We start from the raw sequence: 72,089 nt of genomic DNA, 5'->3' as shown, positions 1-72,089 counted from the left end.
AAAAAGTAACATCGGTCGCGTACACGGAAGCGAGACTCTCACGAGTGGCGCGCCCCAAGATAACGCATCGCTCGTGTAAGCACATACAAACAAGTAAAATTTCGTGTAGTGTCAAAGAGGCCTTCTTGTATATCAAATACTATTTCGCGCTAACTTTGGTGCGAACTTTGCCGTGAACTTAACTATACTTCAGCCGCGTGATTAGAGGCTACTCATGATTGTCGGAAGGCGCGCTCTTTCTCTACAGTACGCGTGGCACGAATATATTTGCAATTTTCTGTTTTTTTCTTAGTATACTTATCGGGAGGGGGTCTCTCTTTTTCTCGGCAATTAAGAAATGCTTTAATACCTTCCATTTCCTTCTATTCATATCTTTTGTTCGGTGATTTGCTTTTAGCTATGATGTTGCGATAGCGGGCTCTTTAGTATCCAAACTTCCTATTTTGCCGCAGATAATGAACAACTACAACAGCTATGTTGTCTATGTGGACGCACCAACCTATTTCTGTCGTTCCAGCGACGCTGGGAAAAAGCCGGTGAAATTAGAGTCCAATCTCGCCACCAACAAAATACAGCATTTTACAGACGTGGTAAACTGAATCAATCGTTATTAAACGTATTCTCCTCTGGCTTCCGACCTCTTTATAGAACACCCCCATATTTAACCTCTGATGCAATATTCCGGTAACTGCAGTTGCCCAACTGCAATTGCGCTCGGCTAAGCAATTAACGGAGCTTCTAGGACTCTGTCGACGTCGTTGTCTCCCTCCTCCTCCTCCTCCTCCTCCTCCTCCTCCTCCTCCTCCTCCTCCTCATTCCTCTTCCATTTCATCAATTCTCCGTTCTATCTTCCATTCATTTAAATCTGAACAATTTATCAGCGCTCAAAATTGAGATCCTCTAAAGAAATTGCTTTCTCTCGACAGGTCATCAGCTGGTGGATGAAACTCGTGGCCATCGGAAGCGACAATGAAGTTTCCCTCCCGATCTCATCTTTTGGCCTCTACTCTCACGTGGCAATGCAACAACGCGAACCCTATGAACGACCCCGAAACACCCACGAAATGGTCCGCTCCCCAACCGCAGGCTCGACCTCCGCGTTCTCCACCTCCGACACCGTGACAGGCCGTTTGCGACGCCCCCTTGGCGAATCGGCCGCGTTCAACAAACTTTCAACTCGTCAACGCACGCGGAAAGCGAGACGTCCAGCCCGCGGCGGCGGCGGCGGCCAGGAGGCAGCCCCCTCTCCTCCGCCACTTTTCTTCCAGTCCGTGTGCGTTCGTGTAGGCGCATTCCCAATGTACACACACACGCGCGCACGCACGCGCGCGCGCGCGCTCACGCCCGCGTTGCAACTCCACCCCGCACCGGTTTCCGCGGGGCGCTTATAAATCATCCGCTCCGGTAGGCTTTCATCGTGCTGGCCGGCGTGGCGGATTCGGCGGCTCGGCCCTTCGCGTATCACTGCATTCGCTCCCCCCCCCCCCCCACCCCCTCCTCTTGCACCTCCGCGCTCTCCCAGCTCCCTTTCTCATCCCCCTCTTCAGATCCGCGGATACTCTCGGTCCGGCGAGCGAACACGTTCCTCTGCGCAAGGCACAGAGCGTGGACGGGCGAGGCAAAAGGCCATTTTCCGCTGGCTGACCCGTACCTCCACTTCTCAGCCGCCGCCGCCGCCGCTTGTTCTCTGGCGCCTGCTCTGTTGGTGCTGCTGCTGCTGCTGTTGCCTGTTGCCGCTGCGAGTCTCTCGACAACGAGGACCGCGCCGTCTCGTTAGCAGCCGTGCGTGCAGACGCCCGTGAAACGCGCCGGCGAGTCGACGCGCCCGCCCGCTCGTTGCGTGTTGTGTGGCGAAGCGCGCTGCGACAGGTGCGTTCGAGAGGCGACGTCTGCGCGCTGTTTTTTTGTTTTTTTGTTTGTTTGTTTTTCGAGCTCCTCCTTTGGATGATTGATGAGGGTGTCAGAAGCTGCGATCTCGAAGGCCGTTTAACGCTGTCGCCGGGCGACATTCGCGAAGTCGGCTTGCCTGGCAATCAAAAGCTAACGCCGCAGAAACGGAAGGATCTTTGTCCGGGTTTTGAAAAGGTGCAGAGACGATTACCTCGCTAAAGGAATGCCGCTGCGAAGGCGAAGGGACCTCGAAAAGTTCGACGACGAAATAACTTTGCGACCGCTGAAGAGTTCGCGTCTTACATCAACTGATACATGATTCTCGATGGATCAGCCTGAGCAAGTTACGTAGGCCCCTTTGACAACAACGAGTAATGCCTCACATATGAGTTCTTGCGCTAAAGCCCCTGAAATACGGATCGATTAATTTCCCACCGAGTTAGAGAAACGAGTTTCGTGCTTGATTGTCCGCTTCGAAAGAAATTAAGTCGCAGTCGTAATACTTCGCACAGCGTATTTTCTCGGTTAGTAAACGTAACCTTGTTCTCAGATCTAAATGCTCCAACGGGCAAGCGTACAAAAAAGGCAATTAAAAAACGAGCTTTACTCGTGTGATGAAAAAAGAAATGGTACGGCTGTGTGTGGAAACCCGAGGCGAGCCAGTTGTATAGTTCCGGCTGCGTGTCGACGCAGAGCATTCACATCATTGCACTCTTTCCGGTTTACTTCTTGTCGTAAGGGCTGCAGTATTCTGTTCCTTATTAAGTTTTTACGAGTGTTGTAAGGAATTGTCGCCACCTTAATCATCAGCAGCTTATTTTATATGTCTACTGCAGGACGAAGACCTCTCTCTGCGATCTCCAGTTAACCTTTCTTGTGCTAGCTGACTAACTTGCGCCTGGAAAATTCCTAATTTCACGACCCCACCTAATTTCCTTCCGTCCTCGACTGTGCTTCCCTTCCCTTGGTATGCATTCTTCAACTATAGTGTTCCACTGGTTATCTTCCCTACTCATTACATGGCCGGCCCAGCTCCATTTTTTTTTTTCGCTTAATGTCAACTAGAATATCCCCTATCCCCGTTTGCTCTCCGATCCACACCGCTCTCTTCGTACCTCTTACCTTTACGCATAACATTTTTTTCGTACCGTCGCTCATTGCGCGGTCCTTGACTTGTACTCGAGCTTCTTTGTTAACCTCCAAGTTTCTGCCCCATACGTTAGCGCCCGTAGAGAGCAATGATTGTACCGTTTCTTTTCAACGACTGGGGCAAGCTCCCAGTCAGGATTCGCTAATGCATGCCTTATGCACTCCAACCTTTATTCTTTATCTTCTGTGAATTTCCTCCTCATGATCGGGGTCTCCTGTGAGTAATTCACCTATATAAACATACTCCTGCACAGACTCTAGAGGCTGATTGGCGATTGTGAATTCTTGTTCTCTTGCCAGGCTATTCAGCATTATCTTTGTCTTGCGCATATTAATCTTCTACCCCACTCTAACACTTTCTTGGTTAAGGCCCTCGATCATTTGTCGCAATTCGTCCCCAGTGTTGCTGAACAGGCCAATGTCATCTGAAAGCCGAAGGTTGCTCAGATATTCGTCGTTGATCCTCACTCCTATGCCTTCCTTGTCTAATAGCTTGAAGGTTAAATACTTTAAGCGCATGCAGTGGACAGCATTGGAAAGATCGTGTCTCCTTGCCCGACCCCTTTCTTGATACGTAATTTTCTACTTCTCTCGTGGAGGACCAAGGTAGCTGTGGAATCTTCGTACATAATTAACAAGATATTTCTTGATTACGCAATGTCTCTATGACTGCTGGTATCTCTACTGAATCAAATGCCTTTTCGTAATCTATGAAAGCCATATTGAGAGGTTGATTGACAGATGACATGGATGTGATCTATTGTAGAATATTTTTTCCTGAAGCCAGCCTGTCCTCTTGCTAGATTGAAGTCAAGTGTTGCCCTGATTCTATTGGAAATTGGTGGATACATTGTACACTACTGAAAGCAAGATAATGGGTCTGCAATTCTCCAATTTCTTAACGTCTCCCTTCTCATGGATTAGTATAATGTGTATAATGTTAACATTCTTCCAGCTCTATCGTACACTTGAAGTCATGAGGCATTGCGTATAAAGGACTGTAAGCTTTACAAGCATGATGTCTTGTCCACCTTGACTACATCGATTGTTATTCCCTCTTCTCCTGTCGATTTTCCACGTTTTATGTCTTGCAAGACCGTTCCTACTTTATCGCTAGTTATAGAAGTAGCCTCTGTATCTTGTTTATCACTACATCCAAAGAAGGTAGCGGCGCTGCTCTGGATACTGTGTAGGTCAGTATAGTATTCCTCTGCTGCTTTTATTACATAATCGAAATTGCTGATGACACTACACTGCTTATCTTCCAATGCATACATCTTGGCTTGTCCTATGCCAAGTTTTCTTCTCACTGACTGCATGCTGCTTCCATTTTTTACTGCTTCCTCAGTCTTCCTCGCGTTATAATTTGGAATATCCTTTACTTTCTCATCTTTGATCACTTTTGATAGTTCCGTGAATTCTATCTGATATTTTGAGTTGGGAACTTTCATGCTTTGTCGTTTCTTTATTAGGTCTTTTGTTGGTTGGGAGAGCTTGCCTACTGGTTGCGTTGGTGCCTTACCTCCCACTTTAATTGTCGTTGCTGAAATCAGTCTAGTTACGGTTTCATTCATTACCACTATGTCATCTTCATCTCTCTGTTCTAAAGCTGCATATTTGTTTGCAAGCACCAGCCTGGATTGGTCTGCTTTTACCCTTACTGCGTCTAGGTTGGCCTTGACCTGGTCTTTATTTCCAAGCCAGAGTCAGTTCATTCGCTGTCTTGTGCCGATGGTATTAGTAACCAAAGGATGGCCTCACTCAACATATCACTGGATGTTCCCGTGCGCGAACCGTCCAAAAGGTATCTTTGCGGCTACTGAAACGGCTACTGAAACTGTTTCTTTTTGTCCAATTTTACTCTTTCCCTATTCTAATTGACGTGAATCCTGGACCTCACTAGCCTATGATCACTGTACCCTTTACCCTACCTAACACTTCTACATCCTACACTATGCTGGGACCGGCAGAAAGTATGAAATATATTTAATTTCTTGTTTCTCTATTATGGCTTTTCCAGGTCCACTTCCTGTTACCGTGCTTCCTGAAGAAGGTATTCATTGTGCGGAGTCTATTTCTCTGTGCCAATTCTACCAACATCTCTCCTCTAGTGTTCCTAGAATCGATTCCGTAGTTGCCAACTGCTTCCTCCCGAGCCTGCTTTTTCCTCACGTTTACAATAAAGTCGCCCATGGCTACAGTATACTGAGTCTCCGCCTTTCTCATTGCTAATTCAACCTCTTCATAAAAGTATTCTATTTCTTCATCATCATGACTCGAACGAGGTTGGAGCATAGGGTTGAATCTATACATTCTGTTCAGTTTTATTACGACGACTGCTACCTTGCCATTAAAGATGTAGAATTCATCAATTGTTGTTGCCCATTATGCCTTTGTGGATTAGAAATCCTACCTCGTGTTCTCTCTTATCTATAAGACCGCTGTAGCAGAGGACGTGGTCGTCAGTCAGCACTGTAAAAGCATCATCAGTGCTTCTAACCTCACTAAGGCCAGGAATATCCCAGGTAATGGCCACTTGTAATATCCACTTGCAACGTATAATATTGACAATCTGGTTATCGATCGCAGTTTTGGCATAATCGCACGTGGATTTCTGGTACCCCAGTGAAATGACGCCACACTCTCGAGTATTTCCTCTCTCTCTCTCTTTCACACACTCAGACGTGGTCATATAGTATTCATAAAGGGCACATAATTTAAAGACAAAAATTTTGATTTGGTATTGCCAAACAATATAGCCATCCATATAGACGGCAACTTTCTGAGCAATGGCTGCATCGGGAAGAAAATAAGCAGATTTTCCCCTGTAGCCGTACTCATGGGTTCGAAAGAGCTGAGTGTTCGTTGAAGTCGCGTTTGTGCTCAAGCTGTTGGAAGTGCCTATCGGTGTCGTCAAAATCAACTGTGCCAGGGCACCACGAGACCGATCAATAATTGCAACGCTGGTCTAAATAAAGTTTCTGTCATTCTCGATGCTTTGAGTACTTCTTTATTTGTCCATTTGTGCATACTACTTTTTCATCGCTGCAATGATCAGCCAGTAATGCTGCTTAACTGTATAATTTTATTACGTGCCTACTGCGGCCCTCTCTCGACCGCACCAATGATACCCAACGCGCGTTACAACCAGGGTAAAACGTGGCGACGACAGCTGTTCGTGCCAGACGGCGCGCAGTTTGTCAACACTTAACGGCCAAACCGACCCACGCTTCCATTGGCTTACCGCAAACTGTAGCACTGTAGCGTGCGGCACCTGCCTTCTTGCTGTAGCAGGCAGAACAACGGGGAAAAGAAGGGAGGGTGGCAGGAAACGCGTGGCTAGGCTGTGTTTGTCCAAGCGGACCGATTAACGTAGCGACAAACAAGCAACCGTGCGCAGGTCGGTCACTTAGCGAGCTAGAAGAGCGCCCTCCCCTCGCCCCTTTCGTAGAGAGGGATCAGACCTTGCGAGAGTGTGAGCAGGGAGGCTTGTAGGGGAAGGTAGTTAGGTGCGTGCGGCCCTGAAACACAAGCCCGGCGTTACGCCCATGAGCAGGCTGCCAGAGACTTAGAGACCTACGTGTCTTCGAGGAATCATTTCCTGCCGCTTACGCCGTTACGGAAACCTAGTGTGTGCAGGAGACGCGCTCACACGCACGCACGCACACACACACACATGCACACCGGGCAACTCCGAGACGAGATGCTTTTGCCAGAGAAAGGAAAGGTGGTTTTGCTGTTGATTGCGAGCGGAAACGCGCTGCGTGACTTTGAGACATGTGAAGCATGTTTCGCCTGTCGCCTGCGGCTCCGTTCGCCAGGAGCAGAGAGGCTTGTTAAGGATCATTTTGTGTTTCAGAGGTTTCGTTCCGCTGTGTGCGTGTGAGCGCGCAATGCAAGTACGGGCAGAAGGCTTCCATTTGCCGGGGCAGACTTGAGTGCAGGACAGACTGAAACAAAAGCGAAGCCATGTGTAGCTGGATGCCATTTTGAGACCGATGCTGCTGCTCATGAAAAGAAAAGCGCTAATAGAAAGGAAATGGAACACCTAGGACAGGGACAAAATATGACTGTTTCCGGCAGACTTTGTGGAAGAATAGTGTTTGCGCAAGGTATGTGTAACCGACAACGCTACGTGTGATGACTGTGACCACGAGGATACACTTAACACGTTCTGGGCCCGTATTCTGAAACGATCGACTTCGGTGATACTAACGCCTCGATAGTTTCGCCGTCAGGCGCGCGCTGATTGGCTGGCTGAGCAAAATCGAATGACGTAACTTATCCCATTTTCGCTAAAACAGCCAATCAGTGCGCACAGATGGCGAAGGCGTGGCCGAGGCTATAGTATCGCCGAAGTGGATCATTTCAGAATACGGGCCCCATATGACTGTCCTCGCTACGATGTACAGAGACGACCGCTCGTAACGGCACTAGCTCGTTTTGATAGCAGGCCATTATCAGAGCAACCAATTTTGGAATGCCGACCTCAAAAGTAATCGCAGCAGAAGGCAAGGAAGGTACTGCAACAGTTTTTTTTAGGAAAACAGAGCTGTGCAAATGGTTGTAGCCTGAATTGGCGTTCATTGTGCTTCTCGTAATTCTGTACTGCAATAGCCTGCGGTGATCGTCTGTGTGTGTACTCTATGTCTGTATGCCTATAGTTTCTTCTTATCTCTCTGCTCCCCCTCCTTAGCTCCCTAGCGTAGGGTAGCAAGCCGGTTTTTCTGTTTTGGTTAACCTCCCTGCGTTTCTATTTTCTCTCGTCGTTTTGTCTCTCTCTAAGCCACCGAGGATCGCCTGTGTCAGTAGCGTGTATTCGAAGCACTAGAATGAAGGTGCTGTACGATGACTGTAGTTCACAGAAAGATTAAACTTGAATTGAAAAAAATTGAAAGAACTTGAAAAAAATTGAATCGTCATCCCGGCCCTGCGAAAGTGGATGTCGAAGTTGTTGCAAAACGACCACTACAACTGCGGAAGACAAGGCTTTAGTGATGATGCAATGTTTTAGCGATGGTTCGGACACTTGTTTCAAGCTTGTTCTTTGTTGAAACTTATGCTGTTGTGCGTGCTGTATGGGTGATTTCAATGAATCTAAGGAATGTTCGCTTCACTTTCCTGAGCGCCTGTAGCCTCTGCCTTACCGGGGTATGAGCCATTGCATATTTTGCTTGCTTACCTGGGTATGAGTCATTACACTTTTGCTTGCTTACGGGGGTATGAGCCATCGCCGATGATGACAGATGCTTGTTTTGAGCTTGTTCTTTATTGGAACGTACGCTGTTCCGCGCATGTTATGCGGCATTAAAATAAATGTGTGCACTGTTCGCTTCCCTTTGCTGAGTACTTGTAGCCTCTGCATTACGATGGGGATGAACCATTGCATTTTTGCTTGCTTAGGGAGTATGAGCCATTGCTGCTGATAATTTTTCTTGACGGATGGACACGAAAGATGCCGACCAGCGAGAGGTTAACAGCTTCTCCGTAAAACAAGGTAAATGAGACTGCTCTCTCGTTCTTCAGGCACCGGGGGATTTCTCTATATATCGTTTTTTTAACGCGAAATAAACAGCCATTCTGCGTGTATGACAAGTTGGAATCAAGCACCGCTTAGCAAGTGAGGATTGAAGCTCTACGATAATACCAGGAAAGTAGCTGCAGTGTTTCGATATGCTCGGCAGTTTTCCGCCTGTACGCAGAAAAGCTATTCAATTAATAAAACCACCTCCTCGTGGTTTACGCCGAATGCAAGCCGCACAACACAATGGGATATACCACCCGGAGCATCAATAAATCTGGAGTAAATGACGACCGCCTTTCAGCGAAAACCACTTCCTAGAGAGCGTAAAAGTGCCGTGCTCCAGCTAACGCGGTTCGAGCCCAAAAAGAAGCCATACGTCACAAAGCCTCGAAAGCAGCACTGATGATGTGCCGCCGTTCGCCGCCCTCTGTCTGGCGGCGTTTGCAAAGCGGCCTTCCGCAACACTTAGGGCATAGGGGCCTTCCCTAAGGGCCAGCCGCCTCCTAACTCAAGCACACGTGACACCACTTGTCCAGTGCAGATGGCCGAAAAGAAATATTTCCCGAACGTTCACTAGCGGACGCAAATATATAAAGCAAAACAAGCTCTAAAAGATAGAAAAGGTGCAGAAGCAGGAGAAATACTGCATCACAAGAGGGAGGCACAAATCGAAAAGCAACAAAACGCGACGGGGCGTTTCCGCGAAGCTCCGAGGCATCTTGAAGACCCCTGGCCGGAACCAACAGCGGAAACACGATCTTCCGCACGTCCCCGAAGCGTTGCGTACTGAGCGGTGCAAAGAAGTCGCGGCCCGCTTCGAAAAAAAAAAAAAAAGTCAGGCAAAAATCCCCGCTTTCATTTTCTTTTCATTTCTTTTTTCCGCTGTCCTTCTCATTTTGCCTTCCAAGGCGCTGACTGTGTGTGTGCGCAGCGCAGACCAAGGCGTCCCTTCTTCTTCGGCCCGTCCTTAGTGACGGCTGCGCAAGACTCCGGGTTTCGAGTTTCTGACGATATGCGCTCTCGGCGAGCGAGCAAGCGGAGCGCAAGCTCTTTGATGTTCTGGCGTGTGTCAGCGGGCCTGGGAGAGGAAACCTGCGGCCTGGAGCGTCTTCTTGCACTTTGAAGGGACTTGGTGGCCGCTTTCTTTTATCTCTCTCTCCCGTCCTGTAGGGCCCCCCTCCGTTTTTGCAACAGTCTACCACGGACGCTCATCTGGCACGGCACAGCTTCGCTTTATCGCGAGGGGCATATGTCTCCTTCCTGTGCTCTCGCACACAATCGCCTTTTCGCTGCGCAAGATCTGCACTCGTACGAGGGCGTGAGCGGGAAGAGAGAGAGAGAGAGATACGTTGAAACTTGAATCTGAATGTCAAATGTGACATAATATTACTACGTGTGAAAAGAGATAAACTGTCAAGGGTTTGAGAACTGCTTTTCGAACTGTCTCGACGCTGTCTCCATCGCCTGTCTCGACTGCGCCCGTGTCTCGACGGGATCGTTTTCGCGACCTAGATGATGATGACAATGACGATTATTATTATGATGATGATCGCTTGCGGTATCCCTTTTGCATCGAGGTGGCGACAAAAAAAAATAGTCACCTAGCCTGCGTGATCTCCGGATAAAACATTTTTCATTATTAGTAAGTGCACTTCTCTGCACTGTATATTTGCTCAACGAATGGCAAAACCGGTCATAGTTGAAATAAAGACGAAGTGCTACCTGCACATGCTGCAGCTTTTCTTTTGCGCCACGACTCCATCACGAGAGGCGCGTCTACATCGTTCATGTCATAATACAAGCACACTGCCTAAGCACGGCCTTTGCGAAAATTGCCACGACACCATTAGTAAGTGCCGGGAGAACGGCCTCGCAGGAAAGCTAACTTTTCTATACAAGGATGGCGAATCGGACGAGTTGGAACTTATCCGTGACAGTAGGGCACAATAAATGGCGAAACAGGAAGCTAAAGGCTGGACAAGCGCTGTCTGTTGCCTTTGGCCAGAAAAACGTCGCTTAAAACGGGGCATACCTTCGATTCAATACACACACCTGACGACTACACTAACAGCTTTCCACCCCAGGCAGCAAATTAACAGTGGAATCCAGGTAAAAAGAAAGCGATTCCAGAAAATATTCACCAGAGTTGCCACAACGATCTACCAGAACACTCTCGTCAGTACACTATGGGATTGACTTTTTCATTCACTGCATCGAAAAAATCTTGCGGCAAGGAAGGGAACAGATCTTCAACATTAGAAAGGTAACACGGTGCGCTAGGTTACTTTAACTCGAAAAGCTTGCGACTCGCTCTGAATTGTTAACAATAAAGGCGTCCGCAATTCGCACAGCGCTCAAGTGCTTCTGCCAATAGCCAGACACTGCATACTGCGTAGATAGGCACTATGCAGGATTGAAAGTTGTTCGTGCACACCTCAGGCTTTCGTATTGGATCCAAGGTAGCCTCCGCTTTAAGCGATATTTTTCTGTCTAAAGTTGATAGACAACGCCTCTCCTTTCTCTTTCTGTCTGGTCGTTTACGATGTGCTTGCTATCACAGCTTTATTTTATCCGCCATCTCTATTTATTTATTTATTTATTTATTTATTTATTTATTTATTTATTTATTTATTTATTTATATCTTACAGCACCCCTTTATGTATGGTCCTGTAATGTATTTTTAAGTGTACATGCCTTAGATGTCCACGCCTGCCATGATCCCGTTGTCCTACAATTTCTTTCCCCGATATACCGATCGTCTCTTGCTGACTTCGACGGCTGGCCAGTTTAGGCTTCCATTAGCTATGAACACTAGCGTTTTGAAAAGTGGACTGGCCATCCAGTTCCAACTGGGTGAATGCCTTCGCATTCCATTAGAATGTGCTGAGCAGATTTCCGCTGGGGCAAACAAGAGTCTCGCCCTGTTGCAAATATTTGTTGTATAATTTGTTGTATCTATAAATATACCCGCCGTGGTTGCTCAGTGGCTATGGTGTTGTGCTGCTGAGCACGAGGTCGCGGGATCGAATCCCGGCCACGGCGGCCGCATTTCGATAGGGGCGAAAACACCCGTGTACTTAGATTTAGGTGCACGTTAAAGAACCCCAGGTGGTCGAAATTTCCGGAGTCCTCCACTATGGCGTGCGTCATAATCAGAAAGTGGTTTTGCCACGTAAAACCCCATAATTTAATTTTTTTATCTATAAATGTATGTTGTATGTTTGTATGATTTGGTCCTCAAGCAGCTAGCTCGGGCCTCAGAAAGAAAAGCACGGTACTTTGTGTTGTCGTACAAATTTTATTTCCTGGTTTCCTCGTCGCCACACACGGTGGCTACGAGGCAACTACCACGCGTCGACGACTCGAACGCATCGCACAACTTCATTGATTTTGATACGAACGTATTTGCATCGTAGAAGTGGCTTTATTAACAGCGTCAATCGGTGTGCATGTTCCAGACACCCAGGGGCTAAAAAATGTGAGCTTGGTATTTACAGCGAAGGAATGAGATGTCAGGCACAGTACAGTGAATGTCCAGCATATTTCGAGTCCATAAGGAGCGCAGGCCGACGGGTTGAGACAGTGTGCGAACATGCTACGCCGGTCGCCGATCAACGGCGCCCTTAGACTTGCAACGAGTTATCTCTCCTGGATGTGGATGTAGTGAATACTCTCTTCGCCGTTTCCCAAGCCCTGGCCGACCTTTCTGACGTCCTCTTCCTTGTGCAGCTCCACCACCTCGTAGTTGCGGCGCCCGAGACCCGCAGAGACCTTGTTCACCGGAAGCTTGAACCACTCGCCGTTCTTGCCCTGCTCGACCAGCGTGATGGTCTCGCCGACCTGCTGCTTGCGCTTGGGCTCGAACACGGCCTGCTTGATCACTTTCCTGGGGAGCTTGCTGCTCTGGCTGGCGTAGTAGACGTCGTCGGCCGGCAGGTTCTTGGGCAGCGACGAGACGCCGGTCTTCTGCGGCAGCTGGTGTTGTCCCCTGCGGCTGCCGTGGCCGCGTCCGCTGGGTCTCGGCGGCTGAGCGAAGCGAAAGTGCGAAGCCAGCTTCGGAGGCCGAATCGGGAGTGGCAAGGTCTGCTGTCCGGCGGACTGCTGGTCCGCTGGTGCTGGAGCGGCCGACCGCCACGGAACCAGAGGTGTGTGAAGGTCTCGCTTGGGAAGCGGCACTGGGTGCGATGTGGAGATGCTGAACGAGGTCTTGACGCCAGGCTGCGACTGTGGGTTCTTCAGAGGCGCTTGGTGGTTCTGGTGCTGCTGGGGCTGCGTGGGAATCGGGAACACGGGGACGGCTGGCCTCCAGGCTGGCTTCTGGTAGGGAGGCAGCGGCGGCAGCGAGCCTGGTTGTGGCTTGTCGTTATTATTGTTCTTACCGGCGACACTGTTTCCGTTGTTATTGTTGTTATCGTGGTTGTTGTTTTGGTTGTTTCCATTATTGTTATTGAGGTTGATATTGTCGTTGTTGTTCGTAGCACCGCGTGGTGTGATATGGTCCATCTTCCAGGGAATTATTGGGATCTGCAGTCCGATGGGAGGGAAGCATGGGTTCTGGGGCGGATACGGCATATGATGCATACCAGGACCCATGTGTTTCCCGCCGACCCATATACCAGCCGGGAGCTGGTTCCGATGGGAGTACTCGGCGATGATCTGGCGCACAATTTCAGAGACCTGTCGGTGCAGGTTGGGGTCGGTACCGACAAGGTTTTCGGCGGGCGACTGGTTGTGCTGTGCGGGCCTAGAGGGACCCATGTGCGGAGCCTCGCTGGCGTCCCAGATGAACGACTCCACCTGGTCCAGGTCATCCACGTCATAGTCGAAGCTCCTCTCGGCGCCGGCGGCCACAAGGATGACCAAGAGTAAATAGGCCGAGCGGGCGCGAGCCTGCAATGGTGAAAGGATGGGTTCATGCATTACGTTTACGATGTGCCGAAGAAAGAGTGAAAAATGCTTGTTGACCATATGTGTACAAGTACATCCGATCATGAAGGAAAAATTCGCCAATCGAAACGTTTGAATAGGAAGGAATACGAAGGTTGGAAGACATCGCCTGACAGTTAAATGACTGTCGGTATTCGCGTCCCTGGAGCTAAGCTGTTGCGTTCGCTTCTTGATTCGTATGATTTTTGTAACTGAGTTGTCCCGACCGCATTACATTGATTTACTTACTGCTACTACCCACTACTCATACTACACATGTCGGCGTTGGCCGTTCATTCGCTAGCAAGCCGTAAGCAAAGCTTACTTCAATCGTACAAGTGAACTATCCTAGCAAACCTTATTGACCGCAGTACATAATGACAGTAATATAGCGACAGAGCTGTAGCAGAGCTATGCAAGCGACGATCTGTACATAAGAAAGGGCAGTGTCATTGCATGCATCGTATACCGCTTGCTGCATTTTGCCCTGCTAAAACTGCCATAATGGTTTTGTTATTTTACATTACTGCTATGACTCGTTATATGAGACATTTTGTAGTCTGCAGCCCAAGAATAACCTGCCTATAAACTGATACAACATCAATATTTCGGCACCACTGGTCTTCAACCATTAAAGCGCTCGTACGTGTACCCAAACGCTGTGCAATCCGAAACTTCAAGGTTGCGCTTTCTAAGTACAACTTCATTTTATGGAATTATAGGCGAAATTATGAAATAGAGAATGAATAAGTCCAGCGATGAACACCATGTCGGAATAAGAGCTATAGCCATCCGGATTACCGTTTCGCATGTAGCCATTCGCTAACATTCAGTCGGAACTTCCAGTGTTGACACTTTGCCGTTCAGCGAGTAAGAGCAAGGGAAGCTGCGCTACCATCGAAGTCGCTTCACTGTCCCTAGACGCGCACTTACCACAGGACTCATGTCTTTTGACGAGTTTCTCCGAGGTCGACGAGGAGCCGCTCGGTGGATATCCAAATCCAGAGGTGTCGCGCCGGGAACTTGGCTAGCCGCGTACCGTCGCCGTCGTAACTCCAGGGAATGCTCGCTGCTTGTGCAGAGATCTCGTGTCTGTGGGACTGCACACACACCGACTGCGACTTTCGGATCCGTCGGGGTGACTTTTATGCCAGCCCAGAAGCCATGGATGGCCAACGTGACCGAGGCGGGAAGGGGAAGGTCGAGGAACAACAGCTCGGCGTGACAGCTCACGGTTCGCAAGCGTCGCCTCCGAGGGAGAAGGCGCGTGCGGTTGACACGGATGGAGGAGACGCGTGGTCGGGATTCGCGTGCACGTTGTCTGCGCGCCGTGGGACTAGCGTCGTTTTCGCGGGGCTTCCGTGGACCAGATACCCGTGGCGCTTTGCCGCGGAGCCTCACATTTGGCCCAACGTGACGCCCCCGGAGACCGAAAGGAGAAGGACCCGCACACGCACGTGTACGGGGCGTACGACGGACCGCGGCGAAGACGCCACGGGCCCCGCAGAGAAGCTGCATGTGAATCGTGGGCGGCGCACGGAGCCACGAAGCTACTACACGTGCGATCAGACAGAGAAGCGAGAAAAATCGTGGAGAGAAAAAAACCAGAGAGAGATGACAACAACGGGAATCGCAAACAGCGGTGCTCCTCACGCGTACTCGCGCCCCAGGGGACCCGCGGCCCGGCGTCTGGCGCGGTGAAACAGTGGGTTGTGCGTGACGTAACCGAGGCTGAGGCGTCGGTGACGAGTATCGCAGGGGAGGCTAATTACGAGGTGAAAGGAAAAAAATAATCTTAGAAAAAAAAACAGCGTGAATGCGTGAAACAGCGTGAATCTTTCTCTCTTTTTCTTTCGATAATTTTTAGATTTGTTGGTAGTATCTGCATTTCTCAGTTTGTGGCTGATTCTCCCGTAAGGTACGTGAAATGTTTTCGTTCTCGACCTTTGTAAGAGCCTGCGGAATTAGTGGGAAGCCGACAGATAGAAAAAGAAAGAATGAAAACAGTATAACAACCACTCAATCATCTATTACACTTCTCAACTATATTGTTTATTCAGTTATTTATTGTTTCTTTTATGATTCAGAATGCTAATTAAAAATTTTAAGTTCTTTCTAAGATCCAGATTCTTGGCGACCCCAGCAAAAAGTCTGCATTTTCAATCAACAAACAAGACCCCCACATTGCCAACCAGAAGACATCTCAACCATCTCGAAACAAGAAAAACAAATTTGTTAAGCTCAAGGCATCACATAGTTTATGTCCCCGTTATCTCTTTAAAAAAAAATACCGTTGATGCCAAGTCCCTTAGCTGTGATTTCGCTTTGTGGTGGAACAGCCTTTATATAATATTCATTTTCTATTTCTCCTAACCTCTTTCCGTTCTGCAAATGTACCTTCTCTTCGTATTTTTCTTTATAGATATTAATTCATCGCCTGCGATACATTAGTGCTGCAGGCATGTCATTATTTTTTTCAATTATTTTATATAGGGCCAATACCATTTTATGTAAAGTACGCGCGCAATGTCTTAAATCAACATTAACTTTACCCGCCGTTGTTGCTTAACGGTAGCGGTTTTGGGCTGTGAAATGTGAAAACACCCGTTTACTTCGATTTAGGTGTACGTTAAAGAACCCCAGGTGGTCCAAATTACCGGAGTTCCCCACTACGGCGCACCTCATAATCAGATCGTGGTTTGGGCATGCAAAACCCCATAATTGAATTTTTCATTTTTTAACAGCAACTTTACCCAAACAATGCGTGGGGAATGAACTCGAACAACATCCCCACGTGACCTCAGACCTTGTCTTTTTGTTACGTTCATTGCGTGCCTTGATGTCTTGCGAAAGACGCCAAATCGGAGGATCCGGTATATCCTCTTACAGAAACTGCACTAAATTGGATCTTCAGGCCGTCTTCGTCTGCACGTGAGCTGAGCAAGCTATATGAACGTGCCTAACGCACGTTCAACAAGGAAGCTATTTCGGGGAGCTGTGTCGTCATCGAATAAACGTGCCCTGCTTTGAGTGTGGGAGGCATTCTGTTACGGCTCACACCATTATAGCTGCACCACATGCAGACGCGATGAATTCGGAGCGCAGACGTGCTGCTTGCGGCCAACTTGTTCGTGTCGATTGCGGGTCTTTGCTTTGACCAAGAGGCAAGGAAACCTCATCATTTTCAGCCCTCTTGGAAAAAAAATTAAGGTTGTCGGTGGAAACCGGAGAGCGAAAACGAAGAATAGCTCAGCGCCTGTTCTTTACCTGCAGAACTGACGATATCTATCAATATTTTGAAACTGCCACCAAAACAGAAGGAAAAACCTTTGACAGTGGTCGCTGTTTGCCTGCCTGGAGCCAAACTATGCCTATTGTCGTCATTGAAACGAGGTAATCGAATCCAAATCAAATCAAATTTTCTTAATTCAAACTTATACAATGACAAGATGGATATGACGTACAGGGCCCGTAGCCAGTGACTGTATTGACATTGCCTGACTGGATTATAGAGATTATTGCGATCAGGCGATAAATCAGGGCAACGAGCCAGGTCAGCGCAAAATCTAAACGGTCTAAAAGCTACTGCTTGGCACTGATGTTATGTTGCGATGGGCCTTCACAATTACTCATATATATATATATATATATATATATATATATATATATATATATATATATATATATATATATATATATATATATATATATATATATATATATATATATTAACGGGGGAAAAGGGGGGGGGGGGCTAGAGACATAGAGGTAAAGAGATAGCTGTTGAGAAGGGCATCGCGCACAAAAATTATCCGGCTTATAAGCAATGCTACTTCCTGCTCTGAACTCCTTTACTGCGCCTACTGCGATCTCTCACAGCAGACACTGCCAATTGCTTGCTTGAACCTTAAAGTAATAACGCTGTCTCTTCAAAATCATCTTCTTTGTAATGCCTACACACACGCAAAAAAGGAGTTATTTTTATTCCGATACAGTACTACTTGCTGTGCTCTCCAATATATGTGCGCATACGCCACGGTAGTAATAGAATTAACGAAATATTTAGTGCCCTTTTACTCTGTGAAGAACGATTACCGGCGAAGCTGTATTGGGATGACTATATTGACAACTATCTTGATTTATATGGTTATTGCTATATTGATTGAATTAAGACACACACATGTGACTTCATGGTTTTTATCGTCTTTATTTCGTCTCATTCGTTACCACAGTGACCATACTTTTGTGGTAGCTGTGGTGCACCGAGATAAGTTATACTGCAATGCTAGAGACATTCACGCCAAAGGTTAAATCAGTACACGACCGGTGACGCTTGGTCGGCACATTGACGTCCGTGCAGCACTCAATTCCAAACCGTTCCAACAAGAAGGATACAGTCCACTTGCCGTCGGGGCGCGCTAGGTCCACGTTAAATTCGACCATTGGTTGGTACACTATTGCGTTTTATCATGCTCTTCGAACCTCCGATGGGAGCGAAGAAGCACCGCCATCCCACGTTTTACATATGGCCATGAAGGTCATGGGTCAAAACATGGTCGATAAGATGACAACACTCAGAGCGACCGCCGCGATTTGTTTTTGTCAACATCTCGGGCACATTTTTTTTATCCAGATCCTAGCCACAGACAGCTTCGCTGTAAAAGGGACGTCAAATAAACGTATGCATTCCAGCGGTGAAGGCATTTTTGTGCTTCTTGAGAACTACGGGCTTGTGTGAACCTCTGTGACTATAAGTGCAATTACTATTCGCCCACACGCGTCAGCGAACTCACCACTAATTTGCTTCTTTCCTTCCCTCCTCTCTCTCCCTGTCATCCTTTTTCCCCTTTCCACTCCCCCGGTGTAGGGTACCCAATCGGACGTTGTTCTGTTTAACTTCCCTGCCTTCTGTTTTTCTTTCCCTCCCTACTACTTTTTCAATAGATCATCGCTAAAGCCCTCTCCACTTTTATTTCACACGGGCAACAAGCGATATATATGTGTGTGCTTTTGCTTTCTTAATTTTCAGGCTTAAGACCCTTTAGGCTATTTAGGCAAAACACACTGAACATTTAAGATTTCACGAACCACATGTCATCTCAGGTACTTCCAAAACTGGTCTGAGGGGTGAAGCAAGGCGTCTTTTAAAACAGTCATGTTCCTTGTCCATGATTTGGTTTTTCGGCTTCAAGGTGTAAAGATATATAGACATTGTGGTGTCCAAAAAAAGACATCGCACGAGTCAGAATTTCTTAGTTAACCATTGTGAGCATGTACATCTGTTCTTTACCTGAACTTTCTTTCTGTTTAATATGCAGGTAGGTTCGATAACGGAGTGGGGAATAGTCGTAGTTGGCCTTATCTTCGTAATGCGTGTAACGTTCGACCTCCTGGTTTAACCGCGGCCCTGTCATCCTCGGAAAACAACAGAACACGTACTATTTAGTAAAAAAAAAAAAAGAAAAGAAGCGTCGGTGATTGCCAAACGTCCGCTGCATCCACCAACGGAACCGCTTTCTCTGCGAGCAATTTTCCACCGCAGCGCCCTCGGCGCATTCTAATATGGAATAGGCGTAGTTTCATTCATTCATTCATTCATTCATTCATTCATTCATTCATTCATTCATTCATTCGGCGAGCAAAGCGCCCGTACCCTTCGTCGACGCATGAATGCTGGACGCGCACACACGCGCACTTTTGGTTTTGTGCGAGATCCGCGTCAACGCGCCTCGGGCACGCGGAAAGCCCCGCCAAGCGGCCTTGCTCCTTGGGAGACGCGAGAAGCGTGCGCGCTCGAGGCCGTTTTCACCGGAACGGACAAGACGGCGGCGACAATGGGAGACTTGCGCGAGCGCGCTCGGAATGCGGGTCGCCCGGCGCACGCCGCCGCCACGGTGACACGTTTTCAATGTCGAGGCCGCGCGCGTGTCCTTCGCGTCGTCGTCTTCGTCGCGTCGCCGAGTCAACGCGCCTCTCTCTCTCTCTCTCTCTCTCTCTCTCTAAGAGACAGGAGAAATCTCGGCATCACATCCCCCAGTATGCTCCCCTGTGTCATCGCCTCGTTCCTTTTCTCTCTCTCTCTCTCTTGTTCTTCTTCTTTTTTTTTTTTCTCCGTAGTGGCTAGACGCTGCCGCTCGAGGAGGAGAACGCACGGCCACTCTTTCGTGAATTCAATCTTGACGGATAGTTCAAAATGCACCAGTGTGATTTCGCCAAATCTTTGATGTTACAAGTTGACAGGTAAAAGTAGTCTTTCAAAACTCTATTTCTCTCTCTCCATCTCTATTTCTCTCTCTCTCTCTCTCTCTCTAGGTAAGAAGGGGTAATATTGCAGTACGGACGCTGGCAGCTGATCAAGAGCAGTTAAATAGATTAACCGCGCATGGAACAGGACGAGATGGAAAGGAGGACAAACGAAGCACTGTTCGTTGTTCATTGCGAATATCCTTAGAAGTTAAAGCTTGGCAAGTCGTGTAATGTGGAGAGCGAGTAATCTCCAGCGTATTGACTGTGTGACTGAAAATTTGACTTTCCGTGTCGCTTCACGCCTAGTAGACTTGGCAGTCTGCGCCGGCGAATTCACCGCCTGAGCGCCCGTCTCTTCGCCGGTCACTCAGATGTGTTGCCTCGTGTCCATCAAATCAGTGTCACGTAAAACAAATCATAGTTTCGCCGTAAGGGCGAAGCAATGAATGCGATAGCAACGTGTTTGAATATTACACGCTAAGACTCGTAGCTGTAGTCACCTATATGAACTGAAGTAAACGTTTAAGCTGACTAAGCAAAAGCGAGCTGTTGTACTAGGTGTGCTCTGTTTGAATTCTGCCATCGGACAATTTCATTTCTGTTTATTACATAAAGCCGACGTCTTTCTTAGCGACCTTACCACCACTTTTTCGTATCGGCTGTGTTTCAAACCTCGTTACTGGGCCGACAACTGAGGCAGTGCGCAGCCGCGCCAATAAAATTACATTGTTTCCAGGTTTGAGCTCTGTTATTGTTTCGCACTTTCAATATGTAAATCTGAGAAGGTTTAAGATAAAAGGCATGCGCTGTTGGTGTTTTGCTTCATGGCGTTTGCTTGTGGGCTGTCATTCTAAAAATTCTGAGGAATAATTTTCTCATGAATGTAAGACCTGGTATGAGCAACTTTAGTGATGAAATGGTGTGGCAATGTAACCCGCATACACTCACATGCCATATAGTACGGCATGGCATATGGCATACACATAACTAAATATACAAGGCACCTCATGGCTACAGCGACGGCGAAAAATTCGCTTGGTGTGCCCGCCTAATTGCTTTCGCAATAAAATGCGAGCAGAAAGTTCAATACCTCCTTGCGAATGCGAACTATCCTTGGTCCCTAAGAAAAACTCGGTGTGGTACAGATAGCATGAGGAAATGCCCTTCTTTTGAAGGTGTGAAATATAATCGTCTCCTTTCTTCAGTGGATCAGCAGCGCGTAGCAGATAAAATGTTCTGCGTCATGCACTCTGCGCAAAACGGCAACCGAGCTTGATCGTTCAGCCAGGAACATCCATGCTGGAATGTTACCCCAGTCCCGCTCGTTATCGATAAAACACGGTAAAGCGGGCTTCTGTGTGGCTAACTCCCTTCTCAATGCAGAGCAAGCATGGCTGTGTCCGAAGCTATTGGTAGTGATGATGAACTGCCTCCTTATGAATGTGGTAGATTGTCGGTCCTCTCCCTTTTAGGTATTTAGAGTGCTTCGTCTGCGAGGGCACCTGGTCTTTCGTTGCCCAGTAAAACCAATAAAAAGACGTAGAGCAAGGGAGAGACGTTACAGGCGCTGACAACTGGCCAGAATCTGTTGCGAGACGGTGGTAAACAATGAAATGAGCCTGATTTATAGTGATAAGGATCGAGCGGTGCGCTGTTCGTGATTTACATAGGAATGATAAATTTATATTAGCAAAGAAAGTCTAAAACAAAAACAAAACAAAAAAACGAGTAATTGGTGCGAACTGGTGGTGAAGCCTGGGCACTTCGTATGTCGTATGTGAGATTACTGCACGAAAGTCGGCTGTTACTAAGTACCGCAAACTTATTGCTTAAAACTGCAGTTCGTATATTATTAAGCTTTTGCGCTTTATTCTACGCCTATTACGAAGTGAACAAAGTCCACCGTCTAAGGAGCGGCTCCCTTAATGTATGCGGTGGCGCACGGGATTGGTTTTGTACGCACGCGAAATTCTGAACCCGCGTGCAGGCTAAAGTCCTTCATTCGAGCTCGCCTAGGTATTCCAGAGAAGACATGCCTCGGAAATCAAAAGCGCACACGTGGCTACGGCTACAAGCTGAACTGTGTGTCACCTGTAAAAGCGTCGTTTCGCTTTAGAGAACTTAACCGGGCTTGGCTAAAAAACGCTCTTGACTTGTTAATGACGTAAGCTGTTGTGCAGGAAAGCACGAAAGCGCGCGGCTATTATTGTAGAAATAATTTAACACTTCGGAAAACATGAATCGCACGAACATCGGCTTGATAAACAAAATAGTACTTTCTTGCAGCTACGACCGCACTTGTCATTTGCCTGTCACCAATCCCGGCTTATAATCGCTATTGTGCTCACCTATCACTGTTTCGAGTCTGATTTCAGTGAACGACTACGTTCTCACTGCAGATAGAAAATGTTTGACTAAAAAATATTGCACGACGTTTTTCGCGTTACCACTGCGTGATTCGACGCTCTGATTGATAAGCTTTCCACTGCATCAAAAAAATGGATACCATAAAAATTGGTTGTACATCCCTTTGAAACACGGAGATATTATAGTCAAATGCCTGATATGCTACTCCAGATGATTAGGGTGAAATATGCAATAAAGCTAAATAGAAAACAATAAAAGAAGAAAAAGAAAGAGAAATGAATAAAAATTATCCGTAAATAGATATAATTAGTATGTATTAGTAATATTATGCAGAAGAAAAAGATAAAGTTCAAGGAAACAAGAATTCAGTATCGCCAGTCAATCTTCAGAGTCTGTACAAGAGTACATTTACGCAGGTCAATTACTCACCGGAGACCCTGATCATGAGAAGGAAATTTACACAAGAATAAAGATGGGCTGGATTGCATACGATAGGCACTACCAAATCCTGACCGGGATCTTACCACTGTCGTAAGAAAGAAAAGTGCACAATTATTGCATTATACGGGTGCCAACATATGGGACAGAAATTTGGAGTTTAAGAAAGAAGCTCGAGAACAAGTTAAGGACCACGCAAAGAGCGATGGAACGACAGATGTTAGGCGTAACGTTAAAAGACGGGAAGGGAGCTGTGTGGATCAGAGAGCAAACGGGGATAGCCGGTATTCTAGTTGACATTAAGAAAAAAAAAAGAAAGATGGAGCTGGGCGGGCCATGTAATGCGTAGGGTAGAGAACCGGCGGACCATTAGAATGGGTGCCATGGGAAGGGAAGCGCAGTCGAGCACGACAGCAAACTAGGTGCTGTGATGAAATTTGAAAAATTTGCAGGCGCAAGCTGGAATCAGCTGCCACAAGACAAAGGTAATTGGAGATCGCATGGAGATGCCTTCGTCCTGCAATGGACATAAAAATAGGCTGATGACGACGATGATTATCAAATTAACAGAAGAAAAGCTGCAATACATTCATGCATAACAGAAAGACTAAAAACACCATAAACAAAGAAACATGAACAAAAGAAGAGAAAAATAAACTAAACAGCAGAAGGTATCCACTCAAACGGGTATATGCATTGTTTCCCTTCTTGGTACTTGCGCGCAGAGTCTATAGCTTCTAATTGTACTTTTCTGTCACTGTTTCCATCTCTTGAGCTCCCTAGTATTGTGCAGGCAAGGTTTTCATATTCAGGAGGTAAAGTGGTAACAACGTTCTCAGAACTATGGTCCCAATGTAACAAACATACAAGCCGTAGATCCGAAATGTAGGCAAGTAGCCAAGTCGCGACTAAATGACAGGCACAGGCATTGACGCCTGCGCCACTCAAGGCGAATATTTACCAATTACTTGGAAGTCGCAACCTGTAGTGCTGCTCTTTAACATTATGCGATGCTCATAATCAAGTACTGTAACCATGAGTAAGCTGTTCCCATAGTGCAAAGTATGTGCACCATTCGGTGTTACTCTCACAGTTGACTGTATTACAGCGATGCCCAACTCACATTGATGCAAAAGCTGTTCCAGTAGGATAAAAGTCAACGTTCTTGTAGTTAAGGCGTCCCAAAGCAGCCAGATGAGAAGGTTAACAGAACCTTGCGACCGTAGTGCCGGTAATCAACGGGAGTCCCTATGCAAGCCCGAGCAACAGCAGCTTTCAACTGGTGTCATTCAATAAAACTTGGTGCTGGGCTAGTTGGTGATGCATTCTTTAAAACTGATGGTAGCGTTAAAAGGGACAGACACACGGTGAAAAAACGACACGACGACATCGAGGGAACGCTCGTCGTCATTACCTAGGAAATTTCGTCAAGGACTGCCCATGCTGACTGAAATCAATCCAGCCCGTTTGTATACCTGAACTCGTGCAGAGAAACTTACGAGTGTTTAGGCGCCATCAACAGCGAGGACAAGCAAATGGATGCACACAAGCGCCGTGTGTGTGTACCCATGTGCTTGTCCTCGTTGTCAGTGCGCGTAAACAATCTTAAGTATTACCCACAAGGCCGAGCGTCAACGCTGTGTAGAGAAGCTGCTAGGAGTTATAAATTACACATAAAAAATATTCTAGTTGAGCAGACGATCACCTCACTTTCAACGGACTGTTCACCGAATCTAAAGGTATACGGAACGAGACCTCCGAAACATCGCAGTCAGTCGATAACGCCACATTATAGAAGAGCAACGGGAGCCAAACAGAAACTCGAGTGCACTAACTCCTTCAGAAACAATCGACGTTGACAATAATACCGGCCAGACACTTGCGGTAGCACTCCCGGAATAAACACCGCAAATAATTTCGCATCGACTACGAAGCAGAATGCCGTACACTTATAGAACGCCAGCCACCGTGTTTGACGACGCACTTTCACACAGCAGGAGCGCGAACTGAACGTTGCGAAGGCGCGCACATCTGTGGGGAAGCAGGGCGTTGAGGGCGAGGGCGGGGGGTCCAAGCGGACGTTTAATTAACCTCGTAAATTAATCAGCGCTGTCGCCGTGGCGTCGGCTGTCGAGCGGGAGGACGCTCGCCACCTGCCCCCCGTCCCCGAGCCTTGCGGCAAGGCCCTCGAGTCTCCTCCGCACACGCAACCCCAGCACAGCCGCCGCCGCAAGGTCTGAACAGCTTTCCTATACGTGGCGACCGTCTGCTCTCCGTTTCTTCGCGGCTTGCCCGCCGCAAGCTGCTGTTCCGAATGGTGCGCTCCGACTACTTTCGTGCAATTGCGTTTCGTGCATGCGGGCTACCGGCATTTGCCCGCATGCCGCGCTTTAGCGGCGCCCCCTGTACCGAGAATCGTCGCGGCCTCCACCTCGAGACCTCCACTTGATGGCGGGAACAACGGCGCCCTGGTAATGAATCTCGGTGCCGAGTGCCTCAGCAGCGGCCAGCAGCGGACGTCTGCTGCCCCTGTCGGCTCCTCACACTGTGGTATACCCATTTCCCGCCAGCCAGATGGATGAAGTGTTTGTGGATCGTCAAGATTGTATAGCGGCTGGGGCAATGTTCCAAGTGTACACGTTCGCTTGGTTCGGCTTATACCAGGGTTGAACAAAAAAATCCGAAGTCATCTAAGCACTTATGAGTTGTAAATGCGAAAGCACTAATGTCCATTTGAATGCCGCTGAGCAGTCCTTCGAGATACGAGCTTGGCCAACAACTGCTAGAGAGCACAAGGCCGGTGCACTTCGATTCGTGACGTCATGCTACCTTACCAGACTGCCATAGAATCTAATGGGGACGCTCACGAGTAAGCCGCGGTGATTTTGACGTCACCACATTCGTCTCGCCGCGCTTGGCGATGGAAATTTCGGTCCAAGTAACATGACGTCATAACAAGGAGGGCACAGGCCCGCTATTTATGAGGTGCTGGTTTAGCACAGTGGGCAGGACACTCGGCTTTTGAGCGTGGGGTCGTAGGGTCGAAGCTCACTAGCACTAACGTTTTTCCTTCAGAATTTATTCTGTTACTTCATGCATTAATTCATTTATAGTGATTACCGAAGCGAAGTTCGAACGCAGGCGAGAGCTTGCGTGGACAAGGAACGCGCGGAGCAAGAGAGCAAGAGTGAGAGCGACGTGGCATCGTGGCCATGCCCTCACGAAACGCCTGGAGCGCCAGCCAAGCAGCAGATTTTCCCTTTCGCCCGCTCGGCTCCGTCGAGGCGCGCACGTGACGTGGCGTCGCAGCCAATGGGAATTTAGGTGCCATTTCGCTGCTACAGGCGCCTGCCTTTTCGCCAAATGGGCCATTTGATGCTTTCGCGTCGAAACAACGGTCGACGTAATTCGCAGCTTTCGTCGGCGACCCACTAGCTGCCAAGCTTCAAAGCATACGAGAAAGGATGGCAAGAATATTTTAGTGGGCACTATGCAAGCACACGCAATATCTGAGACAGTGAGAAGTGATAAACTTGAATAGTGAAGTACCCCATTGCTTACAAAGCCTGAGGTCGCTCCCAAATAATTAAATCGTGAAACAAGCAGTGGTGTCTTAAGTTCTCCAATTTGATTTCTTTCTCTTGTGCGCAGAGCGAACTCGAAGCCTAATTTTATAAGACAAAGTTGAAGGTCATAGAGCTGTTGCTCTCAGGTATTGCATGCAGAATGGCTCATACTGGATGATTCCCATGAATGTAAACTTAATATTTTTGCACTCGGACAGGCTTTCCGTGCTTTATGGTACATGATTCGTCCAAGAATGCGATGAGCATAGACTACTAGTACGTTTGTTGAAGACATTGATGATACGGGCAACGCAAGATCCCCTTATGCAGGGATAAGCGACATCAGCGTGATTCCGGTAAGATGGTGTACAGGCTGCGTTTAGGGATAAATACTATCGCGCCCATTCTCCGAAGCACTTTCTCAATTGCCACCAGCTGTCGCTTAAAAAGGGCCTCAGCGTCATTGTAGTTCTCCAAGGCACGCCCATCCCAACAGGCGACAACGGAGCCCTGGGAAGTCCGCCACGCCTTCGCGTTTGTTCCGGAATTACCCCTTCACGTCTCTATTTATTTTGGTTTCCGGCCCCTCGGCCAGCTTTTTTGGCATGAGTGAGCAAGCCATTACTCTTCGATTGTTGACCCAGAGTGGACACTCGGAAGGGAACGTCCAAACAGAACGGGGAGCGTCACTTCAATGCCTTATGGAGCGTCGGGAGAAGCCGTGACTGCCGAGAAGAGGGAAAACAGAGAAAGAAAAAATGTATAGACAGGAAGAAGGCGAGAATGCGAGTCCCACTGTAAACAGCCTCTGGTCCTCGCCAAATGGCGCGAGAGAACACAATGGCGGACGGAGGTGCACGAGCGTAAATAAACGCGACCAGCTAAGCCTCGAAAAGCTGATTTCGCGCGAACAGCCGTGCGCGTTCGAAGCCAAATCCTTGCTTATGCGTGCCACCTACGCATACAGCGGAGCGAGAGGAAAAAAAGAAGACAGAAGAAAGCAGAAATAGCAACAGCACAAGAAAAAGCAATGAGCCAAATGTGCAACGCAAAAGTGCGCGGACGAACAAAAGCAGGAAGATGGACAGGCCGGTGAAAAGAGCTCGCTCCTGCGAGTTCCGAATCGAGGGCTCCCCATACGTGCTCTTCCCCGCAGACTCTGTCCCCCATTGTATTTGCTCTTCCAAAACCCTTTTCTTCGTCCGTGACCGAGCGCCCAGCGTTGCTCTGACCAGCACGAATGGCCAGAGGTGTGGGGGGACGGCGACAACGCGTGAGAGTTGAACAATCAGCTGTACGGCGGGAGCGAATGCTTCCTTCGCTAGAAGTAAAAAATAAAGGAAGCTTTGCAGAGAAGCATCCTTTTCCTTCCCGTTTTCCTAGGAGCGTTTTTCAGGTGCCGTTGGGCACTCTGAGGAACTCGTGCAAGAAACAGCGAATGAAGAAACAGGAAAACACCTAACTCAAGAGAAGTAAAGCAAAGGTGACAAAAGCAACGAGGGCTTCCTCCGTCCTCCTTTTTTTTCTTCAGGCAATTCAGGAAAAAAAGGAGAGAAAGAGGGGGTTTGCGTGAGTAGAGAAGGAAGTAAGAAGGAAGTTGAAGGGGAAGTGGCCGCAGCGGGAGGTGGTGCACGGACTGAGCGGGAGTCGAGACAGCTGCAGAAAACGTAAATCTGTCAATGTTTCTTCCTCCTCCTTCCCCTCCCGCCACGGCTTCTTTGCACGGGACGGCCGGATAAGGGAGGGTGAGGGAAAAAGAAAAAGACTCGGGAGTCGACGCAGGGAGGCATCACCAACCGCTGCTGGCTCGCCACTGCACGTCAACTGTGCCTCGGGAAGCACTCGCTGCCCCCGCTTTATCTACGGCGCAAGAATACCGTGCTTTACGGCCTCGAGTCCCGAGTGTCATGAATGACTTCAACTAACGGAAAACCTGTTGCGCCCACCAAACGTTGAGTGCCTGCCGTTCAGACTAGTCTTAACCATTTCCTACCACTGCTGAGACCAGCAATGGGTTTGCGTTTACTTTGGCTCAATTCGTGCACGTGTTCGCGTGTGCAGTAACATTTCTGCGAGGAGCGTTAAACATTCTAAGTTGGGAAGTATTGCGCGTAGGGTAGAGCAGCATCGCTGTATATTGAAACAAATGAGTGAAAACCAAGAATATTAATAAATTGGGATAACAATATGCGAGAAACTGCATGAATGCGCCGTGGCTGGCAAAGGAACAAGCGTTAGCGGATGCTATTAAGCATCCTGAAGCAGCGAGTACTTTCATCTGGGCGAAACAGTTGAAGAAGACCCGAATAACCATGAAGCAGCATGTGTTCGTGCGCATTTCGCAGGCACCACAAGGTCATGAACGGCAATATCGTTTAAAAGAAAGATGCTTAAAGGTATGCTCTATCAGTACCAACCTATAGGATGCTGGAACTTGACGGATAACGAAAAGCATTGAATAAGATATATGGGGAAGACCTTCTTCCTGGGTACTAAACAGCTTGATAAGGACGATGAAGGCAAAATAAAATAATAATGGACGCCATGCTTGGCGTTGTCAGTTAAGTCTCTCACACGCACGTTTGTGTTGAGGTTAAAGAAACGCGTTTTAGAAAATTTCTAGGCTTGCTACGCTAGAGTATCGCTTTCTGCTTCTTACTGTGTGTGCGTTAATGCCTGCTTCGCTAAAGTAACTTTCACTGACATCCAGAGCAGCCATCAAAGGCTCGCGTAGCACAGAGAGAACGGCGATACTGAAGGATGGTGCTTTAGGTCCACTACGACTACAAAACACGCCGTAATAGAGGCTTCCGGGTGATTTAAATGCCTTTGTTCATTGATTTCGATCCTACAAGCTTCATTTCAAGAATAAAAGTGCGAATTTTTTTTTTGTTCGTACAAAGAAGAAAAAACCGTGTAATGACAGTTTAGAAGAACATCTACATTGGAGGATTAGTAGTAGCTTATTCATGATGATCGTAAGAAATCACTGCGCGAATGCAAAGAAGGGACACCATGAAGAAGACTCAGAAAGAATATAAGCCTTCCCTACAATAATTTGATGTGTAAAGCGCTAGCACACACACACACACACACACACACACACACACACACACACACACACACACACACACACACACACACACATATATATATATATATATATATATATATATATATATATATATATATATATATATATATATATATACATATGCTCGTCGGTCAGTAATATCTTCGCCGGCTATGACCGGAAAAACACGGGAGTTAGCAGTTCCGGACGTCCCGTTCGGCAGCATGGGCTACGACGCAAGGGTCAGCTGGAGAGAGGAGGGGGAGCCTAGTGGACCAGCGCGCGTCTATCCGTGCGTGTGCGTGTGTGCCGTTCGATTTTGCTCGGTTCCCCGCCCTTTCACTATGGTCCGTCAGAAGCCGAAACGGTGGGTAGAGAAAACGGGCCCCGAGCGAAACAACAACAAGGACAAGAAAATGACCCCGAAGGAGGGAGGAAAGGGGGCACAAGGAAGAGAGGTTACAGTAAGGCAGAAAGGATGAGATGACCAAGAAAAGAAGATTCATGAGGGGAGACGCACCGAGGGGCAACAGAGACAGCCCAGGGGAGACGGTCACAGTTTGCGTCCACCTTTGCTGCTTCCTTTCGCTATCCCGTCCCATCTCGGCGCAGCGGGAAGTCGAGCGACGGGACGGCCAGGTCGGGTTCCCGCGACGGTAGTACGTTCGCCCGCCGTTTGGGGGCCCGTCTCCTTTCACTCCCCTGCTGCTGCTGTTGTTGCTGCTGCTTCTAGCGTGGGATGGGGAGATAGGCATCTCCTCTTCGGTCCCGCTCAGCAGTGCGGTGGCCATTCGATTCCCGGGCCTTCAAGACTCTGTCGTTCCTTCAGTGCTCCTGCAGCCATTGCTCACTTGAAAGCCGCAGACGTCACCTTCCTTTTCCCGAGACGAAGTTCGCCTTCGCGCCACTTTGACTGGAAAACGTCTGGGGACGCTCGCTGGCCGTGAGAAAGAGAAAACAATGCCGCGTCTCTATTCCTCGCGGCCAACAAATAACCTGAGTAGCTGTGCCCCGTCGCTGTTGTCCTTTGGAGAAGAACGAGGGAGAGGTTCTCCCGTGTCGCCAGGCACCTGCAGTGTACCCTGTCGCGCTGAGATATTGCAGGGACGCTCTATGCGGGCACTGACTGACTGAGGCTGGTCCAGCTCGTATGTTGACGTTGGTCCTTTTATCTCTCGGAGTCGTTAGACTTCTAAAGTTGGACCCCTCGCGAGTCGAGCTCGTTAAAAGCTTCTTCCTGGAGTTGCGGGCTTCGGGCAAGAGTTTCGAGCCACTGGAGACGTGGCGGGAAGGCGCTACACCGTCAAGAATGTTGCAGATATGCGGCTTTTACGTTATTGTGTGCGTACACGGAACTCACTGGGTTAGCAGGGAAGCTCTTTCGCTTGCGCGCGAGGGCTGCTTCTTGTGAGCGCAAGGACTGGCGCCACGCATGAACCTGTCATCAGGGGTTGAAGCTTCGAACGTCAAAGAAGCTCCAGGTGGTCGTAATTATTCCGGACCCCTCCACCTACGGAGTGCCTCACAATCAGATCTATGCCTCTGTGTGTCTCCGCGCCTAACTTCTTCCCTGCCAACCTGAGTCGCCAGGTGGTCCATGGTGAAATGGGTCAAATAGGGCCGACTAGGGTTGCTGGAAATGTAACTTTAGGTACGGATGCTCTTCAACGAACATCCTTGATGCCAACCAACAATAACCAGAAGAAAGGGAGTTAACGGAGGGGCCCGATTTTTATTAATCATATTATAAGGAGCCAACAAACAAAGACATCAAGAACAACATAGGGGAAAGTAATTGTACTTACTAATTGATTTAAAGAAAAGATAAATTAATAGCAATGAAAGTGGATGAAGAAACAACTTTCCGCAGGTGGGGGACGATCCCACGTCTTCGCATTGCGCGTGCAATGCTCTAACCACAGGCTCGATGCGCATCGGAGTGAAGTGCGAAGCGCGAATGGCGCGACGGTTTGTTTGTTGGCAGGCGCGTTTAGTTTTCACATGTTTCTCCAGAGCATCGCACGCGTGGAATCGTCGCGTGGAATCGTCGCGCGGAAGACGTGGAATCGTCGCCCACCTTCGGCAGGTTGTTTTTTCACACACTTTCATTGTCATTAATTTATCATTTTTGTAATTCAATTAGTATGTACAATTAATTTCCCCTATGCTGTTCGTGGAGTCCTTGTTTGTTGGCTTCTTATGATACCACGAACAATAAGTTAGATTGATAATATCATTAATGTCGCCAATCATCGCTTAAGATGAATGCATGGCCAATTTTGTTTAATGCGATTAGCATTCCTAGGGTCCTCCATGGAATTTCTGAGGACTATCTATCTCATCTATCTATCTATCTATCTATCTATCTATCTATCTATCTATCTATCTATCTATCTATCTATCTATCTATCTATCTATCTATCTATCTATCTATCTATCTATCTATCTATCTATCTATCTATCTATCTATCTATCTATCTATCTATCTATCTATCTATCTATCTATCTATCTATCTATCTATCTATCTATCTATCTATCTATCTATCTATCTATCTATCTATCTATCTATCTATCTATCTATCTATCTATCTATCTATCTATCTTGTTGGCTTCTTATGATACCACCAACAATAAGTTAGATTCCTAATATCATTAAAGCCGCCAATCATCGCTTAAGATGAATGCATGGCCAATTTTGTTTAATGCGATTAGCATTCCTAGGGTACTCCATGGAATTTACAGGCCTCTGTCAGGGCCTTTCAGATGGGAATGGTGGCTCCCCAGGCCCTACGTATCATCCGAAGTGCCAAAGACATGAAACATCACTCTTTGGCCTGGTTCCCTGCGCACCTTGGAACCATTGAGGGTGCCTCGATCAACCCCAACGAGGAGGCGCACTCGGCTGCACGAGGTTTGACTGACCGTGCGCCGGGCAACGCGTCCTCTCCTGGGCGACCCGAGCCTCTCTGCTCGTACAACGAAATCTGCAAATACAATTATCTGTCAAGAAGAGTCCTACCTTCGCCGCACTCCTCGCTGTGCCGGGCCCAGGCAGTCACTCTCAGACTTCTACAAACAAGCACTTACCCGAGCCCCGCGGCGCTGCACACAATTTACCCCGAACAGTTCCCAAGCCCGGACTGCCCTCTGTGTGGTGATTATGCGGACTTCGAACATGTCCTGTGGGGCTGCGCCTCTGCCGGTCCCCCTTTCACTCACGAGGAAATGATGAAGCTAATTATGGCCCAGGATCCGACCTCTCAAATCCTGGCAGTCCAGAGGGCTCGCGACAGGGCCGTCAGGTTCCACCTGATGGTCCCCGAGTGGGCCTAGCCAGGTGGCGTGGAGTTTACTTACGCCTATAGTGGACAAAATAAAGTTGTTTCACTCACTCACTCACTGATCTCCTTACACTGATCTACTTTCTCTTTCAAGTTTTCTCTCCCTCCGTTCCGATAAACCTTAACATCGACCACTCTAAGCCCAAAACGCGTGGCTTCCGGAGTACATGATGGAGGAGTTTGGCGCCGAGCTGGCTTCCCTCGAGGTGGTACCCATGGTAAGGACCGGCAGTGTGCTCGACCACATCGTTGTCTGCAGAACCAGACATTTTAGACCTCACACGTACGCATCGTACTTCCCTGTCCATCGCCCTCTGCTTACGATTAGCACACGATTAGCTGCTGACTACTAGAGCTGCCGAATCGATTGACATTTGGTTCTAAGTGCGCTGTACAGATGTACGTAACATACAAATGGTTTGTATATATTCAAATGTACATTATTCTTTTTAAAAATGTACGTAGAAAGCAACAAGACCACATGATAACAAATAAGTATTTTGCAATTGAATGTAACATACAATCCTGTCTCTGTCTCCTTAATTCCACCATCACAGGAATCCATTACGCATAATAACTGATTACACACCTGTCGCGAGAAAGAATGCTAATCGTGTTACCGTCGCCAATCATCTCCATATAGGATGAATGCGCCGGTAAGGTTTTAGGGGTTGAAGCTTTGACATAGACAAAAAGGTTGATTAGATAGATTTAGATAGATAGATAGATAGATAGATAGATAGATAGATAGATAGATAGATAGATAGATAGATAGATAGATAGATAGATAGATAGATAGATAGATAGATAGATAGATAGATAGATAGATAGATAGATAGATAGATAGAAACGCTAGGGATAATTAGAAGAAGGACCGTTGTCTGCCATAGCGCCTACAAAACACTATACGGCTCTCATATGCGAGTGTATGACACGTAAAACGAAATAACTAAGCACAGAATCTCCGCGCCGTTCCCACCCATCTTAGCGGCCTTGAATGGAGGCGTCGAATTGACGTCCGAGAAGAGTGAGTGACAGGAGAGCGTATGGGAAAGGCGTGTTCAGAGCCCGCCATTGCCGGTGTCCGCTGCTGCGTTTGTTGTCGACGCTCGGCCATACACCGCATGTGCGACGCTATTTCGTCGCGAGCTCAACTGCGCATCGTCTGATGGAGAGAGGCCGGGCGAGACCGCGCGAACAGAGAAAGCCGGGAGGATGGCCCGGCGGAAACGTGATGCTCGCGTGTATGTACGTCCGAAGGCCGAACTTCGCTCGACGTGTGACGCGGAGGGCTTTTTTTTTTTCGTTCTTTCTCTTTTACTGCGCACTTGGGTCTCATGCCGGTGCGGTCACTGCTCGCGTTGTGCGACGTGAAGGAGGGGGTAATGGACGGACATTGAACACTGGAACGCGGTGGTAGAACCCGACACCTCTGAGACTGCGCGCGCGCGTAGTAGTAGTAGATGTGTGTGTCTGTGGGGGGTGTCAGATTGACGAACCTCGCGTATGCGTTTGCTGACATGTGTGATCAGGCCCACAGCGTTCCGTCTACAGCGCAAACGCCGTGGGAACGCCTTTGACTGACCTTGGCGTAGTCACGAGAACGAAGACGAATCACTCGATGCGCGTCGGAGTGAAGTGCAAAGCGCGGCTGGCGCGACGGTTTGCTTGTGGGCGGACGCGTCTAGTTTTCCAGTGTTTCTCCAGGCGGCGCTCCATCTCATGTCGCAGTCGTGTAGGACTGTGACATTATGGCCAGTAGCTGTTTACTGATTAGAGTTCGTAAGCTGATCTCATTGAGGAAGCGGAATGAAACAACGAAGGATTAGACCTAGAAGCTGTTACATACATTCGCTTTTAAGGAACCTTCTGGCGTACATTCCACAGGCAGTGCAGCACTCTGGCAACGCTTGGACGTCGCGTCAGACAGCTTTCTAAGCCATTTACATGGAGCAAAGCGAGGCTCCAATGACGATCCTAAAACCTGGTTATCTCCATCAGATCCACTTGCTCTCGTTATCGTTGCATCTTCAAAGCAGTTTCGTGCGGGCTTTCTAGGTACTGTCCGAATGCCTTGAAACGACCAGACGAACATGTCCTTAGGTTACTTCTACATGCACCACCCGCCGTGGTTGCTCAGTTGCAATGGTGTTGGGCTGCTGAGCACGAGGTCGCGGGATCGAATCCCGGCCACGGCGGCAGCATTTCGATGGAGGCCAAATGCGAAAACACCCGTGTGCTTAGATTTAGGTGCACGTTAAAGAACCCCAGGTGGTCGAAATTTCCGGAGTCCTCCACTACGGCGTGCCTCAGAATCAGAAAGTGGTTTTGGCACGTAAAGCCCCATAATTTATTTTCTTTGTACATGCACCGGAATGCATACCAGGCCTTTTCTTAGAAGGCATTAGATATTACTTCTAACTGACAAGCACAATAATCAGGTTCCTATGTATCACGATCCTATGTTCTCGTTCTTTTCTTTCTTTCTGTTTTTTTTTTCCGTTCACGTTGTGAACGTCGGTGCCTGTAAAACGGTTGTCTGCCTCGCAATAAACTGTACTTGAAAGTTGAGCTTGCGCTGCATGCTATTCTTCTGTTGTATGTGTCCCTACTTGCGTTACCGAAAGTTATTGCAGCCCTGTCGCTGAAGATTAATATGCAAAGAGAAAACTACTCTGCGTTAAAATGAATACTAAGGTTTTGATGCCACTATATGTACCGGCCTCTCATTTTTCGTTTCAATATTCTTTTTATGTTCCTTTCGGCACTCCTCTTTAAAGGCGCGCCGCTCTCCAGGCTAGGCACGTTGAGCGGCAAAAACAAACCACCTCAGATTTTACTACGAAGCTCGTCAATCGGCTCGAAAAAAGTTCGATCGAGCGGCTAGGTCAAAAGCTTGAATCGTGCCGACAAACACATTTGGACTGGCGACAATGGGGCCCTACACCAGCCTCTTCCTGACTGACAGCACGAACTGCGCGAGGAAAAAAAAAAAGGGGGGGGGGGGAGGGGTTCAAAGCGTTGACGTCGCGTTTACTATAAAATGTACACGTAGGCAGCTTGAGACCCACCGGCGAACGTATACTATGTAGTGTACCGCACGTGCACTTCTCCCGGGAAGTTTCTATGAAGTGTATATAACGTAACAGCGACCTCGACCCTCAGACACCGAGTATAACGAGCATTTTATACGTTTCGTAGAAGCCTTGAAAGCGTTCTTGCTGCTCGAATCTCGAGAAATCAGACAAAGAATAAAGTGCCGAAGAAACGAAACCGATCGCGCATGCATATACGTCGGTGTCGCCAAAGGACGTATAGCTATACATTGTATACGTTCACTATACCTTTCGCGACAGCGGTTCTCGTTGGAGCAAAACACTTTTATGCGCCGCTCTGGAGGGAAAAGAACGGACTCGTTGTAAAACTAAACGAAAAAAAAAATGAGGAAAAGGAAACATAAGACGTCTAGCGCGGAGCGTCGTCACGGCGCCCGATAATGCGTCTACGCCGGCGGCCCCGCTATACATAGTTATATAGCGGGAACTCCCGAAACGGGCCTGCTTGCATGAAACACAGTGGCACGCCTGTATCTTTACGAGCTCTGACAAACGTAAGGAAAGAGGAACGGCATCTGCGGCTTCGCACGTTCGCTACTGCGCACGTACACCAAGAAACCGCGCTGTTGCGGCCCTAAAGAAAAGCACGTGCTTGCGGTTGCGCTAACGTTGAAGTTCGCTGCGCTGTCACCATAGCGCCACAACGCACAACGCCTTAAAAAAAAAATGTGGAGGAATAAGTTCTCGGCTGCTTCTCAATGCCACCTGTGATCGCGTATCTCGAGGCACGAGCGTGCATGACTTACGCCAGAGGTGTATACACTCTTATCATCGTAACCTTTACAAGGGTTATCTTCATAAGGGAGTGCGCTGCAACTGCGTTGGGCATGCATACCACGAAGTGGGGCGCCCGCAGTCGCCTATGTACAAATTGCTCCGGCGCATTTCACTACGAACGACGTTATCACAAAAGGAACACGTCACCGGAACTTGAAAAAAAAAAAAACGCGACTATTGCCGCTGCATGTGTAAGGTAAAAGCAGGGGTGTCGCCTTTAAACGTGAAAACGCTCAAATGGTTGCCATACTCCGATCGATGTTCACCTTTAGACCAGGCGAAAAATAACGAAAACCTCTGAAAAGGTGCTCCTACTACCAGTGTTTGACGTAATTGCAAGCGTCATACCGTCAAAAGTGAGCGCCTTATGCTTTTCAATGTTAAAATGATACACATAACGAACTTCTTTTTGGGCTAGTTGGTTGATACATAGTAAGGTCACTGCAGCGCAAACAGAACGGACAAAGAACGCAAAACCGGGCACCACGGTCCGGTCTTGTAGGTTGATGTACGGCCTTTTAAAGCGAAGCTTTCTTTGCATACCCTCCCTGATTTTACTGACTGTAGCTACTGCCTTGGCGAATACCTAACACTGAAAAAAAAAGAATTACGTGCTTGATGGTAGGGTCGAACATCGGTGCATCAGCACAGCATCCCGATGCTGTAACCATTAAGGTACAATCGCATTTCGTTTACAGCGGAGCTGTTTACGGCTAGCCGATTCGTCCGTCCGTCCGTTCGTCCTTCTGTCGCCTATGCGTAGACAATTCCTCCGGCGCAAACCCATGCGCATGCGTGGTCGTTGCTCTCTGTCGCAGCCGAGCGCGCAGCAGTTTCTCTCCGGCTCCGAAACGGGTAGGCAACGCATCATACGTACTCCTGAGGAGCAGGCAGCTTTCGAGCAGCAACGTCGCGAGCAGAACCGGGAACGAGCTCGTCCACGCCGTGCCAATGCAGCAGCCTAGCACAAGAACAGGCTCGTAGCACTTACACTATAAACACTATATAAACTGTAGCACTTACACGTACTACGCACACAAGTCAATAATCAGGCAAATTTAAAGACAAATCAAAGAGGTGAAACCAGTCAGAACCTTAAATATAGAGCGCCCATATATTCCGCGTATTTGGATTATTCCTTCCCGAAAGACGTTCTTAGTTGCTTGAGGTGGTTCTGCATACGAAGGTACTGTTAGAAATTGATCAAGGGGTACACCACGGTAGCGCACAGCGCCAGTAATCTATCGAATACGGGCAAACTACTATAGAATCACTGCCCACAGATCAAACCGGAATTATCGGGGCTTATCATAACTAACAGGGGCACCAATGGCTTAACAAAACTATTGAGTTGGGTGCGCATTACTTTGACACTCATCCCATCTGAGCATTTAAAGGTGACATTGGCCGCGTAAACGAGGACTTTGACTGACCAAGCAGTTTTTTTTTTATTGCGATAGCAATTATATGTACACTCCAGGCGCATTTCCGCCGCCGTCGCCGTGATGTTCTGTATAAAGTCCAAGTGCGGTAACATCGCGGCCGATCGCGATGCTGTGGATGCGAGTGAAAGCCGGCAAGGATGAGCCGAGACGGACAGTGTCTCGATCACGTGCACGCAAGAGAGGTAAGCGGGGGGGAAAGCGCGCCGTCTTCCATCGCACGCAAGGCGGCAGGGGACTGGGGAAGAGGGGGAGGCGTTCTACTGAGACAGTGGCTGCATATGGTGCGGCTGACCGAGGCCGCACGGGCCGTATATCTTGAAAGCGATATGCGGTGGGTACAGAGCTTAGGCGCGCCGAGGGCTGATATGGCTTCGTGTGCGCTGTGTTCTCGCCGCTTACTTCGCGTTGAAGCGAGAGGCACCACGAAGGGCAATTCGCTCGCTGCTGCTGCCGCTCGTCCTGGCGCCAGTGTTTTGACAGCGAGTGGCCGCAATCATCGAGTGTGATGTGCTCACTTTTGCCTGCGCGCGCACCGACATCATGCTTGTTAACTTAGTTTGCGATTGTTTACAAGTTTATACGACCGATGAAACTACTATCCTTACTTCTTATAGTAAGCTATATAATAATTCGCTCTCGCCATCGATGCTTCACCTTGCGGGCGAAATTGTGAGATTTTTTTTCTTTATTCTGGGCTTTTACGTGCCAAAACCAAGATCTGATTATGAGGCACGCCGCAGTGGGATACTCCAGATTAATTTTGACCACCCGCGTTTGTATAACGGGCACCTAATTCAGAGTACGCTGGCGTTTTTGCATTTAATTCGCCCCCATCGAAATATGGCCGCCACGGCCGGGATTCGATTTCGCGCCCTCGGGCTAGCAGCACAACGCCGAAGTCAGTACGCCACCAGGACGGGTAAAAAAAAACAAAACACACACACACACACACACACGAGACGCGGGGGCAAAACGAGACGCGAGAAATAAACCTCACTATTACTTTGAAAATGAATTAACTTAAACATCGAATTTGCACGAAAATCTCAAATAAAAGAAATTACGGTTACACTATATATAGCCCTGCAATCTTCTTGTGTTGCAAGTAGAATCGCACATTGCAAGGCAAATACTTCTCCGGCTGAAGTCCACCGTTAAGGCCCCGAGTGAAAGGATAACTGGGGAAGTTAACTAATGTCCAAGATGGCGAAACGGTGCTTCGAGAAGTCTTTTTATTGGCATCGAATGTCGACGACGACCACCAGCGCTCAACCCACAGTGCACGTTCTACCTTCTCTTCGTCAATGTCAAACAGAAACACTGCGTGTTTTTAAGGGGTCCGTGGCACAGCTCACGGTTCGCCGACGACAGGTAGGTACTGTGCGCGAAACGTACGCGTGTCCTTGGACTGGAACAAGGAGGGTGCGACTGGAAGAAGGACCAGTAGAGGCCGCAGGTGCGCCTCAACGAACCGGTTCAACCGAAGTCTTGTGCGTCATGCAGTATGCGGGCAGACTCTGCGGCAGAATGCATGCAGCGCAAAGAACGAGTGAGCTCGTGGAAACAACGGAGGCGCCGTGCGGAACGACATTACACGGGCACGTCGCGTAGCGCACATAATAGACGAGAGAGACGAATTTACGATTCGTCGAACATTAATTGCGTTCGGTGGCTGTCGAAGCCGCCAAGCGCTCGCCAGATGGCGCTGCGCTGGGAAAGCCTTTTCGCGTTCCTTTCTGTGTAGTTGTAATAGGTGCGTAGAATGGTGCACCACTTGTTCGAACACGCAAAAGCTAGGGTTGGTATGCGTGTAGTTTGTAGAGCGTGTAGCGTGTAGAGTGCTGTTTTACCGCTGTGACGCCTTCGGGCGGCAAGTATATATATATTGGTGCGTCGTCGATGTTGTCCGGGTCGTCGTAAACGATGATGGCCTTGGAAAAATAACGCTCGTCATCATCATCATCAGCAGCAGCAGCAGTCGCAGCAGCAGCCTATCTTTTGTGTCCTCTGCTAGGACGAAGGCCTTTCCCCGCGATCTGTAATTGCCTATGTCATGTGCAAACTGACACCAACTTGCGCCTGCAAATTTCCCACTTTCATCACCCCACCTAGTTTTCTGCCGTCCTCGACTGCACTTCCCTTCCCTTGGCACCCATTCTGTAACTACAACCCTACTCATTACATGGGCTGCCCAGTTCGAAAGTGTGAATACGAAATCTCTCGTATCTTTCATGTCTCGTACATTTCGTATCTTTCGGATACGAAAGAGCATCGCACGCTATATTCAAAGACGTAGGTTCGTGTCCGACCTGCAGCCAGTTGTTTCTTCATCCACTTTCATTTCCATTAATTTATCATTTCTTTAATTCAATTTATAAGTACAAGTAACCTTCCCCGTGCTGTCTTTAGTCTCTTTGCTTGTTGGCTTCTTATAATATGACTAATAAGAATCGGGCCCCTCGGTTTCCTTTCTTCTCCTCATTGCATAGCGAGGATCTCGAATCTGGCCGCATTGATAGTTTCAGGTGACATGTATGGGTTTATTGACGAGTTGTCTTCACCCAAACATTCACATACACGTGAAGTCTGCGGCAGACAGGATGTCCCACATTCGCCGCCAAGGCTATGGAGTGGTAATGCTGGCTAACATTCCCAGGGTTGCTTCTAGTAGGTAAACATAAATACTCCAGAAAGGGGATCGCAAAACGGCGCCGCGGTAGCTCAACTACGCGCATCGCACGCGTAATGCGAAGACGTGGGTTCGTATCCCTCCTGCGGCCAGTTGTTCTTTCATCAACTTTGCATTTATTAGGGCGTACACCTTAAATTCCTCATTGGTCGTAAAATTCGCTGTCTTATGTTATCGAAAAATTGACCGTCCGGCGTTACGGCACCAAATTTGATGGTGCCACCCACGATTATTGGTGGGAGTCGAGCCCACGACATTTGGTGTTAATTAAGGCAAAGTTGATTAAAGCCCTCCAACCCACGGCCTTTTGCTGGTATTCGAACACTCGATCTTTGGTGGGGCCAAAATTCAACGGCACCAAAATTGATGGTGCCATCATTTATGGTCGCATCCACGGTCATTTGTGGCAGTCAAACCGACGACATTTTGTGATAATTAGGACGAAGTTAACTGAGGCATGGTTAATTAACCCGCCGTGGTTGCTCAGCGGCTATGGTGTTGGGCTGCTGAGCACGAGGTCGCGGGATCGAATCCCAGCCACGGCGGCCGCATTTCGATGGAGGCTAAATGCGAAAACGCCCGTGTACTTAGATTAGGTGCACGTTAAAGAACCCCAGGTGGTCAAAATTTCCGGAGTCCTCCACTACGGCGTGCCTCATAATCAGAATGTGGTTTTGGCACGTAAAGCCCCATGCCTTAACTTAACTTAATGGTTAATTAACGTAGAGTTATTAGAGACACTCGAGCCCACCACCTTTGGTGCGAGTCGAACCCACGACAATATGTGTTAATTAAAACACAATTAATTAAGATATAATTAATTGAGGCACTAGAGCCCATGACCATTGGTGGAACTGGAAGCCACGGCCTTTTGTGGAAGTCGAACACTTGACTTTTGGTGGGACCGAAATTCAACGGCACCAAAATTGATGGGGCCACCATTAATAGCCTAACCCATGACCAAGAGGGGGGGGGGGGGTGGCTAGAATCCCCGACCTTCGATGATAATTAAGGCGAAGGTAATCAAGGCCCAGTTAAATAAGGCACTCGAACTCACAACCTCTGTTGGGACCAAAGTTCGATGGCACCATAATTGATGGGGCCACCATTGATGGTCTAACCCCACGACCATTAGTGGGGGTAGAATCACCGACCTTCGATGATAATTAAGGCGAAGATAATTAGGGCCCAGTGAACTAACGCACTCGAACCCACGACCTTCCGTGGCAGAAAACAATAGGAAGTAACAAAGCGTAGGCATTAGCGTATGCTAAAGTGACTGTGGACTTTTTATCATTCCTCTAATTTAATTAAGTACTGCAATTAATTTCTTCTATACTGCGTGCATATATATATATATATATATATATATATATATATATATATATATATATATATATATATATATATATATATATATATATATATATATATATATATATATATATATATATATATATATATATATATATATATACCAGAAAAAAAGCAGTTCTGGGTCCGGGTAAATATTCACAGTGAAGTAGACGCGCGTATGAAGCGGATTATTGACGTTTCGGCCGGGGTCTGATGAAGGCCGGACCCCGGCCGAAACGTCAATAATCCGCTTCATACGCGCGTCTACTTCACTGTATATATATATATATATATATATATATATATATATATATATATATATATATATATATATATATATATATATATATATATATATATATTCCCCTTTGACGCACCTAATGCTAACGCATTAAAAATAAAAAGCAGAATGGCGATTGCTTAGCATCCAGCTCAGAGCGCGTGTCTACCTCGCTGGGCAACATTGAAATCCCGCGCGGGTGCTTAACTTTGCTCCACCGGAAAGCACGGGGATAAGGCGCGTGAAACGGCACAATCTGCTGCCTGCGCAATGATCACAGAAATAAATGCTGCTTCGGAAGACAGCTGGCTCACGAAGAGCGAGCATATTCAATAAGAGTTCTTTTGTCTTCCGACCGAAGACTAATGGCTTGTCGTTAAAAGAAAAAGAGAACAATTAATTATTCAGATAGATGCTCCTTTGAGAGACAGCTGCTCATGATGAATTGGCGTTTCCACGAAAAGCTGTTTCTCTTTAGGCCGACAACTGTTCCTCCTAAAGAAGAAAACAATAATAAATTATTTCGCCGTGTCTTCAGTAGTGTATGGGCACCTCCGTTGTTTTACGACGAACGTGAAGTCCATAACTTTGCCGTTAGAGTTCCAGGTTAGGAATCGAGAACTTCTGGGTTCGATTGCCTACTAGACCTGTGGGACAAAACGCTTCTCTTTGTCTCGTACCTGATGATCAGTAACGAACAGTGCTTTGTCGAGATTCTCTCTGCCACGCGAAATCAGGGAAACTGTGCAAAGGTTTTGCTCTTCCAGAGTGGCTTCGCAAACTTCGACAACGACTGTATGCGAAGTGTTGACGCTTAATTTTCAAATCAAAGCTCTAAACGCTGTCCCATATGTCAATGTATACCGATATGGTGAAGGACGAGCCCTGCTTGTGCATTGCATTTTTTTCTCATTACTTGCCGAACACGTACACACGACATTCATCAACTGATTACACATTGTGCAATTGAGCTTAGACGTTAATGCATTTCTTTTAAAGCTTTACATAATCTTCCGATGATGATAATGATAATTTTTATTCGTATTTCCTTCAAAACGGGGCGGTGACAAATAGTCACCTAGCCCGTTTAAGCTAACCAAATTTTACTACAGATATTACCAGCCTTGAACTTTTCCCTATCTCTCCTTCATCTTTCCTCGCTTCATTAAAACCTCTATATCTATTTTGTACACTTACTTATGCCTGTAACGACACTGGCTCAATAGATTTCCTCCCTGATTTTTTTTTTCCACCAGTACTGTGAAGGCGCTTTTGTGCTTCTTAAGGACGACGGTCTTGTGCGACCATCTGTGACTATTATTGCAATTTCTGCAAGACCACACAAGTCAGCGAACTCACCGCAATTTCCTTCTTTCCTTCCCTCCTCTCTCTCCCTGTTATCTTTGTTTTCCTCCTTTCCCCAGTCTTTCCACAGTCTGAGCTTTTAAGCTCAGAGCCTAAGATGTTTAGTGACAAAACAAATTGATGCATAATTGAGCGCTCAATAAATTTAAAAGAAGTCGCGCGAAAATAGCGAGTGAACGAGAAGGCACACGAGCAGCCGTAATTACTCTGCTGCAAGCAGCGCACCTGGGAACAGGAATCATGTTTACTAACTCTGCAATAAAAATGTCACTCAAGCAGTCAGTGCAGCGCCGATTATCAAAAAAAAAATCACGTAGTTCTGCTTCGCAGGAACAAGAAATAATACCCGGTGTCGGTTAAGGCATTGGCGCTTACTGTCAACAATACATAATCGAGCGGTCAGCGAGCAAGCTCGTAAAGAAAGCGGTGTTGGAACATTACGGAGCGAAGAGCGCGTACTAGGCGCAAACACGGACGAAGGTTAAAAAAAGTTAAAAACGAAAGACAAAACCCCTTGAAGACAAAGAGAAAAGGGAGAGTGCGACCTCGTCAGACGTGGGTCCCGGGAGTGTAATGGTCTTTTATACGCCTCATAAAAAAGGCCCAGACAAGGACGAAACGGCGAGTAGAAAGAAAGTAACTAGGAGGAGGTGGTAAGGAAGCACGGACTGTGTGCACCGCCGAGCAGCAGAAACACATCTTGTAAACTGCCGCTGCTGCCGCTTGCTCCTCGTGGGTGAGGGCGGTTCTCTCGCCTTACACCAACTGAGGTCGGGTAGTGCAGGGCTGCAAGTTCTGCGGCCGGTCGGCAGCATTCGCCCGAGGCGGAGACGAGGACGGGGCACCCAGGTATAATGGCCCTAATGACAGCGATAACAAGGACGTGGGAGGAAAAGCTCCGTCGACGCTTGGACCCCGAAAGACGGCTACTCGGGGAGAGGGAGTGAACGAGAGAAAGCGAGCGCACCGGGGATATCAAGGCCACTCGACTACTTATATTATCTCCAGTATACCCACATATACATTATTTTTTTTGTCTGTTGTCATTCGGGTTCCTTGGCGTCCTCCGCGGTTAAAGATGGATCGACTAACGTGGTGAAGCGCAGAAATAAGAAGATGAACCGCTCAATAACACTCGTCTAAGTGGGCTCTTTCCTCTCTCTTTCTCTCTCTCTCTCTCGCTGTCTTGTCTCTCCTAGGAGTGTCTTTCGTTTGCTTTGGTTTTACCTGGTTGCCGGCGTCTCCGCTTCCAAGTAAACCTTCCGACATAACTCGGCGCTGTTCTTCTCGTCCACGTCGTCGATCCTCAACGTCCTAAGGTTTCTTTTCAATAGCGCTGGAGTGGTTTGCTACGGTTGCAGCATCAGCATATCAGGAGCGAGTGATCACGCCGATGCACTGGTTCTTACGCAGCGTGCCAAACCAGAGAGGTATTCCGAGCACCAGTGCACGCTTCGCAGCCTTCTCCACCCCATCTCTCCCCCCTCATTCGACATGCTGCGATTAGTTGCTCTCCCCTGCTCTTGCCCATACCTTCAGCGTCATTCCTGCAGTACAAAGTCACCCTACATTTGATCTTCCCCTCGCTTTTTATCTGGTTCTCGAAACGTCCTCTCGCTACCATCTGGTCACTTTTAGATTTCATTTTTTTTTTTCATTCGCAGTTTCTGCTCCGAAACTCCCGTCGTGTGCGTCGACTACGATAGGTCGGGCAGCTTACCTGTCGTATACGCTTCCCCTTTTGTATTTCTGTCGTGGTATTACTTCCACAACGTTCCTTCTCATCATGACTGCCCCCCGCGTCTATATTTAGTATTTATACTCTCTTTGGTGCCCTCGTTTTCCTATAGACAGCAGTCAAGGGACAGCCTATAGGACCGAAACCTGCTATTAGGTCGGTGGGCTGCGGAGATGACGCCGGCGAAGACAGCTAAAACAGCAACTGCTTTCTCTCTCTCTCTGCCCTCCAGAATCCGCTGGTCTCCGTCGGGTGCACGGCGGGTCTTTCCCGAGCACCGCTACCACGCCCTTGCCTCCTATTCTTCCACCGTGAGGTCATTTTCGACGTTTTTGTCTCAGGCCTCGCAGTCCTGCCCATATGCTGTATGCCCCGCGTCGGAATGGCGTCTTTCCTGTAGCGCGTGGGGGGCGCGTTCGCAGGTAATCACTGCGCATCGCTGGTCCCTCGTTCCGCCATATTTACTTCGTGCTCGGAGTCATTGTTTGCCTTGGAACAGATCGAAGAGAAGCAGACGGACCTGAAAGGGGTGGTATTCAAAGTTTCTTACTTTTGTTCCTAACATATATACGACCTCACCACTTTGATTGACTTTCTTACGTAGATGCCTTCTTTTGTGTCGTTAGCATTTCGGGCGCTTGCCGCGCTCCGAAATGCTAGCTATCCAAAGATCGATATAATTCATATCATACAGTACACGGTCCATTGTTAAAGGGAGCAGCTACCTAATGACTTGGCACGAGGACTTGCTAACCGTGACAGTCACAACCGAGCCGTTCACCATCAAGCGAGGGAATCCAGAGACCATTTATTAACATACAATGATGTTACCAAACATTACTATTTAGGACGCAGACAATTCCCATTGCCACATTCAAAATTGAACAGGGCTCAGGCAGTCTCACTGCGCTTATTGCAAACGGGTACATATCCCACACCGTACACCATTAATAAAATATATCCAGAGAGGGAGATTAAGATGGAATGCAATGATTGTAATGGCATCATTGGAATCAGACATATGCTGGCGGGGTGTCCCGCGACTCTCCCCAACCTCGTTGAAGAATGGACACAGTGGGAGAAAAGGATTCAAAGCCCATTGTTTCAGGACCAACTAGGGGCAGTCCAGAGGGCCCATGATGTCGCTGAAAGGCTTGGCCTGACAGTGCCAACGTGGGAGCGGCCCGCCTTGACTTGAGAAGTCGAGCCTCCGGACCTCAGTACAATAAACGTTTTCACACACACACACCTAATAATGAAGCCACTGTAACTGGGACATTTCTTCACTTTTATTGGAAATGTGCGACTGTATAATGCGCCGAACGCACATTTACACAATGAAAGTTAGTACGTCGGCTCTTTATGCCGTATCTCAACCGTAATCGATGACAGAGTACTAAAGGCACGTTTCTTTTAGCAACGGTACACTGCACATGCTAGTGCAAAACGAGTACTCATTACTTTCTTCTTTAGCTCTACAGAAGAGCTTGCACAGTGCCAACAAGAAGCGACCAGTGGCAATCGGAGCACGCGTGTGCAGCAGGGGTCACGAAACCATAGATACTAGCCCCCCCCCCCCCCCCCCCCCCCGTTTTGCAATGACCCCAGTGAACGAGGCAAGCATTAACCATAATCGCCCGTAAATCAAACACGCTTTCCAGGTATCCTTCGCCTCAGTTGTCTCTCGTATCTGATCATCGCTAAACTGACCGTTATCTTCGTTTCTATCGACGCCTACGCGGCAACAGACGCAAGCCAGAGAGAGCGGAGCAGGGCCACTTTGCAATCGAGCACGCGCATATGGCAGACCACCCACCTATAACACATACGGCAGCGCGGACATGAATACCGCATTGATACTCGCTCGCGTGTACATATGTACATGCGCGAGGTCGTCGAAACCGCAGCTCCACTTCACGCAGTTCACGCAGAGACGTGTACGTGCGTGCGCGCACTTAAGCACGTGCAGTGCACGCATTCACGCACGCACAAAGGTCCGCGGCTAAACGGGCGGTCAGAACAAATTGCGGGCACGAAATATGGCTGCGCGAAGGGTACGGTGTGGGTCGTCGCCGCGGAAAGATACAGTGCGCCGGTAAGGGTGGACGAAGGCACGTTGAAGTCGTGCGGGCGAACGGGTACAGATTGCATCGAGACTGCGTTGGCGCCGGCTGCAGCGCCAGAGCGGAGCACGTGCGCAAGGCGAACTGTGTTTGGCGACAGTGCACGTAGCGTATATACATAACCGAACGCTCTATACCGCAGGCGCGAAGCGCTTCGTCGGCGAAGGAATGGTGCTTGCGATAAGAAAGCACGGGCAGGCGGGCCGAGTCGCCTCTCTGTTTCGAAAGCACGTCCCCCGCTGACACATTGAAGATTTACACTAATAAACGAACCCGGTTGCAACTACAAATACCGCACTCTTTTTCACGCAGATTACATAATCAGTTCAGTTTCATGCGCATATACGGTAAAACAAATGCATTTAATTCATCGGCACTACCACGTGCCATCCGTCTTTGGAATGACCTCCCTGATAACATAGCCTCCATATCTAATCTCGACACGTTCCGCTCTCAGTTACTCATGCTTTTCCCATCTAATACCGTTCACGAGTGACCAATCTAGTGTAAGTTATCGTGCATTTTTTGCCATGTTGTATATCATTTTCATAAACGGTATTCCTTTGCTCTGTTAACAGTAACAAGTGTTCATGTGCCTTCACATATTGCTTTGTATTCCTATTCCCTTCAATATTGTGTAACATGTTAATCTTTTGATAGCACTGTTCCTATTGGAAATTTGTACTTCTTATACAATTTACTGTTTAATGTGCCCCCCTTACTTTATGCCCTTCCATAGGGCCTGTAAGGTTCTTTTGAATAAATATTGCCTCGGATTAGTGTCGTTTTCGTCACACCGCACTGGAGGAGGCAGTCGGCGTCACCATTATCGTAATTGTCGCAACCCCCACCACCACCACCACCACCACCACCACCACCACCACCACCACCACCACCACAACAACAACAACAACAACAACAACAACAACAACAACAACAACAACAACAACAACAACAACAACAACAACAACAACAACAACAACAACAACAATAATAATAATAACAATAATAATAATTGCGCAGTGAAATCCGCTGCAAGAAAAACACCTCTGCCAGAGCTCCCCAATCATTCCACATCGCTCGAAGCAAACATGCGCCCTCAGATTTCCTAATCTCGATACTCCATAATTTGTTGCCAAGTGCTACTAGTCTCCTCTCCCTTGACAATTATTGTGCAACACTAATATGTCGCTGGTTATCTTTAGTGTCCTTCCGAGCGCGGCACGGTGTCTTTCCGGCTATGGCGTTCCGCTGCTGAGTCCGTGTGGTCGCGGATTCAATCCCCGGCCCGATTCACGGCGCCAACATAGCCATATGTAGGTACAGTAGAAGAACCCTCGTGTACAGTCTGCTTCGTGTGCGCGTTGAAAAAAAAAAAACTGTATGTGGTCAAAACTAATTCAAAAGTATCCCTCCACTACGGCATCTCTCCTAGCCCGACTTGCAGCTCCGGAACGTTAAACCCCACAATGTTTAATGTCCTTGCGAGCTTCGTTTGACGCTCTTAATTTCAACTAAGAATATGATTTGCTCGCGTTTGACATTTTATGTTGTTCGTTTAGTGACACTTCCACTACCTGTCCAGGAATTCACCAGTAGCTGACACTGATCCCAAGCTCTCCACAATGGCCTCCCGCAATGTACATCTGCAGCATCGGCACGTAAACTTGCCCTTGAAGCTATCTCGTGGAAGCAGCATCGGAGTCTTCGGCACCTCAGCCTAGCAAAACACCTGTGGTGTGCTATGTAACTTGAGCCAAACTGTCAATATATACAAATGCCACGTAGCTGGACAGAACCAAGGTGATGTTGTTTGCCGTCGCTTGGAGATGCTCAGGTTATTTTGTTTTTTACATTCCTCCTGATGAGATAATTCGTCTTAATTAATTAATCAGCTTCTGAAATATTATAGTTAGATTAAAAGTGTCTATGAGAAAATTGTAGAGCAACATAAAAAACTCCCGATAAAGCTTCCTGGTGCTCAATACGTGCTACATAAAAGTGTTTTTCTAAGCATGAAAGAAGCCCGCGAATACACGCAAAATACCTCGAGCGCCCAGTCGCGCGGCAATTTTGAGCGTATTCGCGGGCTGCTTTCATGCTTGGAAAAACACTTTTGAGTAGCATGTATTGAGCAACAGAAAGACGTATCGGTGATTTTTCCATGTTGCTCTGCAATTTCGTCACTGACACTTTTCATCTAATTATAATATTAAAGAAGTTCATTAATTAATTAAGGCTAATTATGTAGTAAGGCGGAATATAAATAATAATCTGAGTATCTCCAAGCGACGGCGAGCAACATTACCTTGGTTCCGTCCAGCTACGTGGCCTTTGCATACTTTTAATGCTTGGCTAAAGTTACGTGGGACAACCTATATATCTCCCGCCGGAATTATGAGCATCACCAACGTAAGAAAACAAGGAACAATTAAGCATGTACAGGCGTTCAGCAATCACATTATCTATGAAAGTTAGTAGTCATTACTATCTGTATCGCGTGACATTACAGCAGGTAAACAAAATTTACATGTAAGTGAACATTTTCAACGCGGAAGTGTTGTATATCGCTGGCGGATCCAGAATCTCGCCTTGGACGCACCACTTCACCTGCCACCCGCCTACCCCCGACACAAGCCGTGCCCGCACTTCTGACACATTACTTGGTTGGTCTTGGTCTTTACATAAATGTTGGGCAGGAAAATCCACGTTTTGAGAAAATTGAGCGTGCAGTGAGACATCCTTCTTCCCCCATTCCATACTTCTACATTTCTCGATGCTGCTCTGGGTCCGCCTCTGAACTAGTAAAACGAAATAACCAACAATAACGTACAAATTATTGTCGTCGTAGCAAAATGAACCCTACGTCGCCGAAATGCCGTGTAACGTGTCCAGTGAAGAGCGAAAACTTTAAAGCACACATAACAGGTTATATAACTGGTTCTTGTGGTACAGTACGAAAACTGCGAAGAGCGGACTGTCTAGAACAACGAGAAGAAAGGGTATATTCCCTGTAAATAGAAGCCTAAGCAAGAGGTCTGAGTTAAAGACACATAGAAGAGTTGATTGGCACGGGTAGAGGGAGCCCTCACTATGACCTAAACCGTCTTATCGGAACACGAAATCCAGAAGACAGTCGATCCCTTCGTGGTACAAGCGAGCAGCCACTCTAAATAGCAAATACGTTTTCAGTTCGCGTACGCTGCCAACGGTTCTGTAATGTAGCACATGTAGTAAAGAATCGCCATGCTATCGCCTAGTATTTATCCCTCACGGCGCACTTTATTTTCGTGCCTGCCTTCCAGAAGCTGCGATACTGTCTGACGCGTATAACTTAGCCAGTCGATGGGGGTCTCGTCTTTCCGCATTTCTAGCCTCAAAAAGCAGAAGCTGAGACTGTTTGCCCATGAACTGAGAACAAGTACGCGCACGTCACAAAACATGCCAGTCGCGGCGGAATCTCTTTGACTCCTATAGGAGGCCCACTCTCAGGTATCCGATCATCTCGATAAGGTTCGCTCTGCTCCTGTGACTTCCCCAGTATTTTTGGTGTGCTCGTTAGACAAAATCGGACAGAATTCTGATGCATCCTACTCGCATAAATACGTTCCACCCTCTCTCTCTCTCTCTCTCTCTTCCGGAGTTGCACACAAAATAACACCAATATCTTCCATCCTCCCGATTCAAAGCACGAAACCTCGCTCTTCTGCTACAACACCGCCGTACTCCAGTGAAGCACCGAAGAACAATACATCCTTCCCGGGGTCAAACATGAAGGCATCCCAAGCGGTGCATCCTGTTCCCTTCCCTGTGCCGCAAAAGCAAACAACCGCGGGCATCGAGAAATTGCCGGGGGTTGCCTGCCCTTCGCAATGCGAGAGTCCAAACCCGAACGAACGCACCGCTCCCGCGAGCGGCGCTCTGATCAGCGCGGCGGATCCGAAGGCCGATCTCTCCCAACGACGGGGTTCTTGCACGAAGAAAAGGCCGCCGCCGTCACCAGCGCTAGCCGTCACGGAAGAAGCCGAGTCCGAAGCAATAGCCCGCCTGTCGACGCCGCCAAGAGTGCGGGTAATAGCGAGCAATTGGGAAGAAAGAGAGCGAGAGATGAGGGGAGAGCATGAGCGCGTGTGTGCGTGCGTGCGTGCGTGCTTGCGATGCAACGAAGCGATGGCGAGATGGTGGGGGGAAGCGGCCATCCGCTGCCGCCGTACACACACAGCTCTGTGTATGTGCGCGTACGAGCTGGGCCCCGATGAGAGCCGCCGATAAGACCCGGCCACGGCACGACGAACGAAACCCGAGAACGTTCCGCGCGTTCTTCTTGCCAACGCCGCCGGTCCCCTCGAGACGAGCATACAGAAGAGAGAGCCCGTTCCAGATTTTAATCGGCGCAAAAGGCACAGAAGAAGGCAGCACACCGCATGCTCAACAGGGGCCCCTCCATATTCCGCACGTTCTCTCACTTTGTTGAGTTATTGCTCGCTTTTGTCTTATGCGCCCAGCGCGTGCGCGTTCACGTTATGTAGCCTTGAGACGCGAAGGCGCGCCAATTACTAGGCAAACATGACGCTCTCTTTGCTTTTTTGTTACTGCCGCCCGCTGCCGCTGCCAGTTGGCTTCTTTCTCCCTAAGGTTCCAGAGGCAGCTGTCGGGTAGTTCTGTATACCTCGAGCACCGCAGTATTTGCTCTGCCGGGGATGAGGATAAATCCGTGGCCGGCCCGAGTGTCGCAAGCTGATGAGCCGCACTTTTCGTGACCGGCACCATCTGGCTCCTCCTCGCGTTCGTAATGTTGAGGTGTGGCCGTCCCGCGGTAACCCTAAACAGGAGTGAGAGATGCTCGCCCATTCCACAAATCAGGAAGTGAGCCGGTTTGGGCAAATGGCGCAATAATGGCTACAACGATAAGAGGGAGCGCAGAGGTCCGAGATCAGAAGCATGTGCATCGGTTGAGGAGAGAGCTCGCTCGATACTTCGCGCTGGACCAGAAAACCGGCGCAAGACGAACAAGACATCTGTGGTTTGTTCGGTCTCTCTGTTTCACGTCTATTTTGCACCAGTATTATTTCTGACAGAAATAGCCACGTTTCTTGACCACTATATGGGAAATTTATACAACGATAATAACCGTTTACAAAATTTTCCTCTTGGTGAAAAAACAACAATAAATGGCCCTCAATAAGAGTCTGGAAGTTCGTCCTTTCGGTGAAGTAGGCTATAGATTAATACGCAGATGCGGAGGACTATGCTGCTATGAGCTGATTTCTCTGAAGACAACCGTTTACTTAGATTTGGGTGCACGTTAAAGAATCCCAGGTGATCAAAATTATTTCCGAGTCCCCCATTACGGCGTTCCTCGTAATCAGATGGTGGTTTCGGCACGTAAAACCCCACAATTTAATTTCCTTTTTTTTTCTTTTACAGTTTTGAAGAACATTTGCCTGAGGTACCGATTGCAGTCTTACTGTGCGTCTTACCTTGCGCACGCAGTGATCACTTTCTCCCTCTGTTCCTCTTTATATGCCCCTTATACCCACGCTCGTCTGGCTTGCTTCCCTATACCTTTCATATCTTGGGGTTGACGGTCGTGCCAATCGGCCGAACGTCGGTCTGCGCCACTAACCGATGAATGCCATTATTGCAACAGTAAGCTGTAATCAGTAATCAGTAATCATGAACCAGTAATCATGAACCTGGCAACGTTTAACGCTAGAACGTTATCTAGTGAAGCGAGTCTAGCAGTGCTATTGGAGGAATTAGAGGGCAGTAAATGGGATATCATAGGGCTCAGTGAAGTTAGGAGGCCAAAAGAAGCATGTACAGTGCTAAAAAGCGGGCACGTCCTGTGCTACCGGGGCTTAGCGGAGAGAACTAGGAGTCGGATTCCTGATTAATAAGAATATAGCTGGTAACATACAGGAATTCTATAGCATTAACGAGAGGATGGCAGGTCTTGTTGTGAAACTTAATAAGAGGTACAAAATGAAAATTGTACAGGTCTACGCCCCTACATCCAGTCATGATGACCAGGAAGTCGAAAGCTTCTATGAAGACGTGGAATCGGCGATGGGCAGAGTGAAAACCAAATACACTATACTAATGGGCGACTTTAATGCCAAGGTAGGCAAGAAGCAGGCTGGAGACAAAGCAGTGGGGGAATATGGCATAGGCACTAGGAATAACAGGGGAGAGTTATTAGTAGAGTTTGCGGAACAGAATAATATGAGGATAATGAATACCTTCTTCCGCAAGCGGGATAGCCGAAAGTGGACGTGGAGGAGCCCGAACGGCGAGACTAGAAATGAAATAGACTTCGTACTCTGCGCTAACCCTGGCATCATACAAGATGTGGACGTGCTCGGCAAGGTGCGCTGCAGTGACCACAGGATGGTAAGAACTCGAATAAGCCTAGACCTGAGAAGGGAACGGAAGAAACTGGTACATAAGAAGCCGATCAATGAGTTAGCGGTAAGAGGGAAAATAGAGGAATTCCAGATCAAGCTACAGAACAGGTACTCGGCTTTAACTCAGGAAGAGGAAGTTAGTGTTGAAGCAATGAACGACAATCTTGTGGGCATCATTAAGGAGTGTGCAACGGAAGTCGGTGGCAACTCCATTAGGCAGGATACCAGTAAACTATCACAGGAGACGAAAGATCTGATCAAGAAACGCCAATGTATGAAAGCCTCTAAGCCTACAGCTAGAATAGAACTGGCAGAACTTTCGAAGTTAATCAACAAGCGTAAGACAGCTGACATCAGGAAGTATAATATGGATAGAATTGAACATGCTCTCAGGAACGGAGGAAGCCTAAAAACAGTGAAGAAGAAACTAGGAATTGGCAAGAATCAGATGTATGCGTTAAGAGACAAAGCCGGCAATATCATAACTAATATGGATGAGATAGTTCAAGTGGCTGAGGAGTTCTACAGAGATTTATACGGTACCAGTGGCACCCACCACGATAATGCAAGAGAAAATAGTCTAGAGGAATTCGAAATCCCAAAGGTAACGCCGGAAGATGTAAAGAAAGCCTTAGGAGATATGCAAAGGGGGAAGGCAGCTGGGGAGGATCAGGTAACAGCAGATTTGTTGACGGATGGTGGGCAGATTGTTCTAGAGAAACTGGCCACCCTGTATACGCAATGCCTCATGACCTCGAGCGTACCGGAATCTTGGAAGAACGCTAACATTATCCTAATCCATAAGAAAGGGGACGCCAAAGACTTGAAAAATTATAGACCGATCAGCTTACTGTCCGTTGCCTACAAACTATTCACTAAGGTAATCGCAAATAGAATCGGGAACACCTTAGACTTCTGTCAAGCAAAGGACCAGGCAGGATTCCGTAAAGGCTACTCAACAATAGATCATATTCACACTATCAATCAGGTGATAGAGAAATGTGCGGAATATAACCAACCCTTATATATAGCTTTCATTGATTACGAGAAAGCGTTTGATTCCGTCGAAACCTCAGCAGTCATGGAGGCATTACGGAATCAGGGTGTAGACGAGCCGTATGTAAAAATACTGAAAGATATCTATAGCGGCTCCACAGCCACCATAGTCCTCCATAAAGAAAGCAACAAAATCCCAATAAACAAAGGCGTCAGACAGGGAGATACGATCTCTCCAATGCTATTCGCCGCGTGTTTACAGGAGGTATTCAGAGACCTGAATTGGGAAGAATTGGGGATAAAAGTTAATGGAGAATACTTTAGTAACTTGCGATTCGCTGATGATATTGCCTTGCTTAGTAACTCAGGGGACCAATTGCAATGCATGCTCACTGACCTGGAGAGGCAAAGCAGAAGAGTGGGTTCAAAATTAATCTGCAGAAAACTAAAGTAATGTTTAACAGTCTCGGAAGAGAACAGCAATTTACAATAGGCAGCGAGGCACTGGAAGTAATAAGGGAATACATCTACTTAGGGCAGGTAGTGACGGCAGATCCGGATCATGAGTTAGAAATAATCAGAAGAATAAAAATGGGCTGGGGTGCGTTTGGCAGGAATTCTCAGATCATGAACAGCAGGTTGCCATTATCCCTCAAGAGGAAAGTGTATAATATCTGCGTCTTACCAGTACTCACCTACGGGGCAGAAACCTGGAGGCTTACGAAAAGGGTTCTACTCAAATTGAGGACGACGCAACGAGCTATGGAAAGAAGAATGATAGGTGTAACGTTAAGGGATAAGAAAAGAGCAGATTTGGTGAGGGAACAAACGCGAGTTAATGACATCTTAGTTGAAATCAAGAAAAAGAAATGGGCATGGGCAGGACATGTAATGAGGAGGGAGGATAACCGATGGTCATTAAGGGTTACGGACTGGATCCCAAGGGAAGGGAAGCGTAGCAGGGGGCGGCAGAAAGTTAGGTGGGCGGATGAGATAAAGAAGTTTGCAGGGACGGCATGGCCACATTTAGTACATGACCGGGGTTGTTGGAGAAGTATGGGAGAGGCCTTTGCCCTGCAGTGGGCGTAACCAGGCTGATGATGAAGCTGATGCGTCTCGCGCGTCGCAAGATTTTTTTTTTTTTTTTGCTGCAGAAGATAGCCAGGCTTAGGGATTAGGCCTAGTAAGCCTGCTGCTAAATCCTCATTCTGTTGGCGGCTGAATATTCATTTGCGTAACAAACAACGTTTCACTGTAGTCAAGGCTATTAGCTCATCCCTATCGATGTCTGCGAAGGTTCGTCTCATAATGCTTAACGATTGCCTTCACGCAAGACGTGTAAAGCATCGACGGTAAGGATTAAACTTGTAAGCGGACATGTTCGAGTTGGGATTAATTCATAGGTTTAAGAGAACAGACTAGTTGGCTAGTTGGTACTGCATAGCTTGAGGCAAAGCGCAGAACAGCCCGTAGGAAAACAGAAGGGAACGAAGACAAAGCGTTACTAACTGCTGAATGTTTATTGCACATGGTTACCCCATATAGAGCAGTACGACAGGAAGAAAAATAAAAGGTCACTGTCGCAACATAGATTTCTTTCCGCCAAAATCATCCACCATAGGCCGCTACCGCGATAGGAGCATGATTTCTTTTTTTGAAAGTGCAACATACGGACAACTTACAGAGTTATCGTTTCTAATCACATCGAATGCCTCAATGATCTCCCTAGTCACTTCATCTGGGTTTCTAGATATCACTTGTGATTTATCAAATAAGGGTTTACAGTGACTGCTCGCGTTGTGTCTCTAAACCCTGCAAGTTGCCCATCTGTTTCACATGAAAAAAAAATCATGTTCTTATCGTGGTATAGCGGCCTATGGTGGAGGATTTTTGCGGAAATAAATCTATGTTGCGACAGTGGCCTTTTTTTCTTCCTGTAGTACTATGATATATGTGTGGTAACCATGTGCAATAAAAATTCAGTTGTTAGTAGCGCTGTGTATTCGTTCCCTTCTGTTGTCCTTCGGTTGCTCTTTTGCGCTTTGCCTCAAGTCATATGCTTAGTGGTGCCCGTCAGCGTTTCGGTAGTCGACGTGGCCATAGTGATAAGGTGGCCCTCAGCTTATATTCGCTCATGTGAGCTATTCGTTGTGAGGGAGGACGATGACGTTTCGTGCAACGTCTTTCGTCCACGAAAGAAACAACTGGAAACGGCGCAGTCGTTTTCAAGCGCACAAAACTATGTAATGCAACAAATTTATAGCTATGCGCCTCATCAAGTTTTGGATAGTTTTTTTTTTTTGCGTTTACTCTAAACTAAGTACTCAATTACAGCTGGACTCACAGACTATAGATGAGCGAAGGCCTCAAGATCGAGGTGGGACGCTGACGTTCTGTTTTACGGGATTGAGTAATCTGTGGTGAGCGCATGTTTGCTTACAGTTACGATTTACGCCATCGGATGTGAAGCAGGCATTTCTTGTCAGAAAGCTTTCATCGCCAGAAATATGTCACCTTTCCGTGTTCTGGTTAATGTACCATGCCGGTCTTATATAGTTGTATAGATATCGAGATTGCCTATACCTTCCAATTTTAGAGCGCCCGTCCCTCTGCGAATCCGCTGATGGCACTCCCCCACTGCCAGTCGGTGCGGCGATTTCGATCTCCAATTCCTTGCCTCGATATGTCGCGAAATGAAAACACGTAGAAAACTGCGCTCAAATTTCGCGTTAGGGAGTATCGTAATCATAGGACATTTTTTTTTTCCTTCACTTACATAAATAGATCGAAATGCGTGCACCGAATCCTGTCGTAGAGTGATTTACTCAGACAAATAACGACGAAACATTCGCTGCTATCCCAATTATTATAACTATAGTATGGCGGACATTTTCTGTCCAACAGCGCGGGAGCTAGTAAAACGTAAACTGAAACACATCCCTGCTTGATAGTGCGGAGATGGCAGTGTCGTCTGATTCTGATGCCGACCATAAGCAGCCGCCTCGTCTTTGGGTAATCATGGCAAGATGCAGTTAGCCTCAGGGCGCTGCCGCCACGCCTTGGAGTGACATTCGCAGCGTCCTTTGCCTCTCCAGGTTGATGCGAAGAAATGCGAAGGGTCACCGCGTACGTATTCGGTAGCATGCGCCCCTGTGCGGATTTCCCGCTGTACAACTTCGTACTAAGCGAAAGTTGGCGCCACCGCACTTCGAATAATTCGGCTTAAACAGATGCACTGCTCTCGGGACTCCGAACGGGTTATCGATATTTCGTATAAAGCGATATCGTTGAACCGATAGTTTTGCTGCAGTTCAAATTATAATCACATGACAGACAATACATTTCAAGTGCTTTTTTTCGTAGCTCATTTAAAAGTGGTAGTGTCGAATAACTTATTCTTGCTATGGAAAATGAGTATGATAAGGATCACGGTGATACCTGCGGCAGACTGGCGACGATACCTGGAGCTACTTCGCGCTTCCGCTCCTCGCATCGGCCTACGTTCATCTCGACAACTGCAGCCTGCCGATGGTACTCTTCACCCCCACACTTCCTACTCCCCCCCCCCCCTCCCCCGCCTATCGGAGATTGGACGTACGCCCTACGCGCTGAGAAACAGAGGAAATGGGAGCGGCGCTCTCCGGCAATCTTCTCGTAGCCGCCCCCCTCCCTGCTCTCGCTTCTCGGGCGAATGTCACCTGGCCGACCGGCGGCCGCGCGCGCTCTCCTCGCGGCCTTGGCAATCCATCATCCTCGCGGCGCGCCAGCCGTGGCCGCTGCGCCGTCGCCTCGCTTCGAGGGATGCCACAAGCCAGCGAACCGAGCCAGCCAGAGCACACGTGAGCGCGGCGGCTGCCGACACACACACACACGCTGCGTCACGCCGAGGCACCCAAACAAAACAATAAAGAGAGAGAGAGAGAGACACACAATCCGGCGTGCGGAGGGCTGAATTTCGATGAGAGAGCGAGAGAGAGAGTGGGGGAAGCCTCTGGGCGACGTCGTTCGCCCGCGGGTCTCTCCTGCGCTTCTTCAGGGTTCTCCGCGCGGGCGCTCGCTGAAATGGATACGGAACGCGAGCGGGCGCGACAGGCGCGCAGATTGTGTCTCCTCTCTCGCCTCCTCCTCCTCCTCGGAGCGCCAGGGGCGAGTCCGTCAGACTGCTGCGCACGCGATGGAGACGCCTTTGACGCGCGTTGATCGAGGCGGAATTTTCTTTTCACGGGACGGATCGGTCTCGTTCCGATTGGAATGAAATTGCGGGACGGCGACGCGTTGTCTAGACAGGTTCCTCCATCCATTCTTTTTTTTTATTTCTTCCTCTCGCCGAGGGCAGCTTTCTCTCCTCCATTCCCGTGACCCAATCCATAATTATTCGATTTAGCTATTATAAAGAAAAAGAAAAACCTTAGTTTTCCTGGAATTTTTTTAGTTGACTGAGAACGTTCAGACCATGCCAGTGCGACTTATGCTATGTTCAGACTACGTTCGCAAGGCGCCGATTTTTCGTAACATACGTAAGCGGAAGCGCAACAAGCGTATGCGTCTAGTTCAGACTGCGAACGTAAAGGTGCCAACGTGCGCAATTCTCGCAAAAATCGTGGGTGAGAGTGTTAAAGGGTCGGCAACATTTACGACTGTTATGTTACGACCGTTGCGACACAGCCAATGATCGATAAGCTTTCGTCTTTCAACAACCGGTGACGACACTTCCGTCCTTCCGTCTGCAGACAGCTCCGGGCGCGGGAAGTGCCATTCCACCATTCCGTGCGCACGATTGGCTGTGTTCGTGAAAATTTTTGCAGTGCGCCTAGCGAGACTGTTTTCAGTTCATCTGGTTTATCCGCCGAGGAAATCGATGGCCGCAGATGCGTGCTCCGAACTTCGATGAGTGGTCTCACTAGGTTTTCAAGGAAGCGGAACTGCTGGGGCGACATGCGCATGAAGTTGTGAAACATCGCAGCGTCACCAACTCGGAGCTTGGCGAAAAGGTTGTGAAAATCGCCGTCCACTGCTCTGTCGATAAATACTTGCCGCACCCAAACCCTTCTGCGTTGCCTTCGTCGTCTTCGGGCGATTGAATACATCACTACAAGTTTGTTTTGAGCGTGAATTTCTTCGAGCTCGGACAGCGCTCGCATGTTGACAGGAGCCATATTGGACCGCTGGTGACGTCGATTCTGCAGCTCTAAGTTTGATTGGCCTGTTGTAAAAGCCGTAATTTACGCAGCAGTAAATGTGAACAAAGGTGCCGGCTTAACTGCCGTAACGTTTTTTACAGCCGTTACGTTCGATATGCCGAAAGAGCTGTTACGCGCGTTATGACCGTAGTGTGAACATAGCATTACACGCTTCACCTGCAGCTTAGGCGCAGCTGGTCACCCACGTACGCAGCGCGCGAAGTTGTGCGTGCGTAGCGAAGCACGCGAGCACGATACGGCAATAGTTGGCCGGATGCAAAAGGTGAGAAGGTGAGTCCCGACTTGCACGCGTAGGAACCAGTAGTGTGCTACTCAGCGCCACCATATGCCACCTTCTAAAACTGCGTAGCCAATGTCAGCCGCCACGAAGTCAAACCACAAGCCGGAGTCACATCTTCAGCAAGAGCGATATCGAAAAATTCGCTCTCGTGGACACGCGAGAACACGCGAGAACGTCCCGCAAAGCACGCTGAGCCCACAGCGGACGCTACGCAGCTTTTGAAAAGCTGCGGGCGCTGTCAGGATTGGGGGCTCAATCCCTTCGTCCGTGGTCCTTTGCCAAGATTGGAGTACGGCATGAATTCGAAGGTAGCTGGCCCATGCCGTCGTCCAACTTATTTACGCTGAGATCGTTGATGAAGTGAAGAACTGCTTCTCATCGAGAACGAGGAAAAAGGGTTTATTTACAGAAATTAACTCAGTCTAACATGACTGCTTGAGAAAAAGAGTAACAGTCCAACATGACTGCATGAGAGAAGTGACTCAGTCTAACATGACTGCTCAAGAGAAGTGTTTTTAACATTCGCACAACCACAGTTTTTATACACTCGATCCGCCGGTCCTACGACGCGGCGGCTGTTCGTTTTCACATCACCAACACGCAGCTGCTCTGAAGATCAGTTTACAGACACAAAGGCACACACATTCCGAAGCCCAAGCGACGGCGTTGAAGGGGGTGGCGTTCCGGAAAATATCGACGCCGCTCGAGGGTCGCTCGTTGTTTTGCGTCTTGCAGAACCGTGAGAAGCGCAAAAATAAGTCGTTCCCGCGGCAGCTTGACCAGGCGGGTCAAATCAGCTCCGCGTTGGGGAACTCTGGAATCATTGTCCACACACCAAACTCGTCCCGTCACAATGTCGAAGGGGCTGGAGGAAGGCGGCGGATTCCAGCGCAAAGGTCGCTTCTTTGTACGCCTCGCAGCTGCAGCGACGGAGAGGCGGAGGTGCGCGTCTTGCACCCCTTTTCGTAATCGGGTGGCAAGGTGGCAATCTTGTTGCGCAACTCGCCGTTCTTGACAGCGCCTCCATGGCCCGAAAAGTCTCGACTGTCTAGCGCTGACAACCGCTAGGCAGGAAGAGAACGGCTGCTGGTCAGGGGGGGGGGGATTGATGTCTTGGCTCGCAGCGACCACCTGTGCATTGATGTCACCGCCCCAAAACATCCAACAAGGACAGGCAACTGCAAAATGAACCCCACAACACGGCTCTGCGCCGAGATGACGTGCATCGGCTCTCACCTTAGACTCGCTAGGCTTCAAAAAAAACAACAACATAAGTGCAGAAACAAAAAAAATGCTGCATTTCACTATGCCAATTTCTGAAGCAAATTCCTGCTGACAAATTCAGCAATCATGGAGGGAATCCTGCTAAATGAGAGGGGATCTTTTTCGCTTAATAAAATTAACACTAGTAACCCTAAAATTTAGGCGGGACCCCCAAACGCAGAATTCAAATTAGCCTGCTCAAACCATCCGCATTGCTATGCAACTTTCCCTTTTTATATCTAACGGAGAAGTTGTACTCTTGGAGAGTGAGGCTCCATCGGAGCAAGCGGCCGTTTTTGTGTGACATTTGATTGAGCCACGTCAGAGGACAGTGGTCGGTCTCGAAGATGAACTTCGCTCCGTACAAGTAACACGACAACTTCTGGGCGGCCCAAACCAAACAAGCGCATTCCTTCTCTGAAGCGCTGTAGGCTTCCTCTCTTACATTTAGTTTACGGCTGGCGTAGAGGATAGGATGCTCCTCGTTATCGTCGCCGACCTGACTAAGTACCACGCCCATACCTCTGTCGCTTGCGTCGCATTGAACTATGAATTCCTTTGTGTAGTCTGGCGCGCGAAGCACAGGGCGAGAAACCAATAGCGTTTTCAAACTTTGGAAAGCGTTCTCTTTGTCCTTATCCCAGTGTACGTTACTCGGTGCTCCCTTTCGGAGGGCGTCTGTTAATGGACTTGCCAATTGCGAGTAATTCGGAATGTACCGTTGATAGTACCCCACAAGTCCCAAAAATGAACGAACGTCCGTTTTCGTGCGCGGCTGTGAAAAATCTCCAATCGTAGCTATTTTCAGCTCAGCCGGCCGTCTCATGTCCTGACCGACAACATGGCCCAGATAAGTAACCTGTGAACAACCGAACCTACACTTTTCCGTTTTCATCGTTAAGCCGGCTTCAAACGTACGAAGCCTCGCATTCCTGTCGTAATAGAATTTGGCGTTCTTTTGAGCTAGTGCCATGTTCTTTCCGACTAGTTCTTGGGTCGCGCTTAGCCGTTCCAGTAAATTTAGTACGTATTCAACCACGGTTGGACTCTCCCCTCTTTCCTCCCACATCTCTCTTAACATTCTCAGTGGAGAACGGAGTGTCCTCCCATACACTAGTTCTGCTGGTGAGAACCCTGTCGCTTCATGTGGAACCGTTCGCAAAGCAAACAAAGTTGCCGGCAGACAGTTCTCCCAGTCCTCCTTGTGCTCGTAACAGAGCGCACGCAAAACTCGCTTAAGCACCGAATGCCACATCTCTACACTGTTTGACTGAGGGTGATAGACAGAACTGTGTATTAACTTTACCCCGCACTTTTGCAAGAATGTGGAAGTCAGTGCGCTCGTGAATACTGACCCTTGATCTGCCTGAATTTCGGCTGGAAACCCAACTCGTGCAAACACTGTCAAAAGCGCGTCTACTACTTCAGTGGAGCTGAGCTCTTTCAAAGGGATTGCTTCTGGAAACTTGGTAGCCGGACACAGCATGGTAAACAAGTACCTGTAGCCTGATTTTGTTTTTGGAAGAGGCCCTACCGTGTCTATTACAAGCCGTCTGAAAGGCTCTGTTATTAAGGGCACTACCTTCAGTGGAGCTTTCCAAGTCTCTCCTGGTTTACCAGAACGCTGGCAGGCGTCGCATGATCTTACAAAGTTTTCTACATCTTTGAAACAGCCAGGCCAGTAGTATTCCATAAGCAATCTTTCCTTTGATTTGTTTATGCCTAGGTGGCCGGACCACCCATTTCCATGACAAAGACTCAAAAGGTCCTCCCTATACTTAGTAGGTATGACTAACTGATCTAAAATCTTACCCTTTCGATCTCTGTAATGCCGATACAACAATCCTCCTCTCTCATGTATCGTTACGTTGCGCCTAGCAATGCCTTCTTTAGCTGTGTCACGTAATTTAGCTAAGCTCTCATCATTCTTTTGCTCAGCTGCCAGTGACTCTCTATCCACGCGTAAGAGTTGATCAAAGTTCTTTGAGGCCGGTGATAATAACGACCCTGTCTCGCTTGTGAGCGCGTCTGCTTGCTCTTCCTGCAGGCTAGAACTCTGACACTCTAGTGCTACGCTCTCATTGAGCTGGTCAGCTGGCAGGCTCTCCTCAACTGTTCTTTTGTCCCTCGGGCCTAGCTCGGATTCGGGTATTGAAGCTATCCCCTTTTCTGCTTCAGCTGGAGGAGCTTGAGCATTTTCAGCCGAAAGCGCCGCGATCTTACGAGCTTGGCCTCGGGTCAATGCCTGTACTATGCCCTCTCCCAGTTTGAGCCCTCTGTCACGCAGTAACTGATTCGAACGATTCGAAAAGATGTAGGGATACTGCAGTGACAAAAATTTGGAAACTGCAGCCTCAGTCTCTAGCTCCCCGAATGGTCCACTGATTTTGACTTTGGCCAGGGGCAGACACACGCTGTGTTCTTCTACAACCTGTTTTATCCATGCTACTTCTCCGGTGAAGTCATCTACCATCACGTAAGACGGATGGACAATGTCCAGCGTGGCGGCACTGTCTCTTAGCACTCGGCATGGTTTTCCATTAACTTGCAGGTCGTGGAGATATGGACTTAAAAGTTCCATATTCTCATCTTTTTCCTCCACGTAGGAAAAAACTACGCTAGACTTCTCGCAGTTTACAGCTATATGTCCCCGTTTGTGGCATTTGTAACAGCGAATTGGTCTAAAAGATCCGAACTTTCTTTTCTGTTCTTGTGCGGTTTCTCCGTTAAGTTTCTCCTCGCTCTTTTCTGCGGGCTTTTCCGCCATGTCTACAGGCTTCGATCGTCTAGTTTGCGCACCCCTTTTGAACGGAAATGGTTTCCGCGGTCCATTTCGACCGTCCCAGTTTCCCTCCTCGGCGTTCAATTTTCTACGGGTTGCGTACTCTTCGGCTAATTCAGCCGCCCTTTCCACAGTGTTTACATTACCTCTGTCTTGCACCCACAGTTTCACAGCTTGGGGGATGGTTTTGTAAAACTGCTCTAGACACATGCATTCAATGATCATGTCTCTGCTGTCGTATGCTTCCGCGCTTTTAAGCCACTCGACTAGGTTGGCCTTTAAGCTATACGCAAACTCCGGATAGCCCTCGCTATCTTTCTTGCCTGTGCTCCTAAACCTTTGCCGAAAAGCTTCGGCTGAAAGGCGGTATTTCTTCAGGAGACTAGCCTTAACTTTTGCATAATCATATGCATCCTGCACACTCAGTCTGGCGATTACTTCCGCCGCCTCACACGGCAACATAGACAGCAACCGCTGTGGCCATGTACTCGGGCCGAAGTTCATCTTTTCGCAAGTCCTTTCAAAATTGCATAGGAACAAGCCTATGTCGGTCCCGACCTCAAATGGCTTTAATAGCCTGTCCATGCGGTATGATTCTGCCTCACTTGATCGTCCCAGAGTGCCTTCACTTCCTTGAGACAACTCCAAACGTTTGCTTTCAAGTTCAAGTTGCATTTTTCTTAACTCGCGATCTTTATCGCGTTCCTCCCTTTCTTTTCTCTCTCGTTCTTCTCTCTTTTTCAGAAGTTCAAACCCCAGTTCAACGTCTTCCTCACTGGCCTGTTCGGAAATGATATGCAATAATTCTGATTTTAGCATTTCCTTACGTACATCTAGGCCCAGTTCCTCACCAACAATCAACAACTCGTCTCTCAGCAGTGTCCTTAATTCCATGACTGCTGCTTTACTGCCTTGATTCTGCTCTCTAAATCTAGCTAGTAAAACACAACCTAGCTAACACACAACAATCTAGCTTCCCTACTGTTCTAAACAGAACAACCACAAAATGAAGCCTAGAGAGTCAAAGCAAAAACCAAGCACTCACCGCAGATACAGCACCATGTCGCAAAGTCCATCTCACCGCTGTCAGCCAGTTGTCAGGATTGGAGGCTCAATCCCTTCGTCCGTGGTCCTTTGCCAAGATTGGAGTACGGCATGAATTCGAAGGTAGCTGGCCCATGCCGTCGTCCAACTTATTTACGCTGAGATCGTTGATGAAGTGAAGAACTGCTTCTCATCGAGAACGAGGAAAAAGGGTTTATTTACAGAAATTAACTCAGTCTAACATGACTGCTTGAGAAAAAGAGTAACAGTCCAACATGACTGCATGAGAGAAGTGACTCAGTCTAACATGACTGCTCAAGAGAAGTGTTTTTAACATTCGCACAACCACAGTTTTTATACACTCGATCCGCCGGTCCTACGACGCGGCGGCTGTTCGTTTTCACATCACCAACACGCAGCTGCTCTGAAGATCAGTTTACAGACACAAAGGCACACACATTCCGAAGCCCAAGCGACGGCGTTGAAGGGGGTGGCGTTCCGGAAAATATCGACGCCGCTCGAGGGTCGCTCGTTGTTTTGCGTCTTGCAGAACCGTGAGAAGCGCAAAAATAAGTCGTTCCCGCGGCAGCTTGACCAGGCGGGTCAAATCAGCTCCGCGTTGGGGAACTCTGGAATCATTGTCCACACACCAAACTCGTCCCGTCACAATGTCGAAGGGGCTGGAGGAAGGCGGCGGATTCCAGCGCAAAGGTCGCTTCTTTGTACGCCTCGCAGCTGCAGCGACGGAGAGGCGGAGGTGCGCGTCTTGCACCCCTTTTCGTAATCGGGTGGCAAGGTGGCAATCTTGTTGCGCAACTCGCCGTTCTTGACAGCGCGCGCAAGATACCCGTGCGTGCTCCTGCGTACTGCGCATGCGCACTGAGGCCTCCGCGGGTTTCCTGCGCCCGCATAGCTGCTGCGGACGCCCATCTAAAACTTTCTGTTGACATCTTGAACTTATAAAGTACCGAAACAGGCGTGAAAGCTCACGTCCATAATCTGGCGACAGTACCGATAGTGAGTATAGGGACTGTAAATTTTGGAAAAGCCTGCTAGAAATGCAACCCTTGCAATGCATTCCCCGCAAATCAACATTTAATGCCTGCAGAAACGCGATCGGAAGAGGCACCGGCGCGCAAATTATATTTTAAGTTTTCGACAGTGTCCAAACATAACATGGTGCACGTGAATATCCTGTGGTTTAATATGTATACGTCTGGCTGCCCTGTGCAAAAAAAAAAAATTATATTTCATATGGTGCAGTTGACATTGAATATGATTCACTATGTACATAATCAGTGTGTTTGTTTTGGCACCGATCACGGAGATGTGAAACACGTTACACTGCCCAGAATTTGTCGAAGAGTGAGATACTCTCTTTCAGGGGTCGAAACGTACGCAGAGTGGCTTCGTGCGCGACCAGGAATGACTTGGTCTTGCTGTAGGGACACCGGGGTTTTCAGAAGTCATTGTCATTACGCTTCTCTCTCCTGTAGCTGCGTCGAAATTGTCTACGGGCGTGCAGACTGCTATCAAACGCCATCAGCCTTGTAGCACAGTATTTAAGATGCCGTTCACCAGTCTAGCGAGTTTTTCTCAGACCGTACTGAGAGAGAGACCGACACGACGACTGTGGCGAACCCTGGGTTCGCGCGTGCGCCTCGCCAGCTGTCCCGCGGCGTCGACAGCTCTTCCAGGGTCCTGGTAACAGAGCTGGGCTGCGGCGCCGCAATCACACTCGATGCCGGCGGCGTTTATGGGTTGCGCGACGCATCCGGAAATGAGAGGCACTCGTCGCCGGCGGCTGCCGCACACAACGCGCACGCTCAAGCCTTTAAGGGCACCGCCCCCAGAAGTTCTGGTGACACGCACGCCATCCGCGCGCGGCTCTCTCTCTCTCTCTCTCTCTCTCTCTCTCTCAGCCATAACGCCATAACTCTCAGAAGCTTCGCGCTCTCCTGCCGCTTTTGAAGAAACGCAGACCCAATTTGCCGCAAACAGCGAGTTGGATACACACATATATAGAACATACGCGCGGTGACGATGTTTTCTCTTTCTTTCTTTCTTTGTTTCTTCTTCTTCTTCTTATTTTTTTACGGGTGGCGTTATTTGGCTCGGTTGGTTCGTAAACTGTCGCCTGAAGCGTTCACCGGAACGGGTGGTTGGGGTGAGAGGGTAGAGCGTAAGAGAGAGAGAGCGGCACGTTCTTGACACGGTTTCACGCTGTGGTTAGCGAAGGAGAGAGGAAGGAAAAGGCGCGAAATTTAGAGAGAAGGAAAGCAGCACGGTGCGGCTTCCGTCTTTATACAAAGCGGCACGTTTTCACGCCTTCGTGAGCTCGTGGTAATGAGCAACTATAAAAACGCAGTAATGAGGAAAGGATGCGGCGGAGCGATATTAGTCTGGTGTGCTGCGTAACGTTTTTGTTTTTGTTTTTTTTTGCTCGTGGTAATGAGCAACTATAAAAACGCAGTAATGAGGAAAGGATGCGGCGGAGCGATATTAGTCTGGTGTGCTGCGTAACGTTTTTGTTTTTGTTTTTTTTTTTTTTGCTCACGGTATGTAGCTTCGCCTTGAAGTTCAACTTCTCCTTTTTCGTCGCGAACTACAAATTGCAAGGTGAAGAGACAGGGAAAGTGATGACAAGTTAAGGAAACGGGTCCCGACTCACGTTCTTACTTTCATCTTGAAAAAAGAAAAGAATTGCATAATATCTATTCTGCCAGCTGCGGTGGGTTTTCACAAAAAACTGACGTAAAAGCGTCACAAGCTTGAATTCTGCGACATGAGCCTAATAAAACGAGAAAGTCGTATACTCGTACTATACTGTTCGTCATATGTGCCCTTTAGCATACTGCGATTGGAGCAGAGAAGTTGACGCGATTCCGTGAGACCTCGAAAAAGAAAAGCAGTGATTAGTTCGAACTATTATGAGATCCTGGCGAACTGCTCGGAGCTAGCAAATACAATGTCTCGCAGTGGAAATGAAACGCGAACACTTTATGGAAATATTGTTACGTACCAGTGTTGGTTCCATCAAGATGGTCGCCTTTGGGGAACGTGTGAGTGCTGATCTCAGTTCCTGGTTCACCTCACAAAAGCAGTTTTGCAGCTGTCCTTACATGAGCACACCATTGGCGATCAGTTTCCGTGTAGCTATTTTTTTCTGAGCGCCAACAAGGCTGCGTTCTTTTCACGCACGGGCAAGAATACCTGAAAGGAAAATCACACATGGCCGCATCCGACGGGGTGTGGGCAGCTTCGCATGAATTCTGTCACGTGGCGTAGAGGCTGAAGAGGCGCGAAGAAAGACGCGTAGGCAGGCAGGCAGGCAGAGCACACAAAGTCAGAATTAAACTGTTTGTTAGGTGAAGTTGAAGACCTAAAACAGAGACTGGACTTGAAGCCGGTGGTAAGCGGCTCATGCGGTATGTACAAGGCAGTAGTCGAATCGAATGACCGATGGGGTGACGTCTCCTATATACGTGCGTCATCGGCCATTCAAAATGAACTTGTGGTCGCGATAAGTTGCATGATGGAATCATAGAATCGTCGCGGCCAACTTGCAGTCTGATAAGACGGGCCCGTCTTGCGCCGTGACAAGCGTGCGATCGCGGCTGAACCACTCGCGGAAAACTTTAGAATGATGAAATTGAGGGTGCCATACCTCCAGCTTTGATTGATCGATTTATTGACTGACTGACCGACTGACTTATGAAGGACGTCGCATAATGTTTCTGACCTCTTGTGCGTCTAATGCAAACCCAATCACACAAATTCTGTGCTCCTTTAGGACATGAAAATAAATAAATAAATAAATAAATAAATAAATAAATAAATAAATAAATAAATAAATAAATAAATAAATAAATAAATAAATAAATAAATAAATCGTTCGCCTACAACCCAAGACAAGGGGGACCGTTTGCCTCTGCTGAGATCATCGGGTTGGTAAGGTAACTTCAAACTTGGTAGGGACGAAACGAAGAAGCTTTAGTATATGATCAATAACAGAAAACCGCTCCAGTGGCTATCAAAACTTGTGCGTAGGAAGAAAAAAAATGTTTGGATGGTGATGCAGTCTCATTATACATTCTACAAACTGTATGCAGAGAACAAATCATAATTACTGTTTCTTAGGATCGGTCACGCGCCACTGTTGATACGTTTTGTACGCTGAAAGCACGTTAGGAACTCGATCTTAGATGAAGTTATTAAAGAGCGGCGGTCAGCAGAAATTTCTGTTTAGACCATTATTATAGTTTCTGTAGCGTCTTGAAGGCATCAATGCCGAGTGGCTGTCTTAAACTTACACACAACAGAATTGTTACAGTAGTATGAGGCTAAATAAGAGACTGGATGAGTTATTCACTGTTGGCTCCACGGAGCCCGAAAAAATGAGTTACTGCAATTGAGAAACAGAACACGTAAAATGAATGTCTTATTGATTAGGTTCGTTAGGCAGAATTTATTTTCCCACATGTACACAACATCATTACACTGATTGTCAACTCAACTACACTGCTTCTCACCACAACATCACTTTTCATAACATATGTGAACACTTTAAACACGATGCACTTTGTCACAATTCTTTCTCTCTATCTTTTTTCGTGACCCTGCTGCGCGTTTGACGTAGCGCGAACTCCACACATGAGTCACCCTTCAACAGTGGTGAACAGTGGTCAAACGTGGAGTCATCCTTCTTTCACGTTTGCTAAAATAAACACACAAACGGCTAAACGATCGCGGCCACTCGCTAGCTACATCGTGAATCCCAAACCCGGAACACAGTCGCGCTGCACGGAAGCCCCGGAAGGCGAACAGAAGTGCGCTCCCAATAAAACGAAATATATGATAAAAATAATAAAAAACGCGCGTCATACACACTCACGCCCGCCCGCCCGCGCTATTCATCGGAGACGCGCACGCATTTCGCCTCTCCGCGAGAACCGTCGCTGTCTCACGCCTCGGCCGCTATTCAGCGAACCGCCAGGTTGCGCTAAAGCAAACATATTCGAGCGCGCCGGAGGCACATACACACATCGCGCTGTCAGTCAACGGCCCTTCTTTGCTTCCGATTCGCGCCGAGAGAGAGAGAGAGAGAGAGCAGAGCACGGAGACACGAAAAGGAGCAGGCGAGAATAGACGAGTGGAGAGCTGGTAGCCTGTCAAATATTTCTTAGCGCACGCAGGGCTCTCTTTCTTTCCCCCCTTAACCACGGCCGGGAGTTCTTTTCTGCGCTGATCGCAAACCACGCGCGTTTGCAGACAGCTTCTGGAGGGCGACGCGGGAGAACCCAGGAAGCAGCGTCGCTGCCTCGACGCAACGCGAACGTTCACAGCGCGTTCTTCAGTTTCGCGCACGCGTCACCACACACTCGCTTCGACGCGTGTGAACGTCACGCGCCATCTGGCTCACACGGGGATCGCGTCTCCCCCCCCCCGCGCATCGGCCGCCTTAGTCATGCGCCTGGAATGGATGCCGCGCCCACGATGTCCCGGGCCTGGAGATTTGCTCACGTGACTCGCGCGCGAGAATCCGCGCGTAGGAACGCACACACACACACACACACACACACACACGCAAACACATTTGAAAACGCGTCTTCTATTTACCTTCGTTACACGGTAACTGTCTATGACTCCACCATTGCCGGTGTTGGCCCGGTGGGGGCAGTCAGGCTGAGAGGTCTGCCCTGAAACAGTGTACACCTTCGATCGCGGGCCGCCATGTACGGTCCGCTTCCTCCGAAGGAGCTTGACTGTCGTCTTGTCATGCACCATGCACAGTGTAGCCATCATAGGCGTCCACATGGATGTCGTGGGGAATGACTGAAGAGGACCATCAGTGCTGGTGGAAACACTGTGAGCTGTCACACCAGGTCCCCCCCCCCCCCCCTTTTTCTGCGCTAGAGCGTTAAGGGCCACATGTAGCAGAAAATCCGCGTCCGGCGTCGGACATCGCATCGGCAAAAAATAGTTTCGAACGAAATTCCTACCCACGCGTACACAACCACTCTTCTACCACCAAAGTTACTCATGGCTTGTCTTTCATTCTTTGCAAAGTTATTCCACACACCCTATACTCTTTCACATATCGTGGGGGTGCGGGAGCAAACCTCGACACTTAAAGACGCCTAGCACGTCTTTTGAGCGATGGGAGGTACAACTGACCGGCGATACCCCGGCGGGACAAGAAGCTCTCGTACAGCAAGTACGTCGAGCAGCCATGACCAGTGGAGTCCTGGAATGAGGACCCACCCACTCGACCTCAAGAGCAACGACCTCGATGGTCCAAATAAATGTTCTCTCTCTCTCTCTCAGGATTTTGCGGACGGCTGCGCACAAACAAATGTAATTAAAAAAAAGAAAACACCGAGAGCGCATATCTTTTATGTCAGCTATTTTCAGACGGAAATATTAAAGGTGCGAAACAATAACAGAAGATCGACTCACGAAAGAGGCCGCGTTTCTACCAGAAAGCTTGCCTTCGTGCGTAGCGTTCGCCGCCGGCGTTTCCCGGTAAACGTTATGGTTACATAAGCTGCAGTTGCCGGGAAGCATGAAAAGCAGTCGGGGGTCTTTGAATACTATCGCGTTCCACTCTTAAAGGCAAAGCTTAAGCGTCCTCCATTTTTTTTTTCTTTCGGCTGCGCCAAATTTTAAAAAAATAGGCGAGGCCGATAGCACAATTCTAATTCT

The 72,089-nt window shown here is 48.2% G+C and overlaps 1 protein-coding gene across 2 annotated transcripts; it reads right to left on the bottom strand.

Moving 5' to 3' along the window:
• Window positions 1–11,862: 11,862 nt before the first annotated feature.
• Window positions 11,863–68,862, bottom strand: LOC135917278 (uncharacterized). 2 transcript variants are annotated; one of them, XM_065450831.1, is made up of 3 exons: window positions 68,407–68,862; window positions 14,424–14,590; window positions 11,863–13,454 (listed from the first exon to the last, which is right to left on the bottom strand). In XM_065450831.1, the coding sequence occupies exons 2-3, from the start codon at window positions 14,433–14,435 to the stop codon at window positions 12,204–12,206; spliced, it is 1,263 nt and encodes a 420-aa protein (XP_065306903.1). In that variant the 5' UTR covers window positions 14,436–14,590; window positions 68,407–68,862; the 3' UTR covers window positions 11,863–12,203. The 2 variants fall into 2 exon arrangements, with proteins under 2 accessions (XP_065306903.1, XP_065306902.1); XM_065450830.1 differs by lacking the exon at window positions 14,424–14,590 and having other exon boundaries at window positions 68,407–68,861.
• Between the last annotated feature and the right edge of the window lie 3,227 nt (window positions 68,863–72,089).

This window comes from Dermacentor albipictus, chromosome 5 (genome assembly GCF_038994185.2).
Source record: "Dermacentor albipictus isolate Rhodes 1998 colony chromosome 5, USDA_Dalb.pri_finalv2, whole genome shotgun sequence".
In the NCBI taxonomy this organism is placed as follows: Eukaryota; Metazoa; Arthropoda; class Arachnida; order Ixodida; family Ixodidae; genus Dermacentor; species Dermacentor albipictus.
The sequence above is the reverse complement of the archived record's forward strand: the minus strand, read 5'-3'. Positions and strand labels throughout refer to the sequence as shown.